The sequence below is a fragment of the Sardina pilchardus genome, chromosome 21, assembly GCF_963854185.1.
Source record: "Sardina pilchardus chromosome 21, fSarPil1.1, whole genome shotgun sequence".
NCBI lineage: Eukaryota > Metazoa > Chordata > Actinopteri > Clupeiformes > Clupeidae > Sardina > Sardina pilchardus.
In genome coordinates this window covers 21,881,454-21,953,542 of record NC_085014.1, presented here as the reverse complement: position 1 = coordinate 21,953,542, position 72,089 = coordinate 21,881,454, and the positions used below count along the sequence as shown (strand labels likewise).

At 41.4% G+C, this 72,089-nt stretch overlaps 3 protein-coding genes, 4 long non-coding RNA genes and 1 pseudogene across 8 annotated transcripts; all 8 read left to right on the top strand.

The window, feature by feature from the left end:
- The first annotated feature begins 6,426 nt into the window (after positions 1-6,426).
- Positions 6,427-8,861, top strand: LOC134068941 (uncharacterized). Its single transcript, XR_009936741.1, has 4 exons — positions 6,427-6,752; positions 8,020-8,142; positions 8,306-8,387; positions 8,628-8,861. It is a non-coding gene; the product is annotated as an uncharacterized LOC134068941 (long non-coding RNA).
- A 2,425-nt stretch (positions 8,862-11,286) lies between these two features.
- Positions 11,287-20,785, top strand: si:ch211-132p1.2 (proteinase-activated receptor 4). The gene is made up of 2 exons (XM_062525086.1): positions 11,287-12,015; positions 17,211-20,785. The coding sequence occupies exons 1-2, from the start codon at positions 11,916-11,918 to the stop codon at positions 18,290-18,292; spliced, it is 1,182 nt and encodes a 393-aa protein (XP_062381070.1). The 5' UTR covers positions 11,287-11,915; the 3' UTR covers positions 18,293-20,785.
- Positions 20,786-22,664: 1,879 nt separating this feature from the next.
- LOC134068732 (uncharacterized) lies at positions 22,665-27,749 on the top strand. 2 transcript variants are annotated; one of them, XR_009936717.1, is made up of 4 exons: positions 22,665-22,816; positions 24,854-24,943; positions 25,261-25,430; positions 26,533-27,749. It is a non-coding gene; the product is annotated as an uncharacterized LOC134068732 (long non-coding RNA). The 2 variants fall into 2 exon arrangements; XR_009936716.1 differs by having other exon boundaries at positions 22,666-22,816; positions 24,854-24,931.
- A 310-nt stretch (positions 27,750-28,059) lies between these two features.
- Positions 28,060-31,459, top strand: lect2.1 (leukocyte cell derived chemotaxin 2, tandem duplicate 1). Its single transcript, XM_062524468.1, has 5 exons — positions 28,060-28,217; positions 29,880-29,927; positions 30,045-30,144; positions 30,372-30,529; positions 30,891-31,459. The coding sequence occupies exons 1-5, from the start codon at positions 28,178-28,180 to the stop codon at positions 31,055-31,057; spliced, it is 513 nt and encodes a 170-aa protein (XP_062380452.1). The 5' UTR covers positions 28,060-28,177; the 3' UTR covers positions 31,058-31,459.
- A 10,335-nt stretch (positions 31,460-41,794) lies between these two features.
- Positions 41,795-42,910, top strand: LOC134069008 (transforming protein RhoA-like; annotated as a pseudogene).
- A 3,650-nt stretch (positions 42,911-46,560) lies between these two features.
- Positions 46,561-50,172, top strand: LOC134069007 (rho-related GTP-binding protein RhoA-C-like). The gene is made up of 3 exons (XM_062524856.1): positions 46,561-46,608; positions 48,153-48,196; positions 49,019-50,172. The coding sequence occupies exons 2-3, from the start codon at positions 48,169-48,171 to the stop codon at positions 49,585-49,587; spliced, it is 597 nt and encodes a 198-aa protein (XP_062380840.1). The 5' UTR covers positions 46,561-46,608; positions 48,153-48,168; the 3' UTR covers positions 49,588-50,172.
- Positions 50,173-54,190: 4,018 nt separating this feature from the next.
- LOC134069009 (uncharacterized) lies at positions 54,191-55,814 on the top strand. The gene is made up of 3 exons (XR_009936747.1): positions 54,191-54,310; positions 54,494-54,573; positions 55,725-55,814. It is a non-coding gene; the product is annotated as an uncharacterized LOC134069009 (long non-coding RNA).
- A 1,196-nt stretch (positions 55,815-57,010) lies between these two features.
- On the top strand, positions 57,011-58,060 carry LOC134068375 (uncharacterized). Its single transcript, XR_009936698.1, has 3 exons — positions 57,011-57,294; positions 57,415-57,722; positions 57,978-58,060. It is a non-coding gene; the product is annotated as an uncharacterized LOC134068375 (long non-coding RNA).
- The last annotated feature ends 14,029 nt before the right edge of the window (positions 58,061-72,089 follow it).

Below are 72,089 nucleotides of genomic sequence, written 5' to 3'. Positions count from 1 at the left end.
CCCCAGGTTCTTTTTTCCACTAAGTGTCAGTTGAACCCTCCTGCGACACCAAGGGATTATGCCAGTGCCAGCAAATGGAGTTGCAATATGATAGACAGAGGCAGATGGGAAAGGAGCCTTTAAATTTTTTATAACTCGCTTGCCAGTTACTTTGGTGGTCTGAGAGGCAGTTGACCATATACATTATGTTTTGTAGTATAAACGCTATTATAAAAAAAAAGTTAGGTCCGGTCGAGCTATTTATTATTTTTTAGTGGACGAGAGGCATTCCAAGCGTCATCACGAGTGGCGATATTCCAGCACAACGCCACTCAAGACTGTTTACTGCTAGTAATCACTCCACATATTGCATTGAATTACCATCACGAATGTTCCGTTTTATATACAGGGTTGAGATGTTATTTCCTGCTGGGCCTTAAGCCTGTCGCACCTCCTCCAGTGCACTTTGGGTCCAGATTCACTTTTCCAACATTCACAGCTGACCTCACAAAGTTATATTTTATGTCAACGTGTTTGATCAGTCAGATAGCTTGGTTTCTTCCGCTCTCTAGGAGGGTATCTGTGCTTCTGCACTTTTCTGCTTCCAGGTCAGCAAGAAGTCAGGTGTGTGATTTGTGCAGTTGTTAAAGCATCTGTTCCTCACTATAGCTGCAGTCAGTCCCGCATAGGTCCATAACACCTTAGGTAGCTCAATAAGCATACACCTAGACATGTCAAACAAGGCTCTCCAATTTCACTCGTCGGCACCATTGGTGTGGGGAATATGGTGCTGAGGTCTCCTGCCTATTCCCATTTCTGCTGAGTAGTGCCTGGTTATTTCTTCCCATGAACTCTGAACCATTGTCTGACCTGATACATTTAATTTTGCATTCAATAATGGGGCTAAATGTCAGATATACATTTCTCAGTTGCTTGTACTGTGTCACTCACTCTTAAGTTTTCGAAAGTGCACAAAAACTGCACTGGAATAATCATCAGTGAATGAAGACCCACCTACACCCATCTCTGGACTGTGGGTCTATGGGCAGCCCTGCTAGATCGGTGTGTAGGCTACTAACTGTAGAGCTGCTTTGGCTCTTGCATCAGGCTCTGTTCGTAGTATGACTGGATTCTCCCTGAGTGCACACATTCCATTGTAAGACAGACTTGTCCATCTTTCCCTTAATTGTCATGCCATCAACTACATTCTGCAATTTTTGTACATCATCATAATTGCCATAATAGCCTTTGTATGCATGTCATAACACCCATTGCATTGATCCTCATACTCACCATTTACAAGTGGTAAAGTCTCTAAGTGGTAAAGTCTGTTATGTTCGTGAATGTGGAATTCAGTAGCCTACTGTCCTGTAGCACACATTTATTGTCTTTGAAGATCACAATCGCCCCGCTTGCTGTTGCAGCCTTCACAGAAAAGAAATCCTGCGGGTATGAAGGGGTGTAACGTTACAATCTCCTCTGTGCTCCATGATTCCATTGCTCCTCGTGTCGTCAGCCAATACGCAGCATGTCTGGGACTGGAAACTTTTGTTGAATCTTTTGAACTTTGCAATATCCGCAATGATAAGCGAAATCGCCCCTGTATCCTCCATCAGACCTTTCTCCTCGACATCGCGGCCTAGCTGATAGGCCTTGGCTGGTTCCACCTCCCTGTCGCTTGTCAGGAATGCATACGACTTGGTTGGCTCCTCAGAAGCTTGCCGTGCTTGGTCTCTGAGCTGTTTCTTTCTGCAGTTGATGTCCTGGTGCGTGTTGGTTTACAGTATGGTTTTTCATGGGCTCTTATCATCCAGCATTCTTAACCACAACTAAAAGTGATTTTACAGTACAATTGAGAGCATACTTCTATACATGCCAACAGTATTACAAAATATAAGGGCACAAACAATGAACTTCTTTGATCTACTGCCTTCAGAGTTAACTCCGCCATATTGGATGAGCAACGTACATCTCAAAGGTAACTGAAGTTTCAAGATTAGAAGTATTTGTGTTGGTGGAGGATGAACAAATCTACACAAATCTAAAGGAACGATATAAATACAATTTGTTGGTAATGGAACTGTTGGGCCTATATAAAAGTAATGTACACTCATGGTCGTGGGGTTGGTATAGGATACTGCCACGCTGTAAGATACGTTAAATTACAAAGAACAAATAATTTTAGAAAACCCAGTAGCCTTGGCAATAGGAGAATAAAATAGAGCTACATTTCTCTAAAATAACATCTGCGTTAAAGAGGAATAATGCAGGATTGGCGATTTCATCTCTGGTTTCGTTTTCGTTTTTCGTTTTCGCTCGTTTTATGCTTGCATATTTCTCTGCAGAGCTTCCCCGACAGCTTTAGCGTGTATATTTATACATATATAGGCTATATATAAATACATAAATTGCAAGCGTGGTTCTTCTTGTTCCTTTCGTGTCTCTGACTTCCAGATGTAAACAGCAAACGATCGTTTATCAGAAAGTTGCAAGGTTGTAATAGCGGAGAGGGACACTAGGGGCGGGAGGAAATGTGACTATTTTCGATAAAACTGGTCAGTCAAGCAAAACAGCGATTTCTAAGCGATTTTATGACTATGAAAAAGTTGCATAGCGTCTCTTTAATATATGAAATGTAAGATGAGGAGGAACAGACAGTCCAGTGAGAATGGAACGCATCTTCATCCAGGTGTGTCTTCATCCATCAACGCAGACAAACTGTATCGAAAAGATCTGGCACGAAAGCAACACCGTCAAGCAAACGTGGGCCGTTAACGTTTTTAACACCTGGTTATCAATACGATGAGAGTCATTAATTTGAAAACCATCACCAAATCCGATCTCGGCGCAATACAGCAGGAATTTTATGGCACCTTTAGAACAACCAAAGGGGAGCTCTCTGGGATCATATGCCTGACATCAAATTTACAGCTGCCAACAACATCTAGCCTACATGAGTGTCCTCAAGCATGGAAGGGACTTATCAAAGCACCACCCACCAATTTCATCGCTGGAGCAGGCCATCCTCAGGGGCTCTGCTGCACTCCACCCAGCCAACTGCATAAGCCTTTTAAACAAGGTGTGCTGTTCATTTAAAATGAAAATGGCTGTCCTTAGACCTGTAGGAGAGGGCCAAAGAAAAACAAAGGGGGGTCGGATCCTCTCTGCCCTGTCACCTCGCTGATCAAGAACCTCAACAAGACCCCCCCCCCCCAGATGCGACAGCCTTTAAAACCAAATCGGGTCTTCTCACCATCCCATTCTGGTATACATCAACCTCCCTCGGCATAAACCAACTTGCACAAAATGCTTCCTCGGCTGTGCTAGGAGGCGGGGACATTGGTCAGATACACAAATCACAGCCTGCGGGCCACAGCTGTGCAGAAGATGTCAGATGCAGGTCTTGTAGCCAGGGAGATCATAACAGTGAGTGAGCACAAGCGAGTGCAGTACATCTACAAATCATCAAACCTATCAAATATTTTTGTAGCATTGTTCTTTTTGTGAACGTTACATGTCACTCTCTTTTTATATGCTACATAGGTCGAAGAGCTCCCTTGCGAGCCACTAGCAACCCTCACTGGACAGCAAGAAGCGCTGGAGCCATATATTTAGGGTGACCAGATTTGAGTTAGCAAAAAAGAGGACACTTCAGCGGGGGGGGGGTATTTGGGTCACATAGGCTATGCACCCATGAACACGTGCATTCATACAATTGTGTCAACATACATGGTGATATATGATAATGAGCTTTATTGGCTGGCCCAACACTAACAGAAAAACACTGCCTCAAAAGGCTATTTTGTAGGCTAGTTGAAAGTTTTAAATGTGCAAAAACAAACTAGCCTACATTTGTAGGATATACAATGTAAAGTATAGTCACAACAATGGTAAACCAAAAATAATAAAAAATAAAACCTAATTGCACAAAATGAGACATTTTTAAAGTTGAAAAGTTGTCCAATGGCTGATACTTTTCAGTCCTCCTAAACTGCCTGCTTTGCATTGTTCTCAACCGAGATGAAAACATGGAAATTACGTTTCAATTCGTCAGTGAACTTGCACTTGCGTTTCGGCATGGCTGAAGATGCCGGATAGTTTTGCGCGTTGCCAGTGGTAAACAAGGAAGTGTGCGCTGATGAGGTGAATAACCAATTAAATGTTTAGGCCGAGAATATCGACCAATGACGGTAGCTCTAAGGTCAGGCTCTACACTTCAATGCAAAGTGAACTGTAGGGAAAGAGAGAGCGATGCAAATTCGATGCAAATTCGGTGAAAACACGTTAGGTTAGGCTAGAATAAAAAAATCCCGGACGATTCTGAAATTCCGCCCGGACACATTTTTAGGTTTCAAAAAGAGGACATGTCCGGGAAAAAGAGGACGTCTGGTCACCCTAATATATTAGGAGACCACAAGCAAACGGCAAAGATGCACAGGATACCCGACCAGACGCACACAGGCCAATGGCCCACAACCTGTTCCGGGGAGCAGAATGGATATTTCAATGGGTGCATCATAAAAGGGAGCGTTCAAATGAATGACATACGGTATAAACAATAATGGGGTGTTTTTACTTACTGTATGGGGTGTTTTAATGTTGCTGTATAAAAACAATATAGCACTCGTGATAGTGGGGTTGGTATGGATATTCGTAGAACACCCCTGGGATTTTTCATCATCTACCCAACTCGGATGCTCAGAGTTCCAAATGAATGTGACCCAGGCAGAAGCAGGCTCGTCCAGCTTCATTGGCTTCCTTCTAACTAAATTCCAAATTCTGCTTCCTGCACTATTACCTGTCTGTCTAGCTTTGCTTGGCTCTAAGTAAAGGTGCTGACTAACAAGTAAAATCTTTATGGCCATGAGATTGGTTTAGATGGTGTTGGGGTCATTACTCTTTAAAGTAATAAGTTATAAGTTACTAGTTACTTCTTTAAAATTATAGTAGAGTGGTAGGGCCCCCCCAAATCAAATTCTGCGTTGGGCCCCATCAGGGCTTGGCTGGCTCTGGGTAAACGTCCCCAACCCTACTCCTCATTTGCAATGCTAGAAGCTTGCTAAAATGCCTAAATGATCTCTCTCATCTGACAAAATAATTATGTAATCTAATGGGGTAGTGTATTCCACAGTGCTTTTGTTGCACCAGTGGATGAATTAGACCTACTGTACATAATGGAAAGCTAATTCAATAATAGCCTGACATCATGCAACACAAATGAGAATTGGGGTTGGGCCTTTAATTGTCTTCACATAAGTTTTCAAAGACTGTAATTTCTAACTGATCTCCAGCTCACAAGATCGCTACGGGCCACAGGGCGTGATCTCAAATGATGATCACCATTAAGGAAATGAGACAATGGGATTGGCCCTCGGGGTCACGCCTGACAATCCACTGTTGACACGTACACTCGGTGACAAACACTTACCACAAATGAGACTGGGTCGACGGCGCTTGCTGACAGAGATAGACCATCAGTCAACAAATGCTCCTGCTCAGTGGCCATTAAAAAAATAAAATAAAATAAAACATTCCCAATATTCCCAATCGCAGATCACCTCTCACAATTCCCCATGTGCATCAAATCATTATTCACCACTTTAGTTGAGGGGCCACAAACATGATGAACTCATGAGTAACTAATACTTAGTTAATCCCCTGATATTTCAAGAAGGCTTACATGCATGAAATTATGATAAATTATGTAGCCTACAGAAAAAAAAATCATCATGATCATGCTTATTAACCATAGTTCATAATGATGTAGCCACCATACTTAATGCTTTAGTTGATGTGTTGTTCATGCATGAGGTCATGAATGATATATGGTGAACTCATGTCAATTCCTGATGATTCATGATATATTTAAGCAATATAGCACGAGTGGGAGTGGGTTGTTGCTGGATATTCCCACGGGTGTTGTTCGGCCGTAGCCTCGAGGCCGGAGGCAGTTCGTTTTACACTTCACAACTTGATATTGTATCGCGGAGTGATTTATTATTAGCTGTGAAAAGTCCGAGTGGATTATCGTGGGATATTTCAACTCATGGAACGTCTCTCGGCCAATCAGAAACAAAGAAACAGCTTCTTAGAACCCAATTGTTGTATAATAAGGCATGAAGTAATGTACAAATTATGAATTAATTCATGTATGAATTCATGATGATTCATGTACCCTTACCGTAAAGTGTTACCAAACTTTTAGCCTGGGTGTTCCCATCCTGCCTTGCGCTGAATTGATTCACGCTGCTAAAGCAGTCTAGAAACTACCGCCCTAATTTTTGCCTGAGATAGGGGACCAATCACAGAACAGGGGGAAAAGCAAGACGATGATGCACAAACGCATTTGATAGACATCCGTGGCGCCCAATGAACGAATCTGGGCATTTTTTCAAATACGAAAAAATGAACGTCTGGTTGCCAGACCACGTCTCATTTGAGAGATAGCAAACTTCATTGATTTAAAGTTGAAAATTGGTCAGATTGGTTGATGTTTGGTTGAAGTTAAAAAGTCAACATCAATTCAATGTTTAAGTGTAATCATAATTTCAACGTTGAAAAACTGGCATTTCATCAACATTGTTTCAATGTCAATGTTCCGAAGGTATGGGCCGAAGATTCTAGAATAGAGCTTTGGTACGCGCTTTAATCAACCATCCAATCAGCAAGCAGCAGATTTTATTTGAATTTTCTCCCGGAGGAGCTGGATCCTCTCGCTGCACTGCACACGTTAGAGAAGAAGAAATAGAGGTATCAGCACAACATTTGTAAAGGTAAGTTCGACATTTCTCATTTTTTATCGGTCACTATTGAGAAACTAAACTAGAAAAAGTTGTTAAATGGGTTATTGCAAGATGTAGTTCGACCGTGTTGGTGAAAGAACTGAATTTGTTGTTCGTTAGTGCTAACATCATTATGCTAGTGAGTTAGCAGCTAGATTAGCTATTATGTTAATATTCGTTTTTAGACTTGAAGTTGGATTCACGGTTAAATTGTTATCGATACGTGGATGGTTAGTCTAGTGTTGGTTGGTTGGTTACCATTAGCAGGTAGCAGCTACATCCATTTTGAAGATTGGAGCACCAGAACTAACTGCTAACCGTTAACTTATTAGCTTGCAGAGCTCCAGCCCTGGCCGTGACCCAGCTTTAGCTGCTAGCTGCTACCGAAGGAAGCTCTCGACACCTGGGACCGTTGATCCGCTGAGCTCGGTAGCGAGAGAGCTATGAATATTACCGACACACGTAAAAGAATGATCTGCATATGCGTTGGCGACTCTGGTCGTAGGTGTGACCCACTGTTTCACTGACTAATCAGAAAACTATCATCAAATATTGCCTTTCAAACAATTTCAAACCATTTACTCGTCAGCCAGCGCTTTTGCTGCCCAAACTTCTAAAACTTAGGCAATCATTTTTCACTGCTAGCAATGCAATCCTAGTGGGTCGTGGTGGGCTCGTCAGTCAGCTCTTCCCATATGGAAAATATAGAAAAAACTTATATGCCAGCAATGTGTTTTATATACAAAACTTGTATGATTTACTCTTGAAAGTGGCCCCTTTCTCGTTTTCCTCATACAACGTCATACAGTCCTTACAGCTTACAATGTTTTATATGTTTCAGGTTACACAGATTTAGCAAGGATCTTATAATGGTTTCACTGGCATATAAAAACCTGATAGATTAAGAGTAAATCATAAACGTTTTGTATATAAAACACATTGCTGGCATATAAGTTTTTCTATGTCTTTTCCGTATGGGTTTTGCTGCTCAAACCTAACAATTCTCATTTTGGTAGATTGTGGTCGTCTTAAATATCCATATAATGTCATGTCTCATGGCAGGTCTCATTAACAGTGGTCTTCTGTCACCACTGTATCCCCAAATTATTGTTTCTATCTTTTTGTTGCATAGCTTTAGCTCACTTCATCATCCTAGGTATGCCACAGCTATCCCCCCCCTCCTCTCCATCTCTCCATCTCTCCATTTGAAACTCCAAATATATGCCTAAAGTGTCCCCTCTTCTTTCTCCTTATGCAGATGTCCTGGCTCTCAACAAAGGCACCAGGCAGGATTGTTTTTTCTCTTGCATTCCCATAAGCCTGACTTCCTGATGTCCACTACACTCTGTTCTCAATCTTCTCCAGTCTTTTGCAAACTTTGGTAAGTATCCCCAAATTCTTGTTTCTATCTTTTTGTTATATAACTTCTACATATCACCTCACCTCATCATCCTAGGTCTGCCACAGTGATATCTTTCTCCCTCTCTCTATTTGAAACTCCACATGTATGCCAAAAGTGTTCCCTCTTCTTTTTCCTTATGCAGATGTTCAGATGTCCTATAAGCCTGACTTCCTGATGTCCACTACACTCCGTTCTCAACCTTCTCCGGTATTCTGCAAACTGTGGTAAGTATCCCTTCATTTGTTGCACAACTTCATCAAACTTTATTCTTTCTAGCTCATTCCTTTTTTTTTTTTTTTTTGAAAGACATCTCTGCCCGAGTACTTTTCCTTTTTATTTTACTTTGTTACTGCTCTTACTCCTCCCATCCGTTTGTCCATGGAAGTAATTATTTGACTTAGAAACTCTCTAAATCTCATTACTTGACACGTGTGTTTTCTGTGCTCTCTCCTTTTAATAATCAGAATGCCTCCTTGTGTTGGATTCATGATGTTCACCATACTGCACGGCCTACTTTTTTTCTTCGCAAGCTATGGAAAGAAACTCTGTTCAGCTCATGAAACGGACTGTTCACATTTTTTGACATTTGTGGAGGAAGCAGGGTATCCTGGTAATTTTATTTTGCAGCTACTATGCTCTCGTCATAGATACCTTGCATCCTACCCAGTGAGTACATTATACGATTTTGATTTCCAGTATCTGATGGACATTTTGACTCCCATGTTGAAATATGATTATTTTATCATATTTTCTCATTACAACCTACAATTTGTATATATAGGCCCAACAAAGGGAGAAATCTGAACTGACAAAGCTGCTCTATATGCATCACAGGTCGATATTGTTGACCTTCACAAATGACTTCAGTCAGTCAGTTTCAGTTGTACATTTAGATAATTCCAAACATTGATGTCAACACACTGCTGTTCTTGTACCTAATAATAACTTTGAGTTAGTCATGGCAAAATGTGTGCAAAATATGTGATGGTTGACTTCAGAGTAAACACTCATTTTTGACAAAACCCTTCACATTGAACTTGTAGTAGAGTTGTTTGCATTAATTGAACAGGCCATCTTTGTTTTTTGTATGTGAAGGTCATTAAATGATTGTTTTCATATTAAACACCTTTGTTATTCATTTTGCTTAGTAAGACTTGAGACAAATGTTAAGCCAACTTGAATTCATGGTTATTATGGCAATGGTATGTTTGGTGAACTGTGCTTTTTTTAAATTCATTTTTACTGTTCAAAGTGCAGTTTGTTGCACTGTATTTATTACGGACATGTTATGCCAGCCGATACAACCAGATTGTATTTATCCGTATTCATAGGGTGCGTTCGTAAATTCAATCTGACACTCTGAAAAATAGAATAACGCTCTGAAGTTCGAAAAAGACGAGCATTCTAACTCCCAGTGAATTTACGAACGATTATTTGTGTTTATGTTTACAATATGGACGCCACTACGGCACTTTTGAAACAGGGTTTATGTATTATTCAAAACTCAATTCCACTGATGCAAGAGCTTTCTTGACAGTGATGATGAAGAACAATGTGAGAGCAGTTATTTAAACCGTCTACATAATCTTGATGAGCAACGCTTGTAATGTCAACTTGGAAACGTTCTTCTAGCACTAGCACTAAAATGCTAACCTGTTAACGTTACGTAGGTAACTAGATTCGTTACTAGCTGACTGATGTGATGTCACACTCTGCTACTCTGTCCTTTCAGCTGGAGTGCCCAGAGTACGCTCTGGGCGCTCCGAGAGTGTGACGCTCTGAATAAACGAACGATAATTCCATCCACACTCTGAATTTACGAACGGTTAAAAAAGTTTCAGAGTGTGCTCGGAGCGCTCGGAGTGCAATTTACGAACGCACCCATAGAGTGCATGAGTGAGTGTCACGTTGTCCCGGTAACGCGATTTTCTGTTAACAAACGACCTGCATGTGGCATTTTCTATCGCCTCACCGTGTTGTTTATTTCAAAATTAAAATAAATGAATTTGAAACGGTAAAAATCACTACCATGTCGAGGCGCTTATGTATGCTTCTGGTGTACTAAAAGGAGACGTTCACGCTAGCATTAGCTAACTTAATGTAATCATAGATTAGCCCAGCTTGCCGTTACATTATACACTTTCGCCCCCATGCTAGCGTGAACATTAGCCTACACCAGAAGCATACATACACGCCTCGACATGGTAGTGACTTTTACCGCTTAAAATTCATTTTTCATTTTGAAATAAACAACACGGTGAGGAAATAGAAAATGCCACTTGCAGGTCGTTTGTTTATAACAGGAAATCGCGTTACTGGGACAACGTGACACTTTAACTTACGCAGTGAGGTTCTGGAACCAGCTGCCGGTAAAGCATGTTTATGACACGTTTTCAATGTTGAATCAACCAAATTTCAATATTAGTACCATTGAATGAGCACTGAATCAGTGTTGAATCAACGTTTGATTATCATTGAAATTTCAATGTAATTTCAACGGCAATCACATCTGGTTGAATCAACGTTGAATTCACGTTTTAGATGATTGAAATGGTGATGTTGTTTCAACGGCAATCTCATCGAGCGCTTTCAATGTCGAAACAACTTCGGAGTTCAATGCAGATTCAACGAATCCTTTCAACGTTGATTCAATGCCATTTTGCTATCTGAGGCAGTGTTGCCAAGTCTTGAGAGAAAAATAAGCAATTGGGTCTCTGAAAACAATAGCCTACATACAGAATAGAATATAGGAACAAGGAAATTGGATCCATTGTTTATTGCAACTTCAAGATTGCTCAATTAACAGTGAAATGGTGACTTTAACTCTGTGTTATGCGAGTGCCAGTGTGGCACAACATGACTCCTAACCTTGGTTGAAAGATTACAGAAACTAGATTTACCTTTGACAATATCCTGGGTAATCCACATTTGAAAGCCTGGTCCCTTTTGGGTCCCGACCCACCAGTAATGAAACACTGGCTTGAAGGAAGCACAGTGGATCCACTCTGCACCGCTACTTCTCCTCTGCTTTACTCTGCTCATTAACTTACAGCTGTGACCTAACAGTCTGAGCGGAAATATGAGAAGTATCCTCCCACAGACTGACAAACGCGCACACACACACACATGCACGCATGGACATGCACACGCACACACACAAACGCGCGCACACACACACAAACACACACAAACACACACACACACACACACACACACACACACACACACACACACACACACACACACCACCACCACCACCAAAGCTAGATTATAAAAAGGTAGAAAATGAGTGAGAGAGAAAGAGAGTCTGAGTGCGTATGAGAGAGGGAGTGAGGGAGAGATCATAGTCCACAATTGTTAAGTTTACATGGAACAAAGCAAGCAGCAGACTGAAAAACCACAGAGGACTAGAAGCACGCCTCTGCTTGAGGGAGGGAGCCAGGAAGGGGGAAAAGAACTTACAGTAGAGGGTAGGGTGTGACAGACGTGTGCGTACTCTGAGGGAAGCAGAAAGCCAGGAGCCACTTATGCCAGACTGTTGATTCTGGACCCCCAGGAAATACCTGAGCGGGCTTCAACACGAGACTCAGAGGAGCAGCGTGTCCACTTGTGTGAGCAGGGAGGTCGAGAGAAGGAGCGAGCACTCAGAGCAGGATTTAAAACAAGTGCTTCTGGAAGAAGTGGACATACTCCGGCGTCTTTCTCTCCTGAATCTGCTGTGTGTGTGTGTGTGAGAGAGAGAGGGAGCAGCAATGGCTCGGTGCCACTCACTCCAAATGCTGGTCCTTCTGTTCTTATTCTTCATGCTTCAGTTTGCTGCTTCATCTGCGTTAGACCCGTGTCCAACACCATGTAAGTTTTCCTTTTTCATCTTTTGCGGTCATGGCAAACTTCGTGCAGAAGCCCTTTCGCTGTGCTCAAGATTCTGACACGCATTGTCTGTGTGGCTATTTTTGAGTAAATTGAAAATTGAATCCATATGACACCACACTTATATATAAATACTCATTAGCATACTCATAAGCACTCTCTCTTTTTAAATGGGCTAGATGAGACCAGAGAGCAATACATTCCAGAAAGGCATCTGCCCACTCCTATAAGGATATGCTTGTAACACACACACATACATAGACATTGTGGATGAATTGATGGTACGGGGAGTGCTTCCAGACCGAAGGACTGGAACGTGTGCTTCTGGAAAATGGATAAGTGTTAGGCTAAACACCACAAGGTTCTCATGGACACACTCTTCCAGTTAAAACAACACAATATAAATCAACACTGTTTGTTTATGACTGGCATTTGAGAAGATAGCAGTGTCTGTCAGAATTCATGTCTAATTTGGGCTCTGGTATGATGCTGGCATAGGGGACACGTCATGTCGTCAACATCTGTTTCAGATCATATGGTGTGAGGATGAACTGAGGGTAAAGGTCTTTCATGTCATCCCCGAGCTCAAATGTAAAGTATGACCCTTGCCGAGTGTTTGTTGAGCCCAACTGGCCATAAATGATTGAACCAGAGCTTCAATAAACCCAGTGAAAAAAAACAGATGTTACTGCTTAAAGCCCCCAAAGTGTCGTAGCGACTTTGCTGCATTACAGTAGCTGCTGGTTGTAGTAACTCTAGCTACGTAAAACCAACGTTTTGTTTTGTTCCAATAGTGCTCGGTAACCTTAAGAAATGGAGATCTATGTGAAAAATCGCCGGATTTCTCCTTACCACATTTTTTATACTGTGACTGTTCTTGAAATGCAGCACCAATAATGAGTCATATTTTTCCTCAGAAAAGCCACTACACAGTCAACGGAATGTAAATTGTATGCAGGCTGAATCCCATTTCAAGGGATCAAAATAAATGGTCTTGCTACCATATTTGGCTCATGGACTGGTAGTTTATACCTGGATTTGACCAGGCGAGAACAAACAACCTTTTGACCAGGTCAAGAGTTATTACATCATCACTTCCCTTTAATGTGAGGAACATTACAGGAAAGCATCCACCACATTAATCATGTTGCATGAAGGATGCTTTAGTGGAGACGCCCAACAAAAAGAATAATGACTCTGGTGTAGGAGACACGATAACATGTATCAAAGAGGTGAAGGTCTCCTCTTGACTCACTTTAGTCACCAGTCTCGCGGTGTAATAGTCATTGTTTGGTTTTGAGACAATTGTTTGATTGAGAACTGAGCAAGAACTGTCAGAGGTTCTGTGAATGTATTGAGAATGGTTTCACAAAATATTTGGTAGAAATTGGGAAAAACTGTAAGCACCCCCTTACTGTTTTGATACAGGATATACACACATATGCAGACACTAACGATCAAAAGTTTGGAAAAACTCAAAACTATGAATCCCTATACGGCTCTGGGTTAAAGGAATAGCTCAGAATTTTGGACATACAAGCCGGGGTGATATAGGTTGGTGGAGACAGTTTTCAGCGCATCCGGTCCTTAAGTTGCAGCGTTTGTCGGTGCTAAGCTAGTGTTGAGTGGGTAAGACTGTTTTGGATGTTACCGTTGAATTGCGTTAGCTCACCACTAGCATAGCACCGGCGAACACTGCAACTTAGGACCGGATGAAATGTGTTGAAAACTGTCTCCACCAACCTACAGTATATCACCCCGGCTAAGTTAAAAATGAGGTCCTACATGTATGTCCAAAATTCTGAACTATTCCTTTAATGTATTTTAATAGTCCAAAGTAGGGGTCTAATATTATCACATTTGTCACATATGGCATACTGCTAATGTGGGTATAATCCATGCTAGTGTCATCCGCGCTCGGTTGTCATCTGTGCTAGTGACGCCATAATGACATTGTTAACGTTGTCCGATTGGTCTACCAGCCATTCAACTTTGCAAATTTAACAGGTTTAGATTGTATTTGCTGGCTGAATTTGCCTGATTGGTCTTGTAGGAACATGTGAAGGACCCAGCACAAATAGAAATGTATGAGGATAGACTTACCGCAAGCTAGTAGGCTAGCCAGGAACTGACAATTTCACTGCATTCTTTACATTAGTAATCATAGGCATGTGATAAATAAGCATCCTTGTATCCTTGTAGCCGACACTTTACTGTATGGCATCACATTAGCATCAACTAGATACAAATAAAGTGTAACGGGGTTGTTAATTTGGTCAACAACACACTAATGAACTTTCTTACGCGGCATTTTTGTGAGTAGAATAAAGAAAAACTGATCTTAGACATTAATGATTAAAAACATGACCTAACATTCGTCAATGAATCGATATGGGCGCAACTTACTGTACCTACCTGACACTTTCCATCACAACAGTGTTGGAAAGTAAACTTTATGTTATGTTAGAGAATCAGCATATAAAAATAAGTAAAAGCATGAAATGCAAATAAGAATGTTTAAGAAAGTTAATAAAAATAAATGTCAAGTCAAGTTTATTTATAAACTGTAGCACATTTCAAACAAAAGGGGTCAATCAATGTGCTTTACTTAAAAAAAAACAACAACTAGTAATAGTAAATAAAAGCTGAAAATAGTTTAAAAAGTAAAGTGCATAATAAAAGAAAACATAAAAGACATGAGGCAGTATGATTAAAAGACATATTCAGAATTGGTTCTTATAGAGTGTTAGCCTGGGTGTTCCCATCCTGCCATGCGCGGTGATTTCATTCACGCTGCTAAGGCAGTCTGGAAACTAACACCAACATTTTCGCCTGATGTTGGCGACCAGTCACAGGGGAGCTTTCAGGGGAGAAAGCAAGACCATGATGAGCTATGCACAGACGCATTTGATAGACATCCGTGGCGCCCAATGAACGGATCTGGCCATCTTTTTCAAATACGAGAAAATGAACGTCTGGTTGCCAAACCACGTCTCATTTGAGAAGTGGTAGGCGCTAGCCAGGCTAATAGAGTGTGGGCATTAGCCAAGAATGGTTCAGAACCCCAGACACACAAACATTCTCACAGAGCAGCACATTTAATTAATGATCTCCTCTCAGAGAACTACTTGTTATTTCTTGAAGGGGCTTCCAGAGGAATTTTAGGTCAACAGACTCATCCTTTGACCATAAATAATTTTGTGATCCATCCAGCTTTTGCAGCTAAGAGGTTTGACCCCTTTCAAAAACCTACAGACATATTCAGCACAACTACTGAAATGGTGGCCATTTCAGTAGTTTCGCAAAAAAAAAGGAAAGGGGAAAAAATAACTTAAATAGCTTGCTGTTCACAATAGGTCTACCTGTGATCATGGGGGTAGGGCAGGTGTGTGCATCATGGGGCTGGGCGATGGTGCGACTTTTGTTTGCTCAGACCAGATCAATGAAGTATGAATCGCAGGAGGGTGGGATGTATTTCTGGATGCTAGAGAGTGTAGCCTAATCAATGAACTTTTCTAAAACGGATAGTTCCGGACCGGTCCTTGATTATGATTGGCTGAATAGCGTTTGATGCCGTTGTAAATCCATCATAGACACACACCTTGACCAAAGATCCTTCATTAGGCCTACTGTCCGCTTTAACCCTCTCTGCCTTGACCACATTTCGTACCACAACTAGCACAAAAGTTAGAGTGGCTGCGTCTCGGTGTTGCATGGCAACCATTCATATTCATATTCATATTTCTTGGCGGAGAATGATTTTTCGTTGCTGTGCCTTTTTTTCATGATACTGTATCTTGCTAGATCGACACAGTAACCATTTTAGCAATAAGCCATTCGAGTCCGTGGTTTATACCGCTTCGCGTCGTGCCTAACAACACCCCTTAGCTCTTCTAAATTCAGTAGCCTAGCCTATAAACCAAAGGTCATGATCATTGGTATAAACAACGGCCTCTCGGGTCTTATAGCTTAAATTGACCACTGACCAAGAGATTGGCTGTTACATAGTTCCAAGACTCCCACAACCCAGAGACTACCATGGGAAAGCGCTGGCATTCCAATCCCCGGTCTCTAACGGGAGTGTCGCCACTCACCGCTCTGGGTCTGACCAAGGCATGGAATGTTATGATTTTAGGGGCAAGGGCACTTGACCGTCAGTTGGGCATATTTGGCGTCGTAGTAAGCCTACCTTACACTGACAGACTTTGACAAGATTTAAGAAAGATTCTTGAAAGACTGTAGTGTTTTGAGTAAAGCTTTAATGAGGGGCATTAGTTAAAAGACTACAATCTTTCAAGAATCTTTCCCAAATCTTGTCAAAGTCTGTCAGTGTAAGGTAGGCTGTACACATCAGAGCATAAAGCCAAAGTTCACTATAGGCCTACAGTAGGCTACATAAAACAAAGTTGTATTAAGCCTATTCACGCAGTAGACCTGTGTCACTGTATGAAACATGACAAAGACATGAAACATGACATTTTACACAGAACTGTAAATCATCTGATTTTAATATTTACAGATAGCTAGACTAAATTAACATGTATTTTCTATTTGGCCTGTTACGAAATCATGTATTGAAATTATTTAAGCATAGCTCAATTATAAGAAACGCCTTTAAGAAATTTGAAGGCCAAAGTCGGGGACATGCATGCGGAGACATGCATAACCGGATTACTCTGGAATGGAAACTGTACAGGGGAATGCTTTACACCTTGATGGTTGGTAAGACCTAATGTTTATTTTGATATATACTGTACAGTAGGTTATCATGTGTTGCGTCAGTGAAGAGCTCGTGAAGTATTTCACCGAGATGACTGAGAAGGGAGATGGTCGCAGAACTGTAGAATAATATGATTAAAGTTACTTTTCTCGTAAACCGACTGAGAGCTGAAACAAGCTATGTTACTTTCTTCATGAATACAAAAATTGCGTGACTCTTCCCTATTTTCCTCAGTCCATTCCATAAATACCGAACAGTCCCGAACCTGATTGAATCCCCTGTGTCATGCACCTCATACCTGTCTGTGTTTGGTGAATTCCATGTCCTGTGTGCTTTTAATGTTCCATGTTGCACTTTGGCTTCAGAGATGTCATTTTCATTCATTTCATTCCCGTGAAAAAATGTCAATAAGCACTAACTTGACTTTGCTTGTGATTCTCTTCTTGTCACCATGTAGTTGCCCGCACCTTTATCTTAAATGAAAACGAAAACTGTAGTGACGTGAGCGATGAGGGAAAAAAGCACATCCAGTCCAACAACACCACGGTGCTGCTTCCCCTCCTCTACCTGGTGGCCTTCTTGGTGGGCCTCCCCGCCAACCTGGTGGCCCTGTGGGTGCTGCTCTTCCGCACCAAGAAGCAGCCGTCCACCACCCTGCTCATCAACCTGACCGCCTGCGACCTGCTGCTGCTCGTCGTGCTGCCCTTCCGCATCGCCTACCACTTCCAGGGCAACGACTGGACGCTGGGCGAGCCCCTGTGCCGCCTGGTGATGGCGCTCTTCTACGGCAACATGTACGGCTCGGTGCTGTGCCTGGCGCTCATCGCCTTCGACCGCTACCTGGCGCTGGTGCACCCGATCGGCGGGCGGGCGCTGCGCACCTACCGCAACTCGGTCTACATGACGGCGGCGGCGTGGGCGGTGGTGCTGGTGGCCATGGTGCCCCTGCTGGCCACGCAGCAGACCTACCCGCTCGCCAGCCTCAACATCACCACGTGCCACGACGTTCTGCCCGACAAGATACAGATGCGCTTCCTGGTGGCGTACTTCGCCAGCCTGTTCGCCGTCTGCTTCGTGCTGCCGCTGCTGGCCGTGCTCTTCTGCTACGGGTCCATCCTGCGCGCGCTGGTCAAGGCCGGGCGGCGCTACGCCCACGCCGTGCGCGTCACCGCGCTGGTGCTGACCGTCTTCCTCGTCTGCCTGCTGCCCAGCAACGCGCTGCTGCTGGCGCACAACTCCTACCTGCTGTGGGGCGACCAGGAGGTGGGCGAGAGCCTCTACATGCCCTACATGGTGACGCTGGCGCTCAGCACCTTCAACAGCTGCCTCGACCCCTTCATCTTCTACTACGTGTCCGAGGACTTCCGGGAGAAGGCGCGGCAGGTGCTGCTCTGCGGGCAGCCCGAGAAGACGCCGACCTCCAGCCAGCTGGAAACGCGCTCGTCCTCGTCCTCCCGCTCCAAGGTGACCCTGCTGTCCACCTCGGGCCGGGTGTCTGTGACTCCCGAGGCCCCCTGCCTGCACGGAGCTGCCGCCTGATCGCCGGGGGGGGGGGTGGTTGGAGTGGCAGCGTGACGCTGCTGTGATACTGCAGTAAGAGCACTGCAAGTGGTGCCCCCCCAGTGCACTCCAGAGACCTCTCCAGTTGGCGTGTAATGGAGACACTGGGCGCATAGAGACAATTTGTGGCCAATCTTCCATGGCTGTTTGTGTTTAAGTGCATGTCTGTCATTCCTGATGCTAATGGCTTTCATACAGGGAACGAAGGCCCCGTTCACACACACACACGGGTATCTTGAAAAACAGAGACTTTTCCCTTCGTTTGTGCCTTTCATTACACACAAACGGCGATTTCGCCTCTGAAAAAGTGGAGATTTAGGAATACTCTCGTTTTGCGTATGAATGTGAACGGAGAAAAACTAAGAAAAACAGAGTTTTAGGCAATCTACGCGCCAATGTCAAAGACACAGTATGTGGCAGTGCTTGCATCTGCGCAAAAAAGTGTGTCCTACAGTATGTTTACATTTTAATTTTGCTATGGTGATCATGGATGCATTCAGAGTAGCAGTCGCAAAATGTTGGTGCCAACCCTTTTTGGGGTTTTTTTGCATTTGCAAATACAGTTGAAATGAAACAGAGGAAGTGATTCGTTGATGTTGTTGCTATTTTCGGGATTCTGATGTGGGCTCGAGCTTCTTGTTACACTACTACCTATAGGTTTGGCATGTTCTTGACAGCACATACACAGGTTAGTGTCAACAAAAACTTTTCTGAAAACTGTTGTATGTTATTTTTGAAAACAAAGGGAAGGAAATATTTGTTTATCAAAATACCTGTGTATGTGTGAACGTAGCCCAAGAGGAATAGAAGCAAATTATCGGCATTGAACTTCTCTCAGCATTACAGCATTGTGTTAAGACTAGTCATCATGAGTATCTTAGTAAGCAGAATGATCTTTTCTATCCATTATCTTATGCAAAGAATATTCTATACTGTCATCAGAGGCCCATATCGGTGTTGTAAAGACCATATAAAACATTAGCCACTTTATTGCGCTGGAAAATAACTGTGTTAAATTCCATATTAACACAACTATTGTCTTAGTCGGGGGGCTAGCCCTCCCCAATTTTTTACATTACTACTGGGCAGCTAACATTCAAAAACTCCTATATTGGACAGTTGAGACCACCGCCAATCAGCCAGCCTGGGTCCAGGTAGAATTTTCTTCCTCTAAAGCCCCATTACGGTCATGGTTATGCTCCCAGCTTCCAATATCAACCACTGAAATTAGCGTTAACCCCGTAGTCATTCAATCGTTTAAAATATGGATACAATTCAGAAAGCATTTCAGCCTGCAGTATTCTTCTGTCCACGCCCCAGTGTCCCGCAATCATGGTTTCAAACCATCTATTATGGATTCTGTCTTTCAACTCTGGAGTGACAGAGGTATCACGGCTATTAAAGACCTCTATTACAATGGTACTTTCATGTCTTTCACTGACCTGTCAGCCAAATTTCAACTTCCACCTGCTCACCTTTTTCGCTTTTTTCAAATTAGGCATTTTGTGCAGAGAAACTACCCTGATTTTCCAAGTCTTCCTCCAGAGACTTTGGTAGACACACTTCTTAAAATAAACCCTGACCAGAGGGGGGCTATTTCTTATTTCTATAAAGCCCTTGATTCTTCTGTATCCAATTTCCCTCAAAAAACCAGAGACTTATGGGAACGGGACTTGGGGCATATTGAAGAAGACCAATGGGACCATATTCTGGAGTTGGTCCATGGTTCCTCCATCTGTGCCAGGCACGGATTAATTCAATGTAAACTATTACATAGGATTTACTACACTAACCATAGATTGTCCAAGTTTTACCCTAATGTTGCAGATGCTTGTAATAGGTGCAACCAATCTCCAGCAGACCTCATTCACATGTTTTGGTCATGTCCAAAGCTAGCAGACTTTTGGTCTAAAATATTTGACACTCTCCACACGGCCTACCGTTGTGTAACAAACCCACATCCTTTGTCGGCTCTTTTTGGTATACCACATGGCAACACTCTAACAGCTGAAGCACAACACTCTCTGGCCTTCTGCACCTTGCTTGCCAGGCGCTTGATATTGCTTAACTGGAAGCAGGCCCTGCCGCCGTCATATGATAGATGGATTAAGGAAGTTCTATATAATCTAAAACTTGAGAGGCTAAGATTCTCCCTTAGAGGCTCCTTGAGGAAATTTGATAAAACTTGGAACCCCTTGCTCTCCATCATAGACTCCCTAGACATCATGCCTGATGAGTGAAATATTCTGAGTGAAATATATCCCTTAGACTTACAGTGTAATTAACCACTAATGCAAAGAGGTTTATTTATTTATTTATTTATTTTATTTTATTATTATTATTATTATTATTTAGTTATTTTTATTATTATTATTATTATTATTATTTTTCAGAGTTTATTTTTATTGTTGTTTGTTTCACTTTTGTTTGGTCCTGTTGTCATTTTTTTTGTATTGTGTCTTGTCACTTAAGAGCTGGAATATGGGATTCCATGTAGGGGATAGAGATGGTGTATTGGGGGGAGGGGGGAGGGGGGAGGGGGGTGAAAAAATGAAAAACTGTGAGCACTGTTTCATATGTTTAAGCACTGTTTCATATTATGTACACTTTGTATGATTGGTGCTCAATAAAACATATTGGAAAAAAAAAAAAAAAAAAACTATTGTCTTAGTCAGAGTTGGATTAAATTCAAGAAGGCCATAGTACGCAATGTATTTAAATTTGTTTTCTTGGTTTTAATGTGTAATGGTGTCATTTAATTTAAAGTAATGAAAGCACTGCCATTTCTCTCAGAATATATAAATATCTATTTGTGGAAGTATGCCAACAGTTTAACAAACTTGGATGGCTTTGCTGGCAGTTTGGTAAACTTTGCTTGGTAGCAGTACAGGTTTACTGTACCCTCATCTTTCTGCCATAACCATTCCAGAGGATTACAATTATTCTTCAACCTAAAGTGTGTATTATCTGAAGTGGCTTTAAATAACAGTAGCATTTAAAGCGGTTGTCATGCCACTGTTTGCATTCACATCATTAAAAGACCAATTCATCAGAAATGAATCAAATGTTTGGTTGTTGTTGTTTCCTTTTGCCTTTACCAAGTGTGGGCCTATGTGTCAAAGCTCTGGTCTCGGAGAAGTCTGAGCAAGTTCCACAACTTGTCACATGATCTCAACATGTAGGGGAAAAGCTCAAACTCTAGTAGCTGGTAATTGAACAGGTCCCTGCTTGACTATTCACTGTAAAGTGCCTATTTGTATCATATTGTTTTCCATTACTGTCTGGCCTCGCATTCAAGCACTGATGATCTGTGCCTCTCTGTGGAACAGAAGTTCAGATAATGTTTACTGTGATGTCGTCAAGGGCCGAAACAAACAAGACAGAGAAAGAAGGCAGAAAGGCTCTTCTCAACGTCTCTCTCCCAGGGACGTGCACAGGGGGGTTGCTCGGGCAACTGCCAATATGCCCTTCTAGCAGGGACGTGCACAGGGGGGTTGCTCAGGTTGCTCGGGCTACTGCCCATATGCCCTTCTAGACTCACGTTGCTCCTCCGGGGGCAAAAAATGATAATAAATCGTAGGCTACAATGGATGCAGAATTTCAAGCCAAGATTTTTTTTTTGTTTTTAATCGCAAAGTAGCCTAAAGGTAGCCTCAGTCACCTCCATTGGGGCACCGAGAGTGAACGTCAGTAGGGGGAGGGCAAACTGTTTACGTAGCTGCAGCGCTGCATGCTACCGGCACCTGAGCTGGGCCTGCATGACAGTCTATCGCGGCCCTAGACCAGGGACGTGCACAGGGGGTTGCTCAAGTTGCTCGGGAAACTGCCCATATGCTCTTCTCCTCCGTCCTCGATCCTTGGTCCTCCGGCTCTTTCCCACTGATCTAAGAATGATGAGGCGGCAATGATGGGATAGTTTTCCAGATGGGACAGTTTTTGTAATGTTTTCCATTACTGTCTGGCCTCACATTCAAACACTGTTGATGTGTGCCTCTCTATGGAACAGAAGTTCAGATAATGTTTATAGCAGCGTTTTTTGTATGTTATTAAGCTTGCTACTTTTAGACTGTAACTGTAAACTTTAGACTAAAACTTCACAGACTAACAAAATAATAAGAAACAATCCAGTTCACAATACGGATCAAAATGCAAATGGACAGTAAGACACCGAGACCAAAGCTGAGTTACAGGGTCAATGAATACATTATAGCTGATGAAACAAATGACAAGTAATGAACTAAAGTTCACTATGTGAACTTAGCAACACTGCTGGCCATCCAGAGCAGGAAAAAAAGCTCAGTCGGAGACCGAGAGAGTTTAATCAAGGGTCAGCATGCAGCTAACACAACGCCTTTTCAACTCCATGTGTGGGGAGATAAGGAACACAGTGACACAGCAGGCCCAAGTGGGGTTGGAGGGGACGAGGTTGAGTGACACCCTGGGCATGACTAGATGTCAGTTGAGTCAGCCCAAGCCAGGAATATCTCCCGCCTTCGCTTCTTGGTAAGTGATTCATTTCAAACTCATGTTTATTTGAGTATTTTGACACCACAGGAAACACAGTGCAAGTGGAATGAAAATATAAATGGATATATGTTTTGGTAATGGGGTGAGTTTGTTTTCCCACAATTAGTTTGTTGCTAATAGAAATTAACAGGGACGGTTCTAGTCTACCACATTTGGGTGGGCTGGTAGTAATATTGGGTGGGCAACATAGCAATGCAGTCAAATTGGATCAAGATTGACACCAACACAAAAAAATTGGTACTACTTAACTTGAGTGTGACTTCGTATTTTGTATCACAACACTATAGGTGTGTTTTTGTAGTTTAGAAATACTGCCAACATGTTTTGGGTAAAATCAACAAACTAGCTTTGGTGATGACATCCAATCGGAATGCATGGAACCGGTTAGGTTTGTGGTTGCCCTGCAACATTGCTCAATAGACATGCATTGACGATGTCAGAGACTTCTCTCCACTTTGTACCATTTGACAAGTTCAGTTGTGACTTTTTGAGTGCATCTGCATTTGGGCAATGAGATGTAACAGGCAGGTCAGCGTAGTTGATCTGTCGACTGTTTGCTGGTTATAGCATGTCTATAGTAGGCGGATGCACAACTGTTTGGGGGGGCTTAACCCACCCTGGCCATTGCCTAGAGCTGGTCCTGTGAATTATATATGTTTGCGGAGAGCAGTTGATCCACTATGAAGAAAACACATTTTTTCAACCCCACATTTGTAAACTATCAAATATTCTAGTCAAAGACTGTCATCTTATCTAATGGGCTACCATCAATAATCCCATGACTAATTGGACTGGGAAACTCTGTTCCTCTGCTCCTATAATCATTCCCATTTTCTGCTGAATTCCTGTAAGTCTTTTGTACTGAGTGTATTAGTGGTGGGATTGATTTAATTGCTTCGTTGGGCCAAGCATGTTGTGGTGTATCATTGATATCATCGTCACTGATTGGCACTTAGCTGAGGCCAAATCTCGCTTGGGGCACATTTCCGTCCTTCCATTAAAACATTCACTTTTTTTACTATGTGGGGTTTTCAGCTCCACGTAAATGTATTCATTGATCAGCAAAAACAAAGTAAAGCTTTACTACATACAGTACAGCTTCCTAGTCTTGACCTGGCACTGGATGTAAGAAGCAGATCATGTCTGATTTTTTTTAAGCAAAGAAGTGTTATATAGCTTGTTTGACATTTTAAAGCTCATCTTGACATTTGCTATTAGTGTAATATTGGGGTAACCTGACATCTAGTGGATATGAGCATGCATTACAAGAGTGGACTGCTGAGCAGTGTGTTTCTATGAGAGCAATAAAAGTTGCAAACCACAGCTACTGTAATCACATCTCCTCCTTCCATACCGGCAGCATAAGAATCATTATGGATATTAAAGGTTAATCAGTTTATGAATAAGGTAGACTGTAGTATTTCAATGCAGGCATATTATGAGAGAAAATAATGTGGAAAAACACTCCCACATCTCCCAAGCTTAAAAAGCTTGGGAGTGCGGTTTTTCACATAATTTTGATCGCATCAAATGCTTGTGAAATGTCTCTTTCACATACCCTGGGGACATCCATGCAAACTTTTGGTATATTTGGGATTAGCCATCTGGCTAAGAGGCCATTGAAGTCCCTAAAACACAGGCATGCAAATACAATCGTATATCCGGCATGGACGTGTATTTTTTTGGGACTGCATTTAAAACCTTCGTTTACAAGATTGCTGCATTTCTGAAAGGATTTGGTAAGCGTGTAATGCACCATTAAGTTTAACTACTAGTTACGCTCCTGCTGGAAGTCAACTAACCCTTTCCAGACCCACTCTCGAGAAGTGTCTGGTGTCAATAATAAGGCTATCTTTCACATGCTGTGGATAGTACATGTATGCTGAACAAACAGGAAGTACCATCTGATTTTCCTCTAGTTCGTATCTTAATACCTCACCACACACAGGTTTGAGAATGATTCCTTTCTTACTCATGATCTCTAAAAAAACATTCCAAACTTCTGCCATATAGGTGTGTAACAGCGCTGTGCTCTTCTGTGACTTCTTCTCTGCCTGCTGATTACTATGGACCCTCCTGATGCAACAAAAGGTCAGAACGATGGTAGGAAAGCCATGTTCATGGTGCTCACCTATACGGCCCTCTGGCCTTTCAGTACAGCACAGAGCCCCTGAGTTGTACAGCTACACACAACATTTAGAAGCCTAACCAGATTCCAATCTGACCAGTCTAAGTGGGGAACAGGGTCGAAACAGGAGCACAGGAAACATGAACTCATTCCATGCTCATTCCAGGGGTCTGGATATTTGTCAATGTTCTGCTCTCTTGTCTAATTGTATCTCATTGGAGTCTTAAATGCTCCAGTAATCTGCACATCTGCTGCAAATCTGCACATATTTTTTCTCCGTTCCCATCCTCAGACATCCCCACCGTGGTGATTGTCAGCAGCATATTTACTCTGCTGGCTCTGGTAGCCACAACTATTTGGTTGTGCAGGCAGCTGGTGGGAGCCTATGGCAGAGCTTGGCAAACTGAGCAGAAAGAGATGGAGTCTATCCAGCCTGTGTCAGAAAGGCCTTCTAAAAGCACGGTAAACACACAAGTGCTAAAATACTACAACCTATACTGTAAGCCACCACACAGATATATATCTTATGGTCTTGTTCAAACAAACACACAAACACACACACACACACACACACACACGCACACACGCACACACGTACACGCACACGCACACGCACACACACACACACACACACACACACACACACGTACTGTATGCAACCACACACCCAGGTTGCATGACAACCAGAGACGGAAGTTCCAGTTTCAGCCAAACTGTCTTGTTCTGACATGCCCGAGAGGCAATTCTAGTTCTCAGAAAACAAACAGTCCGCAGGGGGACAATAAGGGATCCATATCTACCCTCAATACTCTCCACTGATGTGACCATATTTGGTTTGGAACTTAATGATTATGGGAACCAGCTGTATTATTCATAAGCTGCAACATGTGTGATAGATTAATGGAAAGTACAAACACTTACAGAACGTGTGCATACACACACGTCCGTCTGTTTGCCCACACCCACCCACTCTGTCTCTCTCACTCACTCACTCACTCACTCACTCTCTCTCTCTCTCTCTCTCTCTCTCTCTCTCACTCTCTCTCTCTCTCTCTCTCTCACACACACACACACACTTTTATTCATTAGATGTGTTATGATTGAACACAGACACACACACACACACAAACACACACACACACACACACACACACACACACACACATTGAAATGCTTTTGTTTGTCAGATGTGTTGTGATGGAACACAGAGACACAGACACACTTACACAGACACACACACTTAAATGCTTTTACGTGTCAGTTGTACTATGATGGAACAGGAACACACACTCTCTCTCTCTCTCTCTCTCACACACACACACACACACACACACACACACACACACACACACACACACACACACACACACACACACACACACACACACACACACACACACACACACACACACACACACACACATATTTAAATGCTTTTATTTGTCAGACGTGCTATGTTGGAGCATAGATAGACACAGACAGATACACACACAGACACACAAACACAAACTGCAGTATTGAAATGTTTAACAACTGGAAGTAACTCAATACGTTTGTCTAACAGCCAGTAAAGAAAGAAGAAGCCCAACCAGAGGAAGATGAAACAGAGGATGTGCTTGATGGAGAAACTGACAGTTGAAAGGGTTGTGTGGTTCTCAGTTAATGCCACCATCTGTTCTAGTGATTTACAGACTTTTTACAGAACTAAAGAATTTACAGAACTAAAGAATGTCATGTTTGTATTTGTATTTCAGTTCCTTTATGAAGTATGCCACTGGTTATATTTTTTCACTGAAATGTTTAGAAATACGTGTGCTGTAACAAAACAAAAACAAAAACAAAAAAATAAAAGAAGGATTTAATTTTATCAAAGATACTTGATTTCACATGGCACAGTCACTTACTGTACTTGAGTTTGAAGTGGTCCTTGATGGTGAATGTTGATACATTTATCCATGTTCAGTGTTCTATCTCTAGGTTGAGGGATTGTAACCTGTTCTTAGAAAAGAAAGGGGGATTATTCTCTCAATCCTCTGTCTCAAAGGGTTAACTACTTCTGATGAATTGCGCTTCAATAAAGTGTATTCTCTTTAAATGGATTCTGATGGCTCTGAAAAGACCATGCCAGTTTTCAATTGTAAATTCAATTATGGCTTTCCAATATTTTCTTAATTCTTTACAATTATGCTTTTGCTCTTCCTGCTGGGAGCAGCCAGAACTGGGGTCAAATGAAACAGGCCCTAATACCCTCCATCACCGGGCAACCCTCGTTATTAGAGATGACCAGCACCTCAGAAAACTGTCAAATCATGGTGGTCCACCCCTCATTATATCCCTTTGACACACTGTTTGTTGTTTACACACACATTTTGCATGGCATGTCGAAAAAATATAAATGCACAGCAACTACATACCACATTGACGAATATAGTTTTATTCTTGATAATGATTTCAACTCCTCCTCACACTGCATGTCCAATACAGTAGCTATTACAATTGTAAAATCACTGACTATTATTTTATGTACCGGTATAATATCTATATGTGAAAAGAAACATTTATTAATGTTTAAGAGATAAAAATAACATTTATTGGTGTAGGTTGGGTTACTTGTTGCATAAAGTTTGCTCCAATCGAAAAATACAAATGATGAATAATTAAAAGAACACTGAACATGGAAGACATTGATTTTGTGCAATGTTGAAAATAACCCAGTTTATCTGGTTTCGCTCTCTGCCGGTCTAGCTTTGTTGTTCCCTGTGTCTGCTGCTTGACAGATTACTATTGATTAATGTGACTGGGTGTGTCAGAGCAGGAAACAATATTGTACCCAAAAAATACAGAACAGACTTATTAAAGGGAGGTGAACATTTACCTTTACAGCTCTAGAAATAATTACCACCACAACAGTACAAAAGTCACAACTTTCAGAGCTAAAACTAACAATAAATTGAGAAAACACTGTATTGGGAAACGGGAGAAAGTCCCTGTCTGTGTGTGTGTGTGTGTGTGTGTGTGTGTGTGTGTGTGTGTGTGTGTGTGTGTGTGTGTGTGTGTGAGCGTGTGAAGAAATTAGGGCAAAGCATTTCATTTCCTCTTGCTCTCTACAGCACATGGTATAAAAACCTTCAGACAGACACTTGGATCAAAACACACACGTTAGTCACACAGTAAAATCTTGGCAGACCACGAGGATCACTGTAAGAAGAATGAAGGTGGCCATCGTTCTGGCTGTCCTGGTGTCCACTGGTAAGTCATTATCTCTTTGCAGACCCCAGTGATTTCAGTTCCTAACATTATTTAAATACTTTTTTAAAATAAGCAAGATTGTGACACACTGACACACACCAAACACCAGGTATAGAACCAAGATACAGCCTTTAGTCTTAATTACTGCTGTCAGCCTCTTACCGGGCTGGAGGCTTTTTTTTTTTTTTTAAAGTAACTGTGGTGAATGTAAGGATTTCTCATAGAAGCAAAGCAGCCACTGTGATCAGTAAACATGTGTTTACTATGATTTTCCTAAAGCTAATATTAATATTAAAGCTAAAAAAAAGTCCACACCCTGGCAACACCAGCGGTTAGGGAATAATCAGAGAAGTCAGCGAAATGGGGAAGTCAATTGAGAACCATCTCAGACAAAGGATAAGAGGGACTTACAGGAACAATCTGGCCAATTGTAACACAGAGCTCAGTTGATCATGTTCCAAGAATACTGTCGGTCAGAAAAAAAATGGTGCTGTCTGACGTGAGGTAAGCAGCAAAGTGCCTAAAAGCGGTGCTTGGTTCTTCATATTCCATTCAGTAACATTTGGAGCTTCTTTGTTCCAAACATCACCAATTTATTGGTGACCGTGATCAACTGAGCTCTGTGTTAAAGGGATAATCCGGAGTGAAATGCACTTTAGATCAGTTTTTCGGACTATTGGGAGTACATACGTTGAGTTGACACCAAAATCATGTCATTCGGATGTATTTTGAGAAAGTTCGCGCTCACCGTTTTTAGCCAAAACTCGTTAGCCTGGAAGTGACCGGGGCGTGTCCTTTCGCCGCTACAAAACGCTATTTTTATACCTCTTCTACTGTTCCAAACAACACTACACTTACGTGGTAGTGAGCAGAGGTTCCCTAAAGCCAAACCGAAGTATCCGCACGTCTTTATGTGGTCGGATAGAGAGTCCAGAATGAATTTAATCGAGTCCGTACCTTTCCGGAAATGTTAGTAAAGTGTTGTGAAAACGTTGCTAGCTGCAACAGCGACATTTCCGGAAAGGTACTGACTCGATTAAATTCATTCTGGACTCTCTATCCGACCACATAAAGACGTGGGGATACTTCGGTTTGGCTTTAGGGACCCTCTACTCACTACCACGTAAGTGTAGTGTTGTTTAGAACAGTAGAAGAGGTATAAATATAGCGTTTTGTAGCGGCGAAATGACATGCCCGAGTCACCTCCAGGCTAACGAGTTTTGGCTAAAAACGGTGAGCTCGAACTTTCTCAAAATACATCCGAATGACATGATTTTGGTGTCAACTCAACGTATGTACTCCCAATAGTCCGAAAAATTGATCTAAAGTGCATTTCACTCCGGATTATCCCTTTAACATTGGCTGGATTTCTCCTCTATCTATCATACAGAACAAAATGTTGACAGGCACTGTTACTGTTCACATTACTGCAGTCTTAGTTACACTAAGAGCTGGGGTGACTTACAGTATAAAAGGCTGGCCTGGGGCACGTGTCACTGTTCAATGAGCTTTGCTATTGCACTAAAGTGGAATGAAGACTGATTGCTGCACCAAGCACAAGAAGCATCCTAAACTTAATTTAATTACAGATTTTTTTTTTTTTCATGGGGCACTCTCATCTGAATCCATTGACTCTAATTCACTGTCATTTCCTCTTTTTAGTGGTCAGCACTGACCAGCTCTTTGGACATCAGGAGAAACTCAGACATGGTAAAACACTCACTCACTCTCTCTTTCTTTCTCTCTCTCTCTCTCACTTACACACACACACACACAAATACATGTTTGTTTTTGCACAATGTTTGAGTGGTTTTGTTTGACCAACAGAGCGTTCGCTGGTGAAATTTGGTGCCCTTTGCAGTGGAAACCCAACAAACCAAAAAAGAGGCTGTGATGTTAAAGGATGTGGAAATTATGGTGCAAAACGGTAAGAGAAGAGAGAGACAAAAAGATAGATAGAGAGAAAGTAGACTGCCAGCATACATGTAGACGTCTTTACTATCAAATATTGTCTGAGATGTCCTCATAAATGTAACAACCATTAAACTCCATTCATTGAATCTTTGTAAAGCAATATCTTGCAGACAACGATAATTGTGAAACCATACAAAAAAGATCTCACTGTTATGGGTGATCATTTCCTTTTTTGAACAGAGGAAGTAGGACACACAAGGGCCTTGATATCGTATGCAATGATGGGGCCACAGTCTATGCACCGTTTGATGTGCAGCTGAATGGCAAAGCTGTTCCGTATGGCAGCCCAAGCGATCTCCAGAAGCTCATCAATGATGGCGTAAATCTCAGTGGTGAAGGTCAGGAGCAATCATTTTCTCTCAAATATTTGATATAATAATAATAATATGTTGAATAATTATTAATGAATACATAACACCACTTTATATTTATATTTATATTTTTAATCATATCATGACCTTGGAGGTGAAATGTTTGTCTATCTTAGCCCCATGTTACTTCAAATATCAACTACTGTAAATACACTGACCTGAAAAAGCTATAGTAAAATTATTGTCTAGGCCTACATATTTGCAGACCATCTGATGACATGTTCACCTACATAGCACCTACAGTACAGTACAGCTGATCTGACAGTGAGTAGTACTTCAGTATGCTTCTCATGTAGTTGGACTAACTTTTTTTCTCTGTCTGTCAAAGGTCTGTGCTTCAAGCTGTTCTACGTGAAGCCTGACAAGTACCGTGGTTCGCTGAAGAAGGGCGACCGTATCGGGATACTGCACCCAATGCAGAGAGTCTACCGCGGGATCACCTCTCACACCCATGTCCAGATGTGTGACCGCTCTGACCCCACCAAGTATTTCTGAATTGAATGCTGATAGAGACAGCGTTCAGAAATGTCCACCCAATCTTTCCTTTGGCCTATTATGGCAGTCTCACTCATCGTCATTAAACCCCATTTCTGTGACAGATATTGCTTATATTGGATGGATAACGAAGCAAATAAGATCAAAAGCTCTGAACTCATTAGGCTCTTGATAATGGTCTATAGATCACAGTGATATTAATTCAGTACAGCTTCAGCCAAAACGTCCATTTATCTGAAAACAGCATTACTAAAGAATGGCACATTAATTTAATAAAAAATAAATTTCTACCCACTGCCTTCCTCCATCTCCACAACTTCCCCAGTATTGTTGGTTTTGACAAAACTGATTTTTGCTGGTTTCACATTCTGTTGTCTCCTGCTAATAAAAAATGCCACTGCACTCTTGGGTTTTCCCACCTGGTCTTTTCATGGTTTTGTTCTCAACAGCAAAGTCCGCAGCACAGTGCGTGTTGACAAACAGATGTAAAAATGCTTGAACATAATTAATCAATGCTCTTCTTGTGTTTTAAAACTAATAACACATAACACACCAATAGGCTTCATAGAGGATGATTTAGCTAAAGACAACTACTGTAAGTGAACGGATTTTGATTTGCAAAACTCAAACAGCTACTCATGGAAGTGCTCCAGTCATCATATCATATTAAACATTACTGAACACAAAGCGTAACAAATTGTATCTTTTGACTATGTATGAATAAATAAATAAACTAAAACTAAACTAAATAAACTATATTACATGCAGACTGAGGTGCGCTCCTTTTACTAAATATTGCTCACAAGCCTCCCAATAAACCTTGCAATCAAGATCTATCAGACCTTATCAACTACCCATTCATAGCCTCTTACCAGGCACTCGGATCTCGGGTGACCCACCTCCCCACCTCCCACACCTTCCCACACCACCTATCATAGACTATGTAATGCCATATACAATATGGGCTTTCCATGAATAAACATACACTTTGTGTGTAAAATGTAAGTTTATCCCAATATATAACGACTAAAACCTTACATTCTACCCTTTACCCAGCTCTGGCAGTTCATCACACAGTCAATCTATTGATATCATAACAATCTGAGCCTCAGCTTTGAGAGTATGTGGTCACAAACTCATTTTAAATAGGCTGTGTGCAATGTTGGTGATAAACTCAAAATGGGATATTTGATTTCATTCAGTGTTCATTCCCATTTGAGAGTGTGTTTTTCTTCCATTTTTCTGTTTGTATGTTCATTTTGGCTTTGATTTAAGATATGCCATATGACCAAAGGCCAACCAAAACTCAGGGCCAGGTGTAAAAACAAAACACTAATACCAAGTCTTTCTATGAGCATGAGAATGCTGAGCTTTGCCATATGGCGTGGAATTCTTTTTAAGATGTCACTTCATTAGCCTACTTAAACAGTGCTTATTACTGCCCGTCTCTGCCCCCTCTACAATATAAATTGAATGCCCACAGCTGAACCATAAGCACAGTTGAATGGAGTTAACCGATAATAAGATGTCAACAAGCGGAGTCATACAGAGTATGGCTTAATAGTTCTCCTATACTCCTCAAACTATTTACTGCACATAGACTAATACCTGAGTCTAGAAGATTGGGAAGTGGATGTCATGAAAGTGAAAATATGACATTAAAAGGCAAACAAAAGTTAAAATGCTTTTGACATAGTAGCCTACAATGAAGAAAACTGATGCTATGAATACTGATTCAGCTGTCTCTGAAAATCCACTTATTGACGCATTTAACCGAAATTTGGATTACAACTGCTTTTAACAGGCGGATGTTTTTCACCACAAAAGAGATGTCTGCTGTTTTCCTACATAAGGTGGAGTAGGCTCCCTAATCAATCCCTTTTAGCACTCTTCCTCCCCTCCCCTCCTACCCTCGCCCTCACATAAATGCATGCATCAATGCATATGAAAATGTATTCCATGGCAGCATGTTCAAATGTATCATGAAAATCATCTTCATATTTTTAGTTGGATATTGGATGAGAAAAGAAGAAAATTACTGTTCCATGAAACAGTGCATTTAGTGTGTGAATGTCCCACAGGAAGCATCATAGTTTGATATGACAGCTAAAGTTTGACATGAAGAACAATCTGTTGTGGGAAATTTCCAGTAGACAACATCTTAAGCTGTTCAGTGTCTGTTAAATGCCAACTACCCTCCCTTAGGGACTTTTCATTATTTATTTATTTAAGGGGCTGCAGAGGAATTTTGTGCCATTTAATCATAACAGACTTGATCCTCCCTTAGTCAGCAATAACAACATGACTCTATGACACCTTCTGTATAGGATTGCACTTGACAAAGATGCACAAATAGTCACCTACTGTTCATCAACTCACTTTTATTAGTCATTTTTCAAAAGGGTGCCATATAATGAAGAGCATCCTTTATTTTAACCAAGCCTTTCGAATTACTGAAACAATATGATCATGGTGCAAGAACATAGCGGTTACAGCCTATAGCGTGCTGTGTTGCCACGAGATTGCATCTCCCCTATATTGGCCTGTTTGGACGCCGATGCTGTCTTCTTGGCTGCCGTTCTACCTGACAGCTGAAATCCTTGACCGGCAACGCTGCCCTTGACAACAGAAAGACTCGTACGATTGGGATTTTCTCACGAATACAAAAGTTGGATGACGCCCCCCCATCCAGACTAAAGAATGTTGGATGACCCTCACCTCGACATTAAACAGACATGGCCCTCTCCGATAACAACCAGTCCCTATAAGGAGTACGAGGTGATTTCCTTGTCCATGGCTTCTGAAGTCAACCTCCCTTGTTGGGAGTCTATATCATAATAGCTCTTTTTTCTTTATCTCATGGTATCCAACATTCATTGTATCCTTCGTTTCTTTATTAATTGTTATCTTTAACAAGTCCATATAAACCGCTCACAAAAAGTAAGGAAACTTGACTTTGGCCCATTATATCTCCCCTTTAGTAATACCAACCAGTAAAGTGTTTCATATCATTTTTATCGTTGATTTGTCACCTTTACAATGAGGTATAGCTTGTAAGCATAAGGCAATCATGGGATGAGTAACACAAGCAAACGTGTAAGTAGTGCCAACGAAAAATGTGCCAAAATGGCCTGTTATGCTATTGGAATCCACCTTTGTTACTTCAAGCATTGACGATTACACTCTCCCACAGAAATGAGGAAAACAAAACATGTTAGGCATACATTTGTTCATTTTATACTCAGTGTCAGGGTCCTCAGTAGCGTGTAGAGGATCCATATGCAGCCACAACAGCTTGGCACCTTCTTCTCATGCAGGTCACCAACCTGGCTACATTCTGCTGTGGGGTGACATCTCCCTAACTCGAAAGACAGACCTTGTTATCATTGAAGGCAATCATCATGCAGTTAGATACCGGGATGAGATTCTGGAGCCAGTGGCAATTCCATATCTCCAGAATATGGGACCAATTGCCATCCTCCAGGATGACAACGCTCGCCCCCATAGAGCTGGGATCATCAGAGAGTACCTCCAGAATTTGGGAGTGGAGAGGATCTAATGGCCTGCCGTGAACACTTGTGGGATCAGCTTGGGCATGCTGTACGTGCCAGAGTCACCAACAAAACCAGGTTGGCTGACTTACAACAGATCCTTATCGAGGAATGGAATGCCATCCCACAGCAGAATGTAGCCAGGTTGGTGACCAGCATGAGAAGAAGGTGCCAAGCTGTTGTGGCTGCATATGGATCCTCTACACACTACTGAGGACCCTGACACTGAGTATAAAATGAACAAATGTATGCCCAACATGTTTTGTTTTCCTCATTTCTGTGGGAGAGTGCAATCGTCAATGCTTGAAGTTACAAAGGTGAATTCCAACTGCATAACAGGCCATTTTGGCACATTTTTCGTTGGCACTACTTACACGTTTGCTTGTGTTGCTCATTCCATGATTGCCCTATGCTTACAAGCTATACCTCATTGTAAAGGTGACAAATCAACGATAAAAATGATATGAAACACTTTACTGGTTGGTATTACTAAAAGGGAGATATAATGGGCCAAAGTCAAGTTTCCTTACTTTTTGTGAGTAGTTTACTAAAAATAAAGAAGCTCTTCAATAAAATAAGTAAGTATGTCTTTTCCGAATTTTCTACTTGTAGAAAATCAATGAGAAATCCATAGCTTAATGGTTCAGTAATACTAAGAACATAGTTGACACATAATGACCCAAATGTCAAAATAATATAAGCTTCATTAAGTATAAATAATGTTGTGTAAAATGTGGTGGTTTTCACAACGACATTTTGCAAAGACTTGTGAAATCTTTCTAAGTGGTCTTTCTCAAGTGAGGTTAAATGGTCACTTATGCAGAATTTCTTCCTTAAATGGTGTTTGATACATTTGAATGTCATTCTCCTATTTGGAGAGTTGGTCTTTGATGTGACAATATGGACACAACCACGCCTGGTTCATCTGCTTATAATGTAATAAGCCTGAAGTTGTTTCTGGAATCTGAAATCTGACTTTATTAGACATTCCACCTTTCCTGCAGAGGGCTAGCTTCTTTTTAGACGAGAAGATTGGTGGGCTCCTTCCATGCATCCGGGTCTCAACAAGATTACTGAGGAGAATTAATATCCTCTCCCCTTTATGCACCTGATTTTGAACAGCTGCATAAGACTACCATTTTCACTAAAATCGACCTTTGTAATGCTTTGAAATGGAAGACTGTGCCCATTATTCCTGGTGGTGACTATGAGTATTTAGGCCAGTAGTCTAGCAGCGTTCATGGCGTTCAGGAGCAATGTACTGAGAGAGAGTTGTATGGCAACAGCCTTTTGTGAAATGGTAGCAGTGTGACTTCCAAATCTTGTTCTTGGGCTTTGCCATCTCCCCAGAAGTTCATATGGACCCAAAGGACCTTTTCTTTCTTATTGTCTAAACTATGAATGTAGAATTCTAATTATTATCTTGTGGGTCACGGCAGGTTCGATTAATTTCCAAAATGCCATGAAACTCCTGTGGGACGCAAACCTGGTATAAAACCGCACGTCATCATCTGATGTAGACAGGCGCTCGATCCCAAAACGTTGCTTAAGTTTGAGGACCTCCAATTGCTGTTGAAGCTCCCGAACCTGGCGACGTAGAGCTTCGTTCTCGTCGGCTAAATTACTCGCCCTCGCTCCTGTTTGAGGGACTACACAGTAGTCGTGATCTGGAGCCATTTCGGCCTCCATCTCCGAGTCCGAGTCTGACTCTGGGGCAGGACTGTCGGCCCGCGGACGCCGTTCCCAGACGCTTGGTCTTGGCGCAGGTAGTTCGTACCCATTCCAAGAAAAGTAAACCGGTACGGATCCCTTCTTCAGCCTCCTCAGCCCCCCGGGAGTCACGTTGAAATCGGCCTGCTTAAAATGCCGACTACAGACCCGGGTGTTTTTGGTCGGGTTGAAGTCATCCCTCCGGATCTTCTGGATCCAGTCAGCCCGTACCGCAGCGTCAACGGGGAATGAATGAAAACTGACTTCTCTGTTGTAACGTGACGAAACGGTACATAACGGCACACAACAATGAAGTGCTGAGGCTCTCACCCTCTGAAAGGCAAGTCGCCTCTCCTGAACCCTAAAAACACTCATTTTAAAAAAATCTCTGGTAAAAATCTCTGGTAATCGAACTCGGTCGCTGTTGTCTTGCTCTCTCGCGTCTCCCGCTCTAGCTGTCAAAATCACCTGAAGGTTCTACCGGAAGTACTGGTGCGCACACAAAAGTTTGAACGTTAGCGGTAGCCATTGTTGTGCTCAGAGCGAATTGCCATAGCTTACACAGAATGTGTATTCTAGTCTTTCTCAAGCTGAACAATGATTAGGGCATTTGAAATTTATCATCCATTTATGCCCACTTATCATGTCATTTCATTTGAAAAATGAAGAGCTCTCAGACACTTCACACAGATGCAACATACTGCTGTAGATCAATGCCTTGCTGTAAGATAGAGCTGTAACTAAAGGGGCGTAAGTGAGATTTTGGTCAAAATTGAGTTATATATATCACCTGAAAGCTCTTGATGAGCTCTTTCTAGCTGACAAAATTATAGAAGTAAAAATATTTATAAATATAAAGTTATTGAACAAAAACCAAAGGTCTTTAACTGTGAACATATAGAAGCAGTTAGATTTGTTTTGGCTCTCCTGTAAAGTTGGTGAAATGTCACTTATGCCCCTTTGGTTCTCAGCCCTTAGGTCATGACAGATATAGTGATGCTGTTATGTAATGGAGAAACAGCCCAATGCACCATGGATGCGATTCTGTGAAGTCTCCAAGGCCAATGATCCACAAACTAAACATATGCTGACATCCATTGCATCAGGTTCAAGAAGTTCCATTTAAAGAAGCACTTATGGCATTATATAAACAGTTTACATAAACAGTTTATGTATGTGTATATGTATACATATTTATAGTTTGGCTGGTCCTGCACAAGTTCTGCACACTTTCAGTCAATTTCAGATTAGGGCCTGCACTGCCTAAAACACACATGCATAGGTCTGTCTCCTAAACACTCTTCACCTGTTATCCAGACACGCATGAAAAACATTTGAAAACAAAACTCAAAAACAAAAAATCAAATCATTACTGTTTTTCTCAAATGCTAAAACACAAAAGCCAATCCTCTAAACCAAATGACCAGTTGTCTAAACTCATTTACTAAATCTAGCCACAATTTTTCAATACCATAAACACATTTCACATGAAGACACAATTCACAAAACACAATCCTCCGTTCTCATAAATCTAAGCACATTTTTCCTTGCTAAAACACATGTTATGTGGGCAGCCGTGGTGTACTGGTTAGCGCATCGGGCTTGTAACCGGAGGGTTGCCGGTTCGATCCCCGACCAGTCCACCACGGCTGAAGTGCCCTTGAGCAAGGCACCTAACCCCTGACTGCTCCCCGAGCGCCGCTGGTTGGGCAGGCAGCTCACTGCTCTGGGTTGTGTGATTCACCTCACTGTGTGTTAACTGTGTGCTGTGTGTTCACTAATTCGGTTAAATTGGGTTAAATGCAGAGAACTGAATTTCCCTCACGGGATCAAAAAAGTATATATTCTATTCTATTCTATTTGTTGCAAAACATGTTCTCAAATGAAAGCTCATGTGATGCAAAATGCTTGCCACAGTCAGCAATAACTGAACACAATGAACACACCTGGCGTCATTTATTACACACGACTCAAAATTGATGACACTTGTTGCTAATGCGCACAGTGACTGTCTGTGTGTGTGGTTTGAATGAAGAAAATAAAAGAACTTCACACCCTGATCACGTTTTCAAGAGTGCTGTTGTGTGCAATAGATTCTGTTTTTTGCATTGAGTTGTGTTACAGTAGTGTACTTGCAGAATTTTCTGTACTCTTCATATGAAGCTCACAACTCTAAATGAAGAGCTCTTTTCCAAAACGCTATAAATCCATTTTTGAAAACATTACTGTACTGTAACAAATCATGTTACTGTATTTAGCCTACAGTAATTGTGTTTTTCAGGTAATATCAATAAAAATGCATTTGTTTTGTTTTTATTGAGTAAAGATAAATTACTGTAACTAAACATAACCCAATACAATTTCACTGAGATTACTTGAAAAACAAAATTTAAAAAACATATTTATGAAAATTCATTAGTAAAATGGTGGATATAGCGTTTTGGAAAAGAACTCTTCAAATGCCTAAATCCTCTGCAGAGATCTAAGAAGATCCGTTACTCTAAAGTTTTTTAAAACTATGCATTGGCAGTTATGAAACAAAGAACCTGCTCACAAATTGAGCATTGTGTTTTCAATTGTTTTGCTGTAGTGTGTAATGATGTGTATAGTGTTTACATTTTTGAAAGCTTCGAGCTGCTCTTTTGGTGTGAAAGTTTGAGTTTTGAAGTGAGAAGGTGTGGTTGTGCTTATGTAGCTTTAGAGAAGGGTATTGTGTTTAGACATTGGGGAACATGGAGGAAACGTTTGTGAAATGTGTTTTAGCATTTGAGAAAAACTGTAATTGGCTGTCAGCGCAAACCTGCTGACCGGCAGAAACCCACAAAATAGAAAACACATTCCACAACATTTAGTATGAAAATGGGTGTGTGAGCCACCTCTATGTTCTCATGGTACTCAGAGTACACTCCAGTCTTCGGGGTACTATCTGCTGTATGAGTTATGCTTAATCGGCCTGTAGAGAAATTAGTTATTTTATCCATCAGGGAGTAGTGTGTGTTTTATCCTGCTCATGTTCTCTCACTGATCTGTTTTGAGCTCAACTGTGCAAAGTTCCGGAGGTCAAATGCTTCTGTCCGAATGTTCCCATCATTCTGGTGGACAAGCGGGCGCATTCCCACCAGTAAGAACAATGAGAACGGAGTTTGCGCTTGAACACAGACACAGGGCTGTTTATTATCATGAAAAATAAATACATATAGTGCACTGAATGGGGAAATATTTTGCGGGGGAAATATTTTGCGTGAGAAATGTCAAGTGGCCTATGGCGTGTGGTGTGAGAATGGGTCAAATTGCATGACTCTCACGCTCAAAGCGTGAGAGTCATGCAATTTGACCCATTTCTCCTTGAGTTTCCAAGTTAACGTTAAGGCTGCTAAGTCTATCATTGTCCTATACTTGTTGCAGAGCTGTGTAACATTTATTTGCCTCTTTCTTGGTAATTTCACACTTGAAAAAGCGACTCTAATCGGAGCTGCCAAGTGTCACGCTTTGAGTGTGACAGTCAAAAAATTTTTTACAATTTACATCTTAAATGAAACCGCTGCGACTGTGGCAATGTTTGTCTTTGTATTGTGTATTGTGTATTGTTCACCTTACCTGATGGCTACCTGTCTTCCGGGGTGCTGGGGTGCAACAAGAGTGTCGGAGGTGAGACCCATTTAAAGGGACGGGGCGCGCTCCCATAAGGGAAGCGCTCATAGAGACAGGGGTGTTTCAGTTGTTTTGTTTCATTTGTTATTTTGGGGGACTGTAGCGAAGTCTTTATGATTGCACATGAATGTGGTAAAGTAATGTGTTGTGCTCATATAGTGTGTAGCCTAAGAGGATATGGGGTTGCGCTGATTGATTGTTTGTTCTGTTTTTTTGGCGCCAATAGGATATGATGGTATGGAGCGCTTCATTCAAGGATGGCCTCTGTCGTGAGAGGGTCCATTGCGTCATGTAATGTATTGTGCGTGAAGGGCCTAGCTATTGGGCATTATCCCAAGTTTTGTTTTCGTTTTGATCAGTGTTTTTCTTTTGTTTATGTCTCATGTCTAAAACCTACCGGTAGCTTATAATAAAAAAGGAGTTTTCTTCTACTTTGCATTTCTCGACCTGAGTCACTCCATCTGCACGGACACATTACTACAGGCACCAACAAAGACTTACGAGCACACACGCCGGGAACTGGCAAAGAGGAAACAGCAGCCTGTTAAGAGGTCAGTGTACAGTACCTACTGGTAGCATGAGCCAATACCTGGAGCCTAAAGGTTGTAGTTCAACTCTTGGGGCAGCCGTGGCCTACTGGTTAGGGCTTCGGGCTTGTAACCGGAGTGTTGCCGGTTCAATCCCCGACCAGTCCATGGCTGAAGTGCCCTTGAGCAAGGCACCTAAACCCTCACTGCTCCCCGAGCGCCAACAGGAGGTCTTTGGACAAAAATCTACAGACTACACAATTAGTCCTGTTCACTCATGGTGCACTCTGGCCACACCAAACTGAAGGAAGTGATAAAGAGCTGTGGTGGACGATACCATGTGTTCAACAACAAGAGCAGAGACCACACACAAGCTGTGGAGCTGATTAAGAAAATAGGTGAGATGGTGAAAAAAAGGTGAGGAGGTCACTTCACTGAGGAGATGTTGCTTCACTGAGACGCTCAGAGTTTTTGTGGGGAAACAGCAACCTCTGGCGTGCATGCTTGTTGGTTGTGGTTGGTTGAATAATTACTTAACATCACCCTAAGCATAACCTTAAGTTAAATCAGAGTGTTGCATTTGTACTTGTATTGTATATTGTACAGTATTTGCAGATGACACCTGAGTGATACTAAAAACAGATAATATCTCTCTGTTCAGTTATTTTGCGTTGATATAGGCCTACTCATTGTGTTTATTGTAAGCTAATAACCATTTATGTGCATGCTTTAACAAATGTGTTAGCTTGATTCCAAATAATTAGGTTAATACCAAATGATGTGTTGTAGCCTACTTGTACTTACATTTCACTGAGGTGAATAGTGTACTCTAGCAAGGGTGGTGGTTCAAGTTCAAATGTATCTCTATGGCGCATCATCAGACACATTGGCCAATCAATATGCTTTACATTATTACATTTACAAGATACAGATTCAGAGGAGGTAATGCTTTGAGATCTTGGATTAGGGAAATGTCTCTGAGAGTTAAAACATGAGACCTTAGAATGCACAAGGTTCATTCATTTAAGTTTAATCGCTTTTGACATCTGGAAAAGCGACACATGTGAGAGAAGTGCAAGTTTGTCTCTGCAAATCTGTCCAGGGTTTAGTCCTATTTACACATGCTGTTGCATTTCTTGAGCATAGGGTGGCAGTAGCCTGTAAGATTGTAGATCAAAGTCCAAAAAGAGAGAAAACGCAAGTAGAAAAGAAAACAGCAATCAACCTCAGTACACATGTTGGGGATATTGTTTTCTTCAAGTGTAATAACTGTGCTTTATGTGAAGAGGAGATGATGACTCACTTTTATCCAGATTAGTTGCAGCCCCGGATCAGGTAGGCCTACTGACATCTGCCAACAGTGACAACTTGTTGACATCTGTCGACACTTCTCAGTTTTCCTGTAGAAGTTTTCTAGTGAGTCTTAAGTTAGCATAGGCTACGTGTTGTTTACCTTCGGGCAGTGACATGAGATTATTTAGGCCTTTCTCAAAGAAATCCACAGCGTTTAAAAGTTATTTTAAAGTAAGGCTATGAAAAGGTTTATGATACTGCCATACAAAATCAGTGGTGGTAGGCCTATTATGACCAAAGTCCATGACCATGACATAAACTCCTTCATCTGTTATGTGGGCCCTATGACAGGAAAATTCTTGGGGATACGGTGGCATAATAATAATAATAATAATAATAATAATAATAAAAACGTACAGTTTGATATCTCAGGAATTTCTGGGATTTTTTGCAATGTCTTTTTTTGACCATAATATTTCAAAACTTTTTTTTCTTCTGGGTCCCAAATACTGTATCTTGATTATAGGTTCATCAATGGCAGCCATTCGGAAGAAGCTAGTCATTGTTGGTGATGTTACATGTGGGAAGACATGTTTGCTTGTAGTTTTCAGCAAAGGACGGGTTCCTGAAGTGTATCCCCATTGTGTTTGAAAACACTGTTGCCGAAATTGAATTTGATGGGAAACAGGTGGAGATGGCTCTATGGAACTCAGCAGGCAAGGAGGACCATGACAGACTGCGGTCCTTGGATTACCCTGACACGGACGTCATACTCATGTGCTTTTCTATTGATGACCCAGACAGTTTGGAGAACATCGCAAAGAAGTGGGCTCCAGAGGTCAAACACTACTGTCCGAACGTTCCCATCATTCTGGTGGGTAACAAGAAGGATTTGCGCTACAACGAGCACACACGCCAGGAACTAGCGAAGATGAAACAGGAACCTGTTAAACAAGAGGAGGGCCAAAACATGGCCAATCGCATCAAAGCCTTTGGCTACATGGAGTGCTCAGCCAAGACAATGGAGAGCATCAAGGAGGTGTTTGAACTGGCCACTAGGGCTGCACTCCAAGGCAAGAAGTGCAGCAGACAGACCGCCTGCCTCTTGTCATAGAGGATGTTAGGAAAGTGGAGGGTTGTACTGGGCCAACTGTAACTGGACCATTCTATGAGTCTGACGATACAACTATTAGCTTCAGCCTAGCATAGATCATTGAATCGGATTTGACCATTAGCTTCTCGCCTGCTAGCAACATGCTTACAAGTGACGATTTCTGGTAATTTTCCCATTTAAAACGTGTCTCTCAAGTTAGAAAGTACCATGGGCGCAGTGATATCACGCACTACTTCCTGCTTGTTGCCTATGGGGACTATTTTCAGCTATCACTGCGCCCATGGTATGTTTGCAATTCCCTTGATTATTACGCCAGATGAGAGTGTAGTTCCATATCAATTCAGCCAAGAAAAACGCCAGGTTTAATTTTCAGTTGGTCTTATTGCACTTTCTAACTTGAGAAGAGACACGTTTTAAATGGGAAAATTACCAGAAATCTTAGTCACTTGTAAGCATGTTGCTAGCAGGCGAGAAGCTAATGGTCTAATCCGATTCAATGATCTATTCTAGGCTGAAGCTAAAAGTTGTATCGTCAGACTCACAGAATGGCTGGATGAACGGGAAAAAGGTAAATATAGATTGTTTTGCTCGAGGGGAGGTGGAAAATGAGCTTATTTCCAAAAATGGCGGAATATCCCTTTAAGCTTAATACATCCTCCATCTTGCCACTCAGTGATGTCACTGATTGAATCTTTCGAACAAGCAATTTGGTTTATTTAAAAAGGAAACTAAATATAGACATTAAATGCATACTACATTAATGCCATTAATGACACTAATGCAGATTTTGTGTGTGGATGTCAATGCTGTGCTTCAAATGGATTGAACAGTTCTAAGATTAGCCTACTTGAGTCTTTGCTTGGATTGCCCAGATGTCCGAATTGTGCTGATGAACTGGAGATCAAATGACAAACAGATATGCAAACGCAAAGCTGTGGTGGAATGCAGTTAATTTTGAAGACTAAATCATTTGAACATGCATCAACTGATTCTGTAATATGTCTGCGTGGAGATTTTGTGGTAGTTGAATGATACTGTATTGCTGAGACAATAGTAATTCACCATTCAACTTTTCAAATGAATTACTTCAATCAGATGTTTCTTCTGTATTGTAATGTTTTTCTTGTATAATGAATATATGGGGGGGGGGGGGGGGGGGGGTTTGGATGTCAACAAAATCAACAACAGGTGCACTAAGGGGGCAGCAGTGAGACAAACCCCAAAACAGGAATGGTTGTACAGGTGGTGGAAACTGATTTTTTTTGTTTCGCCTTTATCCTTCTTGACTGATTTTTCACTAGTTTTACACTTAGGCTAGAGTCAGTGTCACTACTGGTAGTATGAGCCATTACCATGGAGGGAACTCCAAGAGACAGCCAGTTGCTGCAGGAGAGCTGTAGCCTACAGGGTGGTGGCCCATAACCCAGCAACAGGACCAGTCTTCTCCTTTGTGCAAGGAGAACCAGGAACCCTGCCATAGCCCTACAGAATGACTTCCAGCAGGCGGCTGGTATGAATATCTCTGACCACACAGTCAGAAAACAGACTTCATGAGAGTGGCAGAAGCTTCACAATGTTGAGTATTTTCTTTTCTTTCAATACACATTAATTCATACCAGGGGCAGAACTATAGGCAGGGCAGGCGGGGCAACTGCCCTTGGGCCCGTGCCCTTCTTGAAGGCCCTTCGCACTATATCTATCATTTTAGATCTACTATTTTATCATGGTGGGAGTCATGACTCAAAAAATACCAGTGAAATCCCTAAAGCTGTCTTGTAATGTAATAGTTAGTCATGTTCTTTTAAGATAAGCTATGTTGTTATGGCTTGTATTTTTTTTTTTAAAATCATGTTTATGTAATTTTTTAACAACTGCAGTGCATGGTGGGTATGATATCTGAAGACTTGTTGAACTTCATCATCAAATTTCCATTGTAGTGAACAACGTAGGCTTGGACTAGGCTACGGGAAGTTGGTAATACCTGGTTTAACTTGTTCTTATGCCAAGCATCAGCCCCGGATCATTCTCACACAATTAACGCAGAATCTATAGTTTTTATGAATGACAATTCCAATAATCGATCAAACGAGAAAGATCATTTTACTTTGTGGGCTCTCTCCACGCTCGTGACTTCTACAAACTAAAGCATAATTTGGAACGAAATTATGAGCATGCAGTAGAGACAGAGAGGCAGGTTCCAGCTTCACTCTTCCGCGGTCAGACCGCATAGCCTATATTTAGGTGTCATTATCTGCCCAGCTAATGACGGAAATTCGAAATAAGATGTGAACAGCAAGTGGCCGCTTCACATGATGTCCGTTACCGTCCGAAATTCGGCAAGGAATTATCGCAAAATGTGCAGAATATTTGAAAACAGCTATTCGGCAGGTTCCACCTAGCTTGTCATTGTTGACATCTTCTGCCATAAGAATCGTTTTAAGCAAGGTAGGCAAATGATGATGGCAGCAAAGACGAGGGGAGGCTAAAGGAGGTGGCAGATCAGGTTTCCAGTGATTCACCATTTGTAAGCTCAGGTTGGTAAGAGGACTATTTTACATTGGCTGCTCTCACTGTGAGTAACTTAGCCAATTTATTTATTAGCTAGCCTAATATTTACCATCTGAAGAATGGAGTCACAAATTAGACTATTCTTGTGAATGCATTCCACTCAGATAGCTAATGTACCAGGTTCAAAATGCACGTTTACTTGCAAACAGAAATAAAAGCTTGGGACCCTCAATTTCCAAAGCAACAAATGTATCAACCATCTCTGCCCCAGGGCCCTGTGTGCAGTTGTTCCGCCACTGATTCATACAGTACATTTTATGACCATTCATTTGACCGCTTTAATTTTCAAACATGGTTTCGGAAGGCACAGGTACACACTCATGCCCAAAGAACACACGCATAATTATACCAAAAGTAAACAGTAAATAAAGTGTGAGAGAAAAGATAGAGAACACTAATTATTAGTATATATTATTATTAGTAATATACATTAATTGATAACTGATGATATTTGAAATTTGAAATGCAAGCATTTATAAAACATATGCTTCGCTTTCTGTCAGGACTTATATTGGGTTAAAGGGTTACTGTACAGTCTGCTTTCTTGCCTCTTTTAGGGGGTGATTTAGGCTATGCAACTTATTTTGCATGATACATTTTCAATTAATTGACATTACTCTGTTTTCTTTTTTAAAGTATATATTTTTGGGCTTTTTGCCTTTATTATTACAGGATAGTGAAGGGGTAGACAGGATACAAGTGGGAGAGAGAGATGGGGTGGGATCATGACCGCAGGCCGATTTCGAACCTGGGTCCCCGTGGGCTCTCGGACCCGCATATGGTATGAGCGCTGTAGCCTGCTGCGCCACAGCGCCCCCTACATTACTCTGTTTTCAAGGTTTTTTTTTTTTTTTTTTTTTTTTTTACAAATTCTTGTCAAAAAAGCTTAGGGACCTAGCTTGGGAGTAAACAAACTTTTGGCGAATTTGGGAATTTTTTCTGCAGGTCTGTCTGGCCAAGACAGGTGAGGTGAATATTTTTTTATAAGCACTGTATCAACAGTCTAGGTAGCTGAAGGACCACGTCACCTGAATGCGTTAGCCAATCATTGAGCGTTTGAGGAATAGCCTCAGCATACAACTCCACGGATCGGTTGCTGACACTCGTCAGTCTTCTGTTGAAGAAGGGAGTTTTGCGGTGAGTCTTAAGTTAGCCTATCTGGTTTACATTCTTTCATTTTCTTAAAGGTAAGGGTTCATCCTTGGCAGTAGCCTCCTTCGGTCTACTTTAAACAAATGGTATCCAGTGCGATACAAGCTATGAAAAGGATCACTTATTGGCCAAAGTCCAAAGTCAATTACACATTCTGGGTGTGCTGTGGTAATGACCGAAGACAATGACAAGAACGTATTTGTCTATTATGTTTTAATCTGTGAAGCCTACCTTCAAAATATACAGAGGTGGACATCCCAGGTTCAGAAAGTAAGTCCTGCCAAGTATTTGATCCAACCATATAGTAAACCAGCTCATCCTAATTAGCCGCCAGGTAGATCAGAAAGGTACATCTGTGTGCAGGTAGAAAGCATATACAGTATGGGAGGAAGTTTACCGGGAACCGGGATGTCCACCTCTGAAAAAATATTTCAAGCCGATTTTGAGTTAAACTTAATATTATTAAGAAGGTCAGGCATTGGCATACTGCATTGGCAGTAGCTTATCTAGATCAACTTTAAGCAAAGTATATCCAGTGCAATAGAAGTCATGACATGGATTACTTCCTGGCCAAAGTACAAAGTCAATTACACAATCTGGGCATGCAATAGCAATGACCAAAGACAATCACACTCCTTTATCCATTACTCTATATCTAAGTCTGTGTAGCCTACTTTCTACTGTAAATATATTTGGAGCTGTTTTTAACTTAAAAACTTGGCTACAACTTGCCATAGTCCTAGGCCTTCTTGCAGGCCTTTATTCTATCCAAACTGGACAATGCAAAAGCTGGCCTAAATGCTTGTGTAGTTTCACCACCCCTGCCCTATATCCAAGATGATTCAGAAAGCAGCCACAGGTATGGTCTTTAATCCTCCAAAGAAGACGCATGTACCTTCTAGCTCCTCTGAGGTCCTGTGTGAGGCCAGTTGATGATGCAGTGATGTTCCTTCCACATGCCCTGTGCTGCTTAGAAGATTCTGATTTTTTTTATCTGAATGCATCTGTATTCAGTGCAACTGATATGTTTAGCAACCATAAGGTTTGTGAAAGCTCTTTGCTTTTACCCATCATGAGGTGTTTCTTGTGTGACATCTGGTTCAAAGCTGTTAGAGGAATCAACAGAGACACAGTAAAATAGCTCCCCTGCAGGTTATTTGGTGCACTGCAACATCATCCTCAGTGGATATTAAAAATATTGCTGACTAATACAAACATTTTGAAACTATAGGTTTTAGAGGTGTTAGCTCTCACAAGTTACACTCACTCACACGTAGTGAGAGAGAGAGAGATAGAGAGAGAGAGCACACACACACACACACACACACACACACACACACACACACACAAGCGCGCGCGCACACACACACACACACACACACACACACACACACACACACATACTCACACACTTGTCCATACCCACATCCAGTTCCATCCTTCAGACCATTCTGTGCTATAATTTATTCTCCTGAGATAACCTCTTTGTGTTCCCGTGTCTTATTTGTTTTTGACATGATGTTTTGCAGAGCCCCTACTACAGCTATGGCCAGTTTGGCTTCGGGAGGGCAGGGTATGTTTTTCAATGTCTATCATCATTTACAGAGTGGTATAACCAGTCCTTTTAGACTGAAATTATACATGGAGAGGCACTATCAAACGAATCACATACCTTCTTTCATATTACCATTCTTTAGTGTCAGGCCAAGAGTTCTAACACAAGGGGGAGCTAGAGATGTGTCTTGATGTCCTTGCTCCTATTCTACCTGTAGAGTAGCAAGGTCCTCTCTTGCCTGGAGAGGGAAGAGGTGCAAAATAAAACAACCAACCTGAAAAATAACTGATCAACTAATCAATTGTGGGACCTATAATAACCATAGCCCAGTAAAACCATGCTGGCCCATACTGCATTATTCTGATGTATTTCATATAGGCCTCCCTAGCCCATATGTTTTGTTTGTCACAGACTTTTACCTACATAGAACTACAGCACATATACAGTATAGCATTTCATGTGCATTAATGCTGGAGATGTCCATTGAAATGAGTGTGAATGATGGTTATTACTTAACCTGTCCGGTTTCATTTCGGCGCGCATATTAACAGATTAGAGCGTGCTCACACTCTGCTTGACACGCAAGTCTTCAGGCCCGTACACACCAGATACGACACGAATTCATTTATATGGAACACTTGAATAATATTAGACTTGAACAAACATTTAGGGGTGCAAAATATTACAAAATCCCAGAAAATATTGATTGATTGTTGTCAATATCACCCATAACTCACTGAACTGATGAATTGATGTGTCAGGTTGTAATCATATCATGGTTTGTTTCACAAATACATAAAAAAATTTATGTAACAGGCCGTTGTTTTATCTTGTTTATAGGTTCACCCATACGGAAGAAGTTAGTCAATGTTGGTGATCGTACATCTGGGAAAACAAGTTTGTTTATAGTTTTCAGCAAAGGCCAGTTTCCTGAAGAGTATACCCCCACTGTATTTGAAAACTGTATTACTGATATTGAAGTTGATGGGGAACTGTTGGCGCTGGCTCTGTGGGACACAGCTGGCAAGGAGGACAGCGATAACCTGCGGCTCCTAGATTACCCTGACACAGACGTCATACTCATGTGCTTCTCCATCGGTGACCCAGACAGTTTGGAGAACATTCCAGAGAAGTGGATTCCAGAGGTCAAACAATACTGTCCAAGGGCTCCCATCATTCTGGTGGGCAACAAGAAGGATTTGCGCTACAACGAGCACACTTGCCAAGAACTAGCGAAGAGGAAACAGGAACCTGTTAAACAACAGGAGGGCAGGGACATGGCCAATCGCATCAAAGCCTTTGGCTACGTGGAGTGCTCAGCCAAGACGATGGAGGGCGTCAGGGAGGTGTTTGAACTGGCTGCCAGGGCAGCGCTGCAAGCTGAGAAGCGCACTTGCCTCTTGTCATAGAGGGAGAGAGGATGCTGGGAAAGGGAGGGAGCAGGGATGTGATGGAGGCCAAACTAGATGTAGGATGGTATCAGTAGGTTGCTGAAATGTCACCAGTGAGGGTTGAAACGGAGCAGGAATCAAGGAGATTCTAAATTATTTCACCATGTGATGGGTTTTCCCAGATCCCATCACAATTAAGCTTATTTAGTCAGGACCACTTTGTCAATAACATATTTTTATTTACTATTGCATGAAATACATTCTTGGCGGTATGTTCTGTTCTGGGGGCCCCCTGCCGCAGAGAGCAGCAATAAACCCCCCATGGGGTACAGAACAGAACAAACATCAATGACACAACATTGATAAGTCAGAAGTATGAGGGGGTTAAGGGGAGGAGGTGGGTGGCAAAGTTGCAGAAAAAGCAGATGGCAGCAGATTGGCGGAGGCAGTTTAAATAAGCGCTCTGAATGATCTCCGCCAATGAAAGCAGAGCTTGGCCGGCCTGCACTCAGCTGGCAATCACCTGGCAATCAGCTGAGCGATTAGATTGACAGTCAGCTGAGCCATTCAGGGAAGCTAGCGAGACTCAGTGACCTGCCTGAACTAACGCTGTGCTCCATTTTAACATTATTTTTTTTACAATTTCATATTGTTGAATCTGGCCTGCACACAGATTATCCTTATTGTGCTGCATTATGTTGTCAGTGACCAATCGTTTTGCGACAGTCAGCAAGAACGCATCAAAGATTAGTTTGTTTGTTTGTTGTTGACCTGTCTAGTCCTCATGTCTTTCTTCTATGTTAGTCTACCTTATCATCAATCTTGTCTCTGTGTAACTTGTGTATTTGTTGCCCCAGGGCTCCCTTGTAAATGAGATTTGATTAACTCAATGGGATATCACCTGGTAAAATAAAGGATAAATCAAATGAATTAGTCACACCGCATGTCATGTTAAATTAATTTGGATAATGAATTAATTTAATAAAATAAATGGATGTACACACTGATTTCTGAAGCGTTAAGACAGCATTATTGAGTGTTAAGACACCTATTGATTATGCAAGAAAATTGTCTCGACTACTAGCCCAAACTGTGGGGGCACTGTGACACAACAGGCTACAGCATTCAGAGTGCCCACAGGGACCCAGGTTCAAATCTGACCTGCAATCATATCCCAATTCTCTCCCTGAAACACACAAATGCCGTTTAACTGTTTTGGCTCCATGGCTACTTTGGCTATAATGCTTAACTAATCAATAAATACTTTGGTTATTGTTCCTATGTGCAGGGAAAACACCCTAATGTTTTTTAATGTTTGATATTATATTGATAGGTACTGTAGATCTGGGGCCCAATTGTGAGCTCCACAGAAGAATTATAGTCCTGAATTACAGTCTCTAACCGCCTACTGTTACTTTTTGTTTTGCTTTTGCTATATGTTAGTTATTTCATACTGTCACAAAAGTTTCTTATAAAGCTGATTCAGGGAAAATTTAGAGTGATGTTTACAATGTTTACCAAATAAATGCCCATACATATTAAAGCAACACTAAAGAGGTTTTTGTATCTTAAAATAATGTTTCCAAAATCATTTCAGTGGTTCTCTCATAACAGGGTGAACGGCACTTCTGCATTTGCTTACTTACTTATAGCCCTCTATCGGCTATAACCGCACTAAGTTTACCAGATCGGGTAGCGATTCTGTAGTAGTGTAGTGTGGTAGTGTAGTAGTAGTGTAGTGTGGACATCGTTATTTGCTGGATAGACAAATAGCGTTCGTGCTACAGAGGAAAAGTGTTTTAGTGATGCTTGTTCATAGCTTGACTCACTTGTTCATAGCTTTTTCTAGGCACCTAGCACCTTATCGGTAGCCTGACTCTCGCCAGACCCTTGTAGTTCCGCCATGCTCCACCAGAGGCGTTTCGCTGAGCTCCACACAAGGGTCTGGACGCGAGGGCAATCCAAACCCCTGTGCCAGTGATCAAAAAATGAGCAGCCAATCAGGAGCGCCGAAGCGAGTGTTTGATTCAAATAACAATGGCGGCACGCAGCGAGGAGTCTTGTGCTGACATTGATTCTGCTATTTCAACCGTTTTGTCGAATCTATCGAGTATTCATTCTTTCAGAGAATAGTTTTGAAGACATTTGTTGGTGGCAAGGATGTTTTTACTCTTCTTCCGACCGGGTTTGGCAAGAACTTGAAGAAGCCTAGCACGTCATTCAAGATAACAGGCAAGTGGTTTATCAAATCACATGCGAGGATGTTTTACAAGGACCTGCCTTCAGAAATACATCTCCTATCGAGAAGTCCCAGATCCTTGTGTGAAGCAGACAGCGAACTACAGGATCTGGCGAAAGTCAGGTTACCTTATCGGTACAGGCAAAACAAACACACAACCAAACTAAAAACAGCAGTCCCATCTTGTCTGATGCCTCTTCCTGTTAACACTGTTGGTGGTTACGTAAGAAAGACAAAGTAGGATCAAGCCTCTGTCAGTGCTACAGTCTGCCGTAAGGTCACATCGTCGCATTCAGGTCTACTCTAGCAATGGGGCTCCTATTCCTCATCATTTGTGAGTATGACATACTGTATTTTATAGCATGTAAACATAGCAAGGACTGTTTTCTACTTGATTGTCATATTCTATGACATTGTTGGATGACTTGGAGCATACTTGATATTTTCCATGTCACCTGTAAGAAATCTGACTCGTAACAATAATTCAGCAAATTCTCATCAGTGTTTGTTCTTTAACAAAGGCTTAACATGTGATGTGGATATATCAGTTCAGGCAGGTATGTCAAAACTCTAATTAAGTTCAATTATTATACATTGTATAATATTGTGTGTATTTGATACATTCTATACATCAAATACACACCCACTACTAGTGTGTCTGTGTTATGTGTGTCTGAAATATATCTCAAATATATCTCAAATATTGGCACCCATAGATGTTCTAAATAACCTTTTATACACTCATTTTTGTATTGTTTATTTCAGAATTTAACCCTGCCAAAATTATTGCAAAAGGAACCGACGTGTTAGTGGGGACGACACTGGAATTGAGGTGTGTCATTCCTGAGAATGTGGACATACAGAGTGATGAGTTACTCTTGTACCTCTGCAAAAATGGAGCCGGGATCAAGATGGGAATCAAGCTGAAAAAAATGGAAATAGGGGGTCATTGATGTGACACGAATTAATCTGGTAGATGCAACAGGATTGTTTTACATTCCGTTTGCAAACATGTTTTAATTTAGTAGATTTGAAGAGTTAATTTTGAATGTTGGATGTATTCATTTTTCTCACGTTAATTGGAAGTGAAAATTTCACGTTCAGATACATATACTCCAGAGCAGCAGGTGGCTGTAATGCCTAATTAAAACAACAAGCAGTAGAAGAAGAAGCGTTTGAATCGTGGTTGAATCGTGGTTGAATCGTTGGCTAAAACTCATCACTGGTGGTGACTGTCATGAAAATTGAGGCTCGAGTTAACCTACTGAAAGGTAAGTTTATCAACCTTATGATCATGTTATATTAGACAGCATATCTCCTAGCAGTTTTCTTGCAGTATAAAATCGTTGCATTGTGAAGCCTTGATGTCTTTTTCAGCGGCTTTTTTTAGTTAGTCTAACCAGAGCCCGTCTACGGAACCTAGCTGCTACCATGAAACCAGCACTAGCTAGAAATGTGCTGCAACCGTTGGCTGGTTGGGAAATTAATAAATAAAGCTTAGAGCTAAATATTGTCCATTAGTTGGATAGTGCATTTCGGAATTTCGTGGAGAATATGAATGTTAGGGTAGGTTGCATAAAGAATATTAAAAAGGTGTATGTTAATGAAAGCCTGTTAGCTGTGCGCCACGTGTGTTGCTAGCAAACTGCAAAGAAAACCTTTTACTGCTAGTGCTAGCATAGCCACATGGACATAGTTATAGAAAGTTTGTACCCACACTATGAACATAAGTATTTTGATTCTTTTGTGCCGCAAAATAATGAAAAAAACATGCTCAAAAGATTTCTTAAAGAAATTAAACTTGAATATGTTTAGTGACCTTAGTTCACTCTAGATTTGTGCATTTGTTTTGTGACATGTTGATTTGTGTGCTTATGAGTTGATGTAATTATTTTTTCTCTTCCATAGGTCCATGTTATTGCACGCACTTCCAATTGTAAGTACTGTCATCAGTTGTATTGCTTCTAAATCAAATTCAAATCAAAATTAGAATCTAAAAATGTGTGTTTGTGTTAAAAATGTATCAATTCACGTGGAAGTCTGAATTTTGGTAGTACATTGTAAGTATATCTCTTTGCTTGTTATTGATGTTAAGATTGAAGTTTTAATAATGTGCCTATTGTTTTTATATATATATCTGTTGCAGGGTTAGGTGGTGAAAATCTGGAGCTGTAAGGGATGCAAAGAAACAGTATCAAGTAGGTCCACGCTCCTAAATCATTACAAGCTTAAGCATCCGCATTTTGGACGTAGGGCTCCCTTTCCCTGTACATACCCACACTGTCCTTGCACGTTTAGAATGTGGAATTCAAATCTGCTTTCCTTCCTGTTAATGCTTTTATTTCAGATCAACGCAGAATTCAAAAGAATTACGACGTCCCACTTCAATCCAAGTTCCAGTCTCAGATAGACCTTCACTCTGACAACCTGATAAAGCTGTTCCAAAAGAGAGGGGGACAAATAGGGAAAGGTCTCCAAGCAATCATTGAGAAAATGACTGATGTGAGTGATACTGGGTCTTAAATCATGCAAACCTTACAAGGGATTTTGATCATATTGATATTTCTTTACATTGTATTTGTCGAACTTTTCTTTCTTTTTCCATGATCGTTTCCAGCAGTGGTTGACTTAAATGAAGGTTAGATTGACCTGCTAATCAAGAATTTTTATTTCAATGTGATATAGATGCTGGCCAGGAGTGTCTCCTGAAGGGACTTTGTATGTACATGGGGGAAGATCCTGAAAACCTTGTGCAGGAATATGTGGTATGTACATGAATTGGTGCTTTTCTCAACACTCCACTTCTTGTACTAGGTAAAGGGGAAATCTAGTGTAAATCCCATAGCCCTGTTTAAAGGAATACTTCACCGTTTTTTCATATTAAACTACGTTATTCCCTTAAATAAGACGAGTTGATACATGCCTCTCACATTCAATGCGTGCACTCACTGGCTCTGGCGTGCGGCGCAACTTTGATAGCACTTAGCTAGCCCAATGCATTCATTAGGATCCAAACAGAGATGAAGTTAGAAGCGACCAAACACCTCCATGTTTTCCCTAAATACAGTTACACAAGTAGTCACACGACCAAGTATGGTGAGACAAAATAAAACGTGGTGCATTTGTAAGCAGGTAAGAGGGATACCTATATTGTGTGGCGCAGTAATATCCTCACTTTTGCACTTTCAGTTTCACTTTGGAGTGAGGATATTATGGCGCAGAGTCTAAGTGCTCCCAATGTTATTCCGCCACACAATATAGTCATACCTTTTGCCTGCTTAGAAATGCACCATGTTTTATTTTGTCTCACCATACTTGGTCATGTGACTACTCATGTAACTGTATTTTAATAGGGAAACTATGGAGGTGGTCGCCTCTAACTTCATCTCTGTTTGGATCCTAATGAATGCATTGGGCTAGCTAAACGCTATCAAAGTTGCACCGCGCGCCAGAGCCGGTGAGTGCACACATTGAAACGTGAGAGGTATGTATCAACTCGTCTTAATTAAGGGAATAACATAGTTTAATATGAAAAAACAGTGAAGTGTTCCTTTAAGCTCACCACATGCAGTCCATTGGAAAAAGAACAAGACAATATGTGAAAACATAGGCCAATTCATGGACAGGCAGCTTAAAGAAGACTATGGGGCAACTGAAACTGAAACTAAGGAGAGATGCCCCATTAGGTCAGCTTCAGCTGCCTGTCCATATCTTTGTCTATATTGTGCCAAATTTGCTCATTCTTTTTTTCCTATGGGACTGCAGAATGCTGTGATTGTTAAATCCTCAATGCTTATTGACTTAAGCCATGTAAAGTAATGTAACATTTCAGACATGACTACTTTCTGTAGTGGTCTCGTGTAGAGCTTGGGTCTAATTTCCGTACTGTTGTGTGCATTTGTCTTGTCTTAATCAGGGCATGGATGAAGTTGATGTCAGTGAATCCATTGAAGAGACAACTGTCGGGATTTACGTTCTGAGAGAACATGAATCAAGTGAACCGGAGGACATTTGTTTCTTTTCTTTTTTTTATGCGCAAAGGACTTCAACACATCTCACCTTTTGGTCTATCTCTTGTTCATCTCTTACTCTCTCTTTTTCTCTGTCACACCAACACACACATACTAACAAACACACGCACCTCACACCCATCCACATAACTCCAGTGACAAACTCCAGTGTAATTTTTGCCACCATGTTTGGCTCACAGCATAGACCACCATTGTCTTCCTCTCTATCCCCTTCTCTTCCTCTCTTTCTCTTCCCTTCTCACTCTCTCTCCCTCCCTCTCTCACTCCTCTCTTTCTGTGTAGGATGTCTGCTGCACTGTAAAGTGTCGGATGAAAAGCATTGTGTACTCATGTAGCTTTCAATAAAAACAATTAAAAGACTGAAACTGACTGGCTCATTTTAATACAAAGGGACTACTAGGGACATTTCTTTATGAGTTTAATTTGTATTAGCATTAAGAAATTCAAGTTAGAAGTATCATGTAAATCTACTTCAATTAACATGATAAAATTACTTTAACATTACACAATAAATTGGTATTACATAAATAAGAAGGTAATGTCTTCATTCAACATGATTTTTTTATGTAATACAATGTGATTGCAATGTGTAGGCTTTACAAGCAACGATTAACTAGAACCAAAGTGTAAAAATTGCGTCAGTTGGACACAATCTGATCATGTGGGACCGATGTACACAATAAAATCATGTAAATTCAACGATTTTTTTTTTTCAGTGAGGGCTCAAGGGATTTTGTTTATACCTCTCCAAACGTCACCAGCCAAAACTCAGGCACTTATAGTTGCATATATACAACCACTAAGCCTGAAAATAAAATAGTGACTGGTGTAGGCCACAATTCTGTCTTCATCAGTGTCAGCGGTAATTTATGATATTCATTTTGTCAAATATATTTTACAAACAGCACCTGATCCACTTACGACAATGTCATGATAGACTCGTATTGTTTGAAATCTGAAACAGGTATTCTGTTACTCTAAATTTAAATTTTGTTTGTGTTTTCGAGTTTTGTTTGTGTTTTAGACTATTTGAAGGAGAAAGTGTGAACCTGAAATGTGCTCATCTAGAGATCAGTGAGACACAAAATTAATACAAAAAAATCCTATTTTTGTTGTTGTCTGTTTGTTTGTGTGTGTGTTTGTTTGTTTCAGAATTTGTCCCTGCCAAAATTATCCCAAAACAAACTGAAATATTAGCGGGGACTACACTGGAACTGAGGTGTGCCATTCCTCCGAACATGGAAATGCAGAGTGGTGGCCTACTCATGCACCTCTGCAAAGATGGCATCGGGATCAAGATGGGAGTAGTTACAACCTTATGGGGTGTTGTTTATACCTTCCCAGAAGTCACCAGCCAAAACTCAGGCACTTACAGTTGTGTATGTACAACCATTAAATCTGAAAATAATATAGTGACTGGTGTTGGCCACAATTCTGTCTTCATCAAAGTCAAAGGTAATGTATGATATTAGGTTTGTCAAACATAATTTACCACTCATGGCAGTATCATGACAGACACTTGTTATTTGACAAACATGTTGTTCAGTATAAACGTTGATTTTGCTTGTGTTTTAGACTTCGGTTCAGCCAGAATTGTTGTAGAAAGCACTCATGTAATTGAAGGAGACAGTAGGACCTGAAATGTGCTCATGTTGAGGTCAATGAGACACAAGATGCATACAAAACTTTGTATGTATACCTTTGCAAGGATGGAATTGGAATCTGCAGGAGAGAAGTGCATTCCAATGGAGAAAAGGTTTTTACACTTGTACATGTCAGAAAAGAAGACTCCGGCCATTACAGTTGTGTGTACTCATTAAAGGAACATCACCATGGCAAAGCGAGGTCAACAAATGAAAACTCAGTCATCATCTACGTTGAAGGTGAATCATAATTTATAAAGCCTCATTACTTAACTAACTTAACATACTGTTCCAAAGGAGCAGTGAGATGAGATTCAAACAATATTCTTGGGGTAGTGGTAGCCTATGATTACTGTAAGGAGCTATGCTAGCATGCAGTAGCGTGGAAAGTTGTAGGTTCAATTCCTGGCTTCCACTGATGTGCCCTTGAGCAAAGCACTTAACAGCAAATATTGCTGACTTGAAGAGTTAATGCCATTTTATCTGTTTTCACAGGCCAGTCATGGGGGCATGTCATCAAGATTATTTATTCAACTGCATTTTTCTTGGTAGGTTTGGCTGTTGTGGTGGAATTTTTCATTTTACAGAAGAAAAGATAATAGAGCCAATTGTCTACGTAACCTTAACTCAGTGTTGTGTAAAGTAGATGATCCTGCACTTATGTTAAGTCATTACAGAAGTGATTCTATTAATGTGTTAAGAAACAATTGACCCTTCCAGAGCCACGCCCTAAAACCGCCACAGGCCAATCGTGGCTTAGCAACCCGTAACTAGGCAAGCAAGGCCTGGCAAGCTTTCGAGTTTTTGCCATGTTAACCTATGGAGACTGCATAGCCTGTGGGCCATTAAGGGCATTTATTTGGATGTGTGGTGCCCCCAAACACGTGAAATCACGGTGAAATAACATGTTGAACTATAAAGACATGATATAGTTTGAAATACGTATTTTTCTAACTTTAAATTTTGCATATTGCGTGATATTTCCATAACCGCGAGATACGTTTCACGATGGCGGCAAAAAGTTCTTAAAGGGATATTCCGCCATTTTTGGAAATACGCTCATTTTCCACCTCCCCTCGAGCAAAACAATCGATATTTACCTTGTTCCCGTTCATCCAGCCATTCTGTGAGTCTTGCGATACAACTTTTAGCTTCAGCCTAGCATAGATCATTGAATCGGATTAGACCATTAGCTTCTTGCCTGCTAGCTTCATGTTTAAAAGTGACTAAGATTTCTGGTAATTTTCCCATTTAAAACGTGTCTCCTCTCAAGTTAGAAAGTGCAATAAGACCAACTGAAAATGAAACCTGGCGTTTTTCTAGGCTGATTTGACATGGAACTACACTTTCATCTGGCGTAATAATCAAGGCAACTTGCAGCTACTGGCACTACTACTGCTTGTTGTCTATGGGGACTATTTTCAGATGCTGCGTACGATATCACTGCGCCAATGGTACGTTTGCAAGTTGCCTTGATTATTACGCCAGATGAGAGTGTAGTTCCATGTCAAATCAGCCTAGAAAAACGCCAGGTTTCATTTTCAGTTGGTCTTATTGCACTTTCTAACTTGAGAGGAGACACGTTTTAAATGGGAAAATTACCAGAAATCTTAGTCACTTTTAAACATGAAGCTAGCAGGCGAGAAGCTAATGGTCTAATCCGATTCAATGATCTATGCTAGGCTGAAGCTAAAAGTTGTATCGCCAGACTCACAGAATGGCTGGATGAACGGGAACAAGGTAAATATCGATTGTTTTGCTCGAGGGGAGGTGGAAAATGAGCGTATTTCCAAAAATGGCGGAATATCCCTTTAACAGACATTCAACGAGACGTATGTATAGCCCGTCAGCAATTCTGTCTAAAATAATACCTAGTTGAAGTACCAATCATGTTATGTTGTCAAATATTGACGTTATGGAAGTATAGCTTAAAACGTTATGCTAGTTTTGTCCCCCGCACGTTTCATTCGTACTAGCCTGGAGGAGCCATCGAAAACAATGCGTACCTTCGACTTTTGCTTAAATAACTCATGAATGGTTTTGTTCAGAGCTGAAAATGCAACTGTAGTTGACAGAGGACAGATGTAGCTCGCTAGTGACCAAATATGAGCTTTCAGTGTGGTGCGATGTCTTTGTAAATTACATTTGTTTAAAAAATCCTGTGTCTCCTCCATTGTAATAGACGGGCAAGGTGCGAAAGTTTGACAGGCGTAGCAACAGTAACTATGGAGGGCGGGACTTCTGGAAGGGTCAATTGGTTATAAAACAATTGTTATAGAAAATGTAATATGATGTTTAATATACACTGACATCAGTGCATCAAAACCACATCAAAATCATGGCAGGAAATCCAAAATCTGAAATGTTTTGTGGGCACTGAACAATGTGTTTATGATCCTGCTTATCATTTGTGCACTATAAGTGTTTCAATTGCTGTAAAATGTTAAATATTTTGGGTAGTTACAGTATTTGAAAGTTTTATTAGCCCTTTATGTCCGACCCATTCTCAAAGCATTGGATTTTCTTTTGAGAATGGTAATAAAGTTCTCATTTCCATGGCTCATTTCCATGTGTCTATTTTCATATTACTGTAGATTTCGATATGTGTTTTTACTAGAAACATTCAGAAAAATTAAAAGGCAACAAATGGTGCCTAAAGGTAGGGTATTGGATTCTAATTTTTGGCCATTTTTGCAAAATAACCTGAAATCCTATTCCTAACCCACTTACAGCCACTGTAGGAAGTTGGAAGCACTGAAATGGAAATTAAACACATCAATCATCTGTGGAATGGGCAGGGCTTGAAAAACTAAAGTAATAGTCTCGGTGTAAACTACACATTTGACCTGCTTCAATGTTACAATACATCATACCTTAATAAAATCATGCAACATATAGCTTTTCTGTGGATATCGTTATTTGCTGGATAAACAAATAGTGTGCGTGCGACAGAGGGAAATGTGCTTTAGTGTTGCTTAAAAACTCTTTCTAAATAACCCAAGAGCCAAAATGTGGTTCATTGAATAACTCATCTGTCTACTCATGCATGTTTGTCTACTCGTGTGGTTGCTTGTACATAATTGCTTGTGCTAGTTTTGGATGGTCTGCAACAGTTTGGTTGACTACGAATCAGAGACCACATATCTGCTCACACAAAAACACATCTTGCCAAAAATAAAGAGAACAGCCCAATGTTATTACTGTCTTTTTAAAGATGCATGTTTTGTCAGATCTGGCCTACAGGCAAGGCAGCATGCATACAGCCTCAACCTGCAGTCATGTCATTAAACACAACCGGACCGGTTAGGTATATTGGATATTATCCTCCTCCCCAAATGTATCTTCAATTTATCTCGATCACTAGTGTTTAACAAGAATATGAAGTTGTTAAAGAGTGAATATAGTATATATACATTAATATACTGTATATGTGTACATTTAGTGACTGTACAACACGTACACGCATGCACATACTGTATAAGGATACATGCACACACATGCAGGCACACACACAGACAAGCACGGACACACACATATACATAAACACACACATGCAGGCACACACACAGACAAGCACAGACACACACAAATAAACACACACATGCAGGCACACACACAGACAAGTACAGACACACACAAATAGACGCACACATGCACATACAGTACATAGCCTACTGTGCAAAAGCCTCTAAATCCACTTTTGTCAAAAATGAGACAATGATGGTGAGTGAATGCTGTTCACATATACTGTAGTGTAAGTTAATTCAATAATTTAGCTTCAAAACTCACTAAATATCATTCTCTTCCTGGTCTGAAATATTGATTTGTAGACGAAACCCTATAGGAGTCTGATACAAAATGCTAATTTAAAAGAAAAGTGGTCAGACAGATTTAGAGGCTTTTGCATCTGAACCCACACTCACACACATGCACATACATACACACAAACACACATATACACACACAGTTAGAAGGGTCCTGGGCTCATGCTGCCTACTACAGCTGTTTATGTAAGGTATAACGGCTGACGAGGTGTGCTGTTATATGGAATTAATGGACAAGGGTTAGGGTTAGGGTTAGGGTTACTCCCTGATGAGCAGTGGAGGGCCGTTATCCCGCTTATCAGTGATCACCAAATTGTCTCTATAGGCAATAGTAACAGACAACAGAAACGGCTCTGTTTAAAAAGAAGCCGACTTGTTCAGTTTGTTGTACAACTTTCTTTGGCCCTAACAGCGATAGCATGCACAGTTAGCTTTACAGTTGATTCCATTGTTGCAAAGCCTGCTTCCAGGCTCAGCTCTCGTCCTGTTATGGTTGTTATTTACAGTATATGCATTGATATGGAATGGTGATTAAACTATTTTTACCCAATCTCCTTCATATGTGTGTTGTTACACAGAATTAATAGCTACAGACGACAGAGCGAAAGACCCAAGGCAGACTTCACCGGCTAATAGACTGACCAATAGCCTACAGTATGTCTCTTCCTGGAAGGCTCATATATTTCCGGTGGAACATGTGTGTTGTAGAGACTATTGATTTGGCATACCTGTTTACACGGACTGGTTGGGTGTTGTACCTATAGTGAATGAGCACATTAAGATGTTGAAGGATTAATACATAGGCCTGTATGAAAGTGTAATAGAGAGTTGCCCTGTTGGACATACAGTAAGAGCGCAAACACGAAAGGAGAAAAATCTAACAGAAGATGCCATTACAACGCAGCTGAGCTGAAACTCCTCTGGAAATGTATGAGCTGGCTGAAGAGCCCTCCATGGCATACAATATAGTCCACTAAAGTCTCACGTGAGCGTCACATGACATGAGACGGGACAGAGACGCAATGCCAAATACACAAAGGAGCACATGGTTCTAACAGGATCTATGGAAACAGGAACAAGAACACATGTACATGATCGGTACAAACTAAGAGTCCTAAATTAAACAAACTTTAATCCGTGACAAATATAACCAGCCACAGTAATCATCCATATACTCCGATGGTCACCAGCATACTGTATGAGCCTATTTCACAAGATGTCGCCACTGTGTAAACTAACTTCCTCTGGAACAGCTCAGTCTACAGGAAAGACAGAAACAGGAAGATGTTTTACCCTTGTTTTACATGGTGTCAAGCAGTGATGCGCTGGGCCATTCAACGGCGACCTGAACTTGCCCAATACAATAATTAAACCTGACCGCCTCTTGATCCGCAAATGTTATTAAAAACAAAATTATGCTCAACCTTTCAGGGACTGTCCACCTGGCCCAGATCTTTTGAGCAAACATTGTATGGCTGTTCAGGTGAATTAACTTCCAGCGTGTGGCCTCCAAGCTTCCAGCATAGCGTACCAGTGAAGGTGGGCCTTCATTACAGTGGGCGAGTGTGTTCTCTCGTCCCTTTCAAATAAGTGGGAGTGGCGTTAGTCAAGACAAATAGTGATGCATTGGGTCTAGTGTCCAGAGCCAGGGGCCACAGTTACTCATCTCTCATATTCTTAGCAATGGAGCTTCTATTCTGCATGATATGTGAGTATAACTGAAACAGGTGTTTGTAAGCAAGGAGGTGTTTTATCTAGTCATGATTGGTGCCCATGCACATACATTGCTGATGGCAAGGTGTTTGAATGTAGGGATGTGTTTTATCTAAGTGCTATAACAAGGTCATACTAGATTTGATTGCCCCTGCACACAGATGATTACGTCAGCATTAACATTATTCTGAAACATGTAGATTGGAATGGCAATGATGATTATTCCTTTTCTCTTCCCTCCAAAAAGCATTTGCCCAAATTTTGGATACATGCCATCAGAAAGGTATGTGCAAGCTACTGAATATTAAATTCTGATAAAAAATGTGCTATACTGTATCTTATATGTTGGTTTACATGTTGGGTTTCTTCATCATCAGAAGAGAATGTTTCAAGCATTCTTACCCCTGCCATCATTGTTTCAAAAACAACTGAATTGTTTGAAGGAGACAAGTTGGAACTGAGGTGTGTGATTTTGGATACAGAAATGTCCACTGTTAATCAGCACATGTACCTCTGCAAGAATGGATTTGTTATCATGATGGAAATATGTGCAAGCTCAAGATATGTTGATTTTCTGATTCCACGGGTTGGGATACAAGACTCAGGAGTTTACAGTTGCATGTACTCTGAACATAAATACCTTGTTCGTAAAGTACAAGTAGTGGAATACAGCTCCATCTTCATCCAAGTCAAAGGTATTGTACCACCTCTCAAAAACCTACATTCTTTTTACGTTCCTACATTCTTTCTACTTTCTGCCTATTCTGTTTAAGTATATTATTCACTTTACCATGGAGGTATACAAATCTATCTCTTGACAATTTGTCTTGGACCCACAGTGAAAACAATGAGGGAAAAACTCACAAAAAAATATTTGCGAATTATTGGCAGCCCTGCATCTAAAACATATTTTTATAATAATAAAAAAAAAAGTGGGCAGCCGTGGTGTACTGGTTAGCGCATCGGGCTTGTAACCGGAGGGTTGCCGGTTCGATCCCCGACCAGTCCACAACGGCTGAAGTGCCCTTGAACAAGGCACCTAACCCCTCACTGCTCCCCGAGCGCCGCTGGTTGGGCAGGCAGCTCACTGCTCTGGGTTGTGTGATTCACCTCACTGTGTGTTAACTGTGTGCTGTGTGTTCACTAATTCGGTTAAATTGGGTTAAATGCAGAGAACTGTATTTCCCTCACGGGATCAAAAAAGTATATATTCTATTCTTCTATTCTATTGAAGCCACCATTCCTCTTCACAAAGTCTCTCCAGATTGTTTCAGATTCTTAGTCGGTCTTCACTTGTCCATTGTACTCTTTGGCAAACCCCACTGTTTTTCTATGTACTTCAAGTTCAAGTTCAAGTTTATTATAGGCATTTCAACAATATAAAATCCGTAACACCACTCAACACACATAAAAAAGTGCATGGTTTACAGAGAAAGCAGCAGTAAGGTTCAGTTGTGCAAAAACTCTTTTTAGAAAAGCTTAAGCTAAGATAAGATATCTAGGATTTTGATATGATTTGTGTGCATTGTAGCACTCCTCATTAATTTGATGTAAAGTGCATTTCATAAATAAAATGTATTATTATTATTATAAAAAGTGCAAAGAGAGGTAGACCAGGTTATGAAGTAAACCATAAAGTGCTTAGTGCATGTTCAGGTGATGAATATGTAACCCAGGTTAAAATAGCCATAAATACATTCTTGAATAAATAACAATAAAAATACTTTTGAATAAATATAGTGAAATAATAAATAAAGTTCATGATTTAGTATAATAAATAGGATTAAAAATGATTTCGTTTCAATTATTAATTCTTACAGGAAGTTTTGTCACTTAATACGAATCAGCCTATCAGAATGGCTGGTTGCAACTTCCTGTTAGAGAGAGAGAACGCTAGTCAGAGGAGAAGTCACGCACGCTGAAAGTTAACAGCTAGCCAACAACAAACCAGTGAGCAAAATAAGTGCAAGTCGCGTGAAAACGTTTATTTTCTTTTCTTTTCAAGTGTGTTTTGTGTTACATAAGGTCTACGAGGTAGACTGTGTTATTTTCACATATTAGAGAGTATAACCACCGTGTATTGGAGCCACGCACCGCTGGCGAGCCTCCCACCCGAGAGAACCATCGGAGCATCATCTAGCTGCATCCATCGGATCCATCGACATTGGGATAACAACAAGAACTCTTTATTTGGAATTGCGGTAGGACTTTAAAAAGCCATCGTCATTTTCGTGTTAAGAGGATTGTTTATTGGACTTTTGAATTGCGGTAGCGTGGGACTCATCAACGAAACCGAAACTTAACTCAACTCATCCCCACGTTTTCCACGTGGATTTCGCTGGATGCTCTACTACTGGTCGCTAGCAAGGTTAAATGCACTGACTGTTTAGCACATTTGATTGAATTGCATTGTTACTGAAAGCACTGTTTAACATGACATTTGATAGTTTTATTCACTAACGATTCCAGCCTTACTGTTATATTGAATGGTGAATGTTATCTTTGAAACTTGATGGTATTAGCCTACTGTTACATGTCAAAGCTACACTGTTTTGATTTTGTTTTTGAACCCGCTAAACCTAGTAGCTCACTGGTTTAGATAGCTAAAAGCTAATGCCTGATTCTAAAAATAGGCCTGTTGATTTAAAGCACTCGCTGCATTAATACTGTTGATTTAAAGCACTTGCTGCATTGATACTTTTGATAATAGCATTCAGTGCTCCTGATTGTTGAACTTAAAGTTAAAGTACGTACTAATTGAAATAATATTTTCTATTTGAATTTAGCCTTAATTAAACTCATTAATACTAATGTGAAAATAAGTCTTATTAAACAAAATAAGGATTTAGGTTAATTTAATTTAAAATAGGATTTAAACAGAAACTGAGTTAACTCTAAATAGAAACTAAATAGTAAGTTAAAGGTAACTTTAAACTAAACTTGATAATTACTTTCTTTAAACTGAAACAAGTTAAAAGATTGAACTGTATGCTTTATTACCTGAAAGAAGAGGTAATCACTTGAGACAGATACTTATACTGGATTCCAATTCTTTATTCATATTGTCCATTTCATGTCTTTAATGGTGCCAATGTATGTTTTCTACTTTTGCTCTTTTCCAATATAAACAAGCCGGCATTTAAAACTGAATTCATGGTCTGTGGTGTGTCTAATGTTATTTTGCTGTAATTATTGTTTTAGCCACTTCTGCTCCCTACGAGCCTAGTCACTGGTCCTAATATAGCATAACTTATCACAAATCGAGGTAAGTGCTACAATATAAATGGCGAGCCAGCCAGGAGCAGTTGATTGCTAAAATAGAGAGGATTATTAGTGAAATAAAGTAATTTTACCACCCAGACCTAAAATAGAACCAAGTCCGGCCAAAATGGAAGTGGTAGATAGAGAAAATGTAAAAGTGCCTAACTCAGTCATTATTAGTGGACTTACTGACACAGACAAAGATCAAGACGTCACTGACTTCCTGAACCGGTATGGACGTATCGGGAGAGCAATCAGAGTAGATGACCCTGAATCCCCATACCACAGAAATGTCATTGTGGAGTATGAGAGTGGAGCTGCAGTCACAGCCCTTGATCCTTTGCTTCCACATAACTATGAGAGCCCTAGTGAAGTGACTTATCAGATCAAAGCCTTGTCAGTTGAATATGTCCCTACTGTGACTGGTGGCGCCGTCCAAAGCTTCTTGACTGAACTGCAAAAGATCGCTAAACTGAGTGGTCGATCCTATGAAGAGATCCTGCGAGAACAGCTGTCTGAATGCAGTAAATCAGTAGCTGTTAGTGCAGAGCCTGTCAATGAGCCTGAAATCGAGTCTTCCCACACTGAAGTTGAGAGTGAACAAGAACAACCACCAGTGGCGCAGCCACAAGTAACCTCTCCTGTTGAGACAAAAGAGCCTGATGAAACTCCCCAACGTGATGCTGAGGCCAAAGCTTTCAGTCCGGTTAAAGACAATAAAGCCCCTATGACTGCTGCAAGTTACTCTAATCCTCCTGAAGTGCAACGAGTGATTGTGGAACATGTAGTAAAAAGTAATGCCCCTGCACCAGTAATGCATGCGTCATTCAGACTCAGACAATTCTCTGGCAAAACCCCTTGCCCGAATCACGAAATAGATTTTGACACATGGAGAACTAGCGTTGAGCTCATTCTAAAAGATCCAGCTCTGCCTGACCTACAACGCTCAAGAAAGATTCTAGAAAGCTTAGTTCCCCCAGCAGCCAACGTTATCAAACCTTTAGGCCCACAGGCCTTGCCTGAAGCCTACCTTGAGCTGCTAGATTCAGCATTCGGAATTGTACAAGATGGTGATGAGCTTTTCGCTGTGTTCCTCAACACATTCCAGAATACTGGAGAGACAGCCTCACAGTTCTTACACAGGCTACAGACTGTTCTTACCAAAGTATTGAAGAGAGGTGGTTTATCTGCCAGTGAAGCTGATCGTCACCTTCTGCGCCAGTTTTGTCGAGGGTGCTGGGACAATGTACTGATAGCGGACCTGCAGCTTGAACGTAAGAGAGACAACCCACCTCCCTTCTCAGATTTGCTGATGCAACTGCGCATAGAAGAAGATAAGCAAACTGCCAAAGAGAACCGAATGAAGAAGCACCTTGGTGCATCAAAGCAGAAAGCCAATGTCCGTCTCTTGACAGCAAGCTCTCTTGAAGCCGATACATCAGTGGACGATGACCTCACTGAACTGAGGAAGCAAGTTGCTCAGCTACAGAGTCAACTCACTCGACAAAAGACAAAGAAAGCAGAGTCCAGCGCATCTCCAGACGAGGTCGCTGAACTGAAGAAACAAGTCATAGAGTTGAAAAGCCAGCTCACAAGCAGAAAATCAAAGAAACCCCCTAAGACAAAGGACAATGTGGCACAATACAGTTCAAAGCGTCAACCCAAGACCCAAGCATCTGATAGCCCTTCAACTTCAACCCCAAGGCCTAGTACCAGACCCAGGCCATGGTACTGTTTTCATTGTGGCGAAGATGGCCATATTGCTCCCACCTGTGACAATGAGCCAGATCCAGCATTAGTAGCTGAAAAGAAAATACAGCTGAAAGAAAAACAGTCCTCGTGGGACAGTCAAAATGGTTCATCCTCCCCCCAGCGTTTAAACTGAAGTCAGCCCTCATTGCGGGACAAATGAGAGCTGAAGGCAGTGAAAAGCGTCCCACCTCTAAACACAGCAGATCCCGCAACGTGAACCTGCCAAAGGGACTAGTTGGAGCTAAATACACAGCTTGTGTACTCATTGATGGACAAACCTGTAACTGCCTTCTCGACACAGGGTCTCAGGTGACCACAGTGTCACAATCCTTCTATGAAAACAACCTCCACAACCTGGAGATCCACCCTTTGAACGAGCTGTTAGAAGTTGAGGCTGCAAATGGCCAAACTGTGCCTTATTCAGGATTCATAGAAGTAAACATCACTTTCCCCAAGAACTGTTTTGGCTCCGAGATCAATGTGCCAACTCTTGCGTTGGTTGTCCCTGACACACGCCCTAGTGCCCAATCCACACTCCTGATTGGCACTAACACCTTAGACCTAGTGTACGAGAATTGCTCCAAAGCAAACACAGATCTTCAAACTCTCCCATATAGTAGCAGAGTTGTCCTTCAAGTAATGCAACAGAGAAACAAGCAAAAAGTAAACAGCAGCTTAGGACTAGTGAGGCTACCAGGAAAAGACCCTACAGTTATCCCTTCTGGTCAAAGCTGTGTGATAGAAGCATTTGCTCATGTTAATAGCCAAGCTTCAGACCGATGGGTTGTTGTCGAACCCCCCTCCTCGTCTTCCTTACCTGGAGGCATGTTAGTCACTAGTTGCTTACTCAGTCTGCCTAACAATCCATCCAAAAAGCTGCCTGTGGTGTTGCGCAACGAAAGCAAGCACGACATAATCCTTTCCGCAAAAAGCATCATAGCTGAAGTACATGCGTTGCAGGAAGTTGTCCAGAACAAGTGTACACCATGTAATGCTGCACGCCACGGTAGTTCCCCAAAGTCCTTCAGCGATGTAAAGCTGAACTTAAACTTCGATGGCTCCCCACTTCCAGCTGAATGGAGAAAGAGAATAGAAGAAAAGCTATGTGCTATGCCAGAAGTGTTCGCTCTACATGACACAGACTTTGGTAGAACAGACAAAGTTAAGCACCAGATCAAATTGAGCAATGAGACTCCCTTCAAGCACAGACCGCGACCCATTCGTCCACAAGACCTCGACGCCGTACGGAGACACCTGCAAGAGCTGAGTGAGGCAGGAATAATTCGTGAGTCAGAGTCGCCATTCTCTTCTCCTATAGTAGTAGTCCGAAAAAAGAATGGAGATGTGAGACTCTGCATCGATTATCGCAAGTTGAACCTGCAGACAATCAAGGATGCTTATGCCTTGCCTAACCTAGAGGAAACTTTCTCTGCACTCACAGGCTCAAAATGGTTCTCCGTCCTAGACCTCAAATCAGGCTATTATCAGATTGAAGTAGAGGAAGCTGATAAACCCAAAACAGCCTTTGTGTGCCCATTGGGGTTCTGGGAGTTTAATAGAATGGCTCAGGGTATAACGAACGCACCCAGTACGTTTCAAAGGTTGATGGAGAAGTGCATGGGGGATATCAACCTCAAAGAAGTCCTCGTCTTTTTAGACGATATCATAGTCTTTTCTGAAACTCTCGAAGAGCATGAGATCCGTCTCCTCAATGTCATGAACCGTCTTAAAGAGTATGGCCTGAAACTTTCCTTGGAAAAATGCAAATTCTTCCAAACGTCTGTAAAGTATTTAGGCCATATCGTGTCTCAACATGGCGTTGAAACAGACCCCCAAAAGATTGAGGCCCTGAAGAGTTGGCCTACCCCAAAGAACCTCAAAGAGCTACGCTCATTTTTAGGCTTTGCTGGGTATTATCGCCGATTTATCCAGAATTATTCGAAGATAGTAAAGCCATTAAATGATCTCACTGTGGGGTACCCACCTCTTAGAAAGAACAACAGGTCAAAAGAGAACAGCGGCCAGTACTTCAAGCCAAGAGAACCTTTCGGAACACGATGGACTGACAGCTGTCAACGCGCATTCGATTCCATCATTGACAAACTCACCACTGCTCCAGTGTTAGGATTTGCCAACCCAAAGCTGCCATATGTGTTACATACTGATGCAAGCACGACTGGATTAGGAGCAGCCCTATATCAGGAGCAGGAGGGAGCCATGCGTGTTATAGCTTATGCAAGCCGTGGATTGTCCAAGAGCGAATCTCGTTATCCAGCTCACAAACTTGAGTTTCTAGCCCTCAAGTGGGCTGTAACGGAGAAGTTCGCTGACTACCTGTATGGAATCCCTTTTACAGTGTTCACAGACAGCAACCCGCTAACTTACCTGCTCACAACAGCCAAGTTGGACGCGACGAGTTACCGTTGGTTGTCTGCCCTCTCCACCTTCAGCTTCCAGCTGCACTACAGAGCGGGTAAACGCAATCTCGATGCAGATGGTCTCTCGCGACGTCCGCATGCTGAGCCTGTGAATGACCTAGTCTCTCAGAAAGAAGAGGAGCGAATCCGTCAGTTCATACACCACCACTTACCTGAGTCTGACACAGTCACACGGATCTCCTCCAAAACTGTGAACGCTGTCTGTGAAAAACATCTCGTCTGCCCTCCTGTAAACATTCAAGAGAATGGTCCCATCAATCCAGTTGTTACATCCCTTGCCATGATGGCTAAAGCGGTTCCAGACAGCTTTGAACATTGTGATGGATTCCCAGTCATTCCCAGTATATCAGAGGAAGATTTGATACAGCAACAGAGAGCCGATCCTGCACTCTGTGAAATCATCCGTCTGATGGAAACTGGGGAATCTCCTCCACCAGCTGTTAAGAAGGAGCTTCCAGATCTTCCCATCTTCTTGCGAGAGATGAACAAGCTGGAATTGAAAGACAACATTGTCTACAGGAAAAGGCAAGTCAGAGAAGAAACCCAATACCAGATTGTTTTGCCTGTGAAGTTTAGAGACATGGTGCTGAAAAGCCTTCATGATGACATGGGTCACATGGGTTTTGACAGGACCCTTGACCTCACACGATCCAGATTCTTTTGGCCCAGGATGGCTACTGACGTTGAGAAGAAGATAAAGAGTTGTAGCCGCTGTGTACGTCGTAAAACACCACCAGAGAAGGCAGCACCCTTGGTGAACATCCAAGTCACAAGACCCCTGGAGCTTGTCTGTATGGACTTTTTATCGATAGAACCAGACCGAAGCAATACCACGGATGTTCTTGTGATCACTGACTTCTTTACTAAGTACGCGCTGGCGATTCCAACTCCTAATCAGAAAGCTCGAACAGTGGCCAAATGCCTGTGGGAAAACTTCATAATTCATTATGGATTTCCTGAAAAACTACACAGCGATCAAGGCCGAGACTTCGAGTCTAAGACAATTAAAGAACTCTGTGATCTAGCAGGCATTACAAAAGTGAGAACAACACCGTATCATCCCAGGGGAAACCCCGTGGAGAGATTTAATAGGACTCTATTAAACATGCTAGGTACTCTCAAAAGCCAAGACAAAACTCACTGGCGAGACTTTGTGAAGCCATTGGTGCATGCGTATAATTGCACGAAACACGAGACAACCGGGTTCACGCCATACGAACTCATGTTTGGTCGTCAGCCTCGGTTGCCTATCGACCTTGCCTTCAATGTCCCATTGAACAGCAACAACCAGAAGTCTCACTCTGAGTATGTAAGAGCTCTGAAAAGCCATCTCCAAGAGAGTTACCAGCTGGCTAGTAAGAATGCTGCCAAGACTGCAGCCCGAAACAAAGTCAGATTTGACAGACGTGTCACTGAATCCACCTTGGATGTGGGCGATCGTGTACTAGTCAGGAATGTTCGTATAAGAGGAAAGCACAAGTTGGCTGACAAGTGGGAAGAAACCGTGCATGTCATTGTTAGCCGGAATGGAGACCTTCCTGTTTACACCGTCAAGCCAGAGAACAAAGATGGTCCCCTTAGAACGCTGCACAGAGACCTCTTGTTACCATGTGGTTTCT

Bases quoted from the DNA above. Each gene is read 5' to 3' on its own strand.
- si:ch211-132p1.2 (XM_062525086.1), top strand. From the start codon at position 11,916: ATGGCTCGGTGCCACTCACTCCAAATGCTGGTCCTTCTGTTCTTATTC. The intron at 12,016-17,210 runs GTAAGTTTTCCT...GTCACCATGTAG, and splicing joins AGACCCGTGTCCAACACCAT to TTGCCCGCACCTTTATCTTA.
- lect2.1 (XM_062524468.1), top strand. From the start codon at position 28,178: ATGAAGGTGGCCATCGTTCTGGCTGTCCTGGTGTCCACTG. The intron at 28,218-29,879 runs GTAAGTCATTAT...TCCTCTTTTTAG, and splicing joins GGCTGTCCTGGTGTCCACTG to TGGTCAGCACTGACCAGCTC. The intron at 30,530-30,890 runs GTCAGGAGCAAT...TGTCTGTCAAAG, and splicing joins CGTAAATCTCAGTGGTGAAG to GTCTGTGCTTCAAGCTGTTC.
- LOC134069007 (XM_062524856.1), top strand. From the start codon at position 48,169: ATGGCCAGTTTGGCTTCGGGAGGGCAGG. The intron at 48,197-49,018 runs GTATGTTTTTCA...TCTTGTTTATAG, and splicing joins TTTGGCTTCGGGAGGGCAGG to GTTCACCCATACGGAAGAAG.